General features: G+C 36.9%; 4 protein-coding genes and 3 long non-coding RNA genes across 10 annotated transcripts in view; 3 read left to right on the forward strand and 4 right to left on the reverse strand.

Annotated features, from left to right (window-relative positions):
* The window catches only part of LOC110943657 (T-complex protein 1 subunit beta), a 5,477-nt gene extending 125 nt beyond the window's left edge, over positions 1–5,352 (reverse strand). The window contains exons 1-12 of one of the 2 annotated variants that reach the window (XM_035990711.1): positions 5,241–5,352; positions 4,765–4,820; positions 4,622–4,678; positions 3,973–4,038; positions 3,760–3,871; positions 3,432–3,560; positions 3,267–3,338; positions 2,943–3,058; positions 2,700–2,776; positions 2,098–2,583; positions 409–724; positions 1–316 (exon numbers count right to left, since the gene is read on the reverse strand). The exon at positions 1–316 is cut by the window's left edge and continues 125 nt beyond it. In XM_035990711.1, the coding sequence (XP_035846604.1) occupies positions 170–316; positions 409–724; positions 2,098–2,583; positions 2,700–2,776; positions 2,943–3,058; positions 3,267–3,338; positions 3,432–3,560; positions 3,760–3,871; positions 3,973–4,038; positions 4,622–4,678; positions 4,765–4,770 (1,584 nt within the window). In that variant the 5' untranslated portion in view covers positions 4,771–4,820; positions 5,241–5,352 and the 3' untranslated portion in view covers positions 1–169. Of the gene's footprint in view, positions 317–408; positions 725–2,097; positions 2,584–2,699; positions 2,777–2,942; positions 3,059–3,266; positions 3,339–3,431; positions 3,561–3,759; positions 3,872–3,972; positions 4,039–4,621; positions 4,679–4,764; positions 4,821–5,062; positions 5,137–5,240 lie in introns of those variants that run through there. The other variant, XM_035990712.1, reaches the window with a different exon arrangement.
* A 2,825-nt stretch (positions 5,353–8,177) lies between these two features.
* LOC118492545 (immune-associated nucleotide-binding protein 9-like) lies at positions 8,178–10,999 on the reverse strand. The gene is made up of 6 exons (XM_035990713.1): positions 10,901–10,999; positions 10,212–10,460; positions 9,852–10,126; positions 9,556–9,720; positions 9,321–9,455; positions 8,178–8,514 (listed from the first exon to the last, which is right to left on the reverse strand). Exons 2-6 carry the CDS (start codon positions 10,441–10,443, stop codon positions 8,302–8,304), a joined length of 1,020 nt encoding a protein of 339 aa, XP_035846606.1. The 5' UTR covers positions 10,444–10,460; positions 10,901–10,999; the 3' UTR covers positions 8,178–8,301.
* Positions 11,000–14,047: 3,048 nt separating this feature from the next.
* LOC110923066 lies at positions 14,048–16,475 on the forward strand. 2 transcript variants are annotated; one of them, XR_002583702.2, is made up of 3 exons: positions 14,179–14,731; positions 14,831–15,325; positions 16,388–16,475. It is a non-coding gene; the product is annotated as an uncharacterized LOC110923066 (long non-coding RNA). The 2 variants fall into 2 exon arrangements; XR_002583701.2 differs by lacking the exon at positions 16,388–16,475 and having other exon boundaries at positions 14,048–14,731; positions 14,831–15,500.
* A 1,156-nt stretch (positions 16,476–17,631) lies between these two features.
* LOC110900354 lies at positions 17,632–23,177 on the forward strand. Of its 2 annotated transcripts, XR_002570968.2 has the most exons (3): positions 17,660–21,434; positions 21,534–22,028; positions 23,090–23,177. It is a non-coding gene; the product is annotated as an uncharacterized LOC110900354 (long non-coding RNA). The 2 variants fall into 2 exon arrangements; XR_002570967.2 differs by lacking the exon at positions 23,090–23,177 and having other exon boundaries at positions 17,632–21,434; positions 21,534–22,203.
* Positions 23,178–37,514: 14,337 nt separating this feature from the next.
* Positions 37,515–42,304, reverse strand: LOC110903568 (immune-associated nucleotide-binding protein 9). The gene is made up of 5 exons (XM_022149415.1): positions 42,196–42,304; positions 41,423–41,637; positions 38,250–38,530; positions 37,978–38,139; positions 37,515–37,907 (listed from the first exon to the last, which is right to left on the reverse strand). The coding sequence occupies exons 2-5, from the start codon at positions 41,619–41,621 to the stop codon at positions 37,800–37,802; spliced, it is 750 nt and encodes a 249-aa protein (XP_022005107.1). The 5' UTR covers positions 41,622–41,637; positions 42,196–42,304; the 3' UTR covers positions 37,515–37,799.
* A 1,173-nt stretch (positions 42,305–43,477) lies between these two features.
* Positions 43,478–45,883, forward strand: LOC110902359. The gene is made up of 3 exons (XM_022149043.1): positions 43,478–44,470; positions 44,619–44,873; positions 44,984–45,883. Exons 1-3 carry the CDS (start codon positions 43,478–43,480, stop codon positions 45,881–45,883), a joined length of 2,148 nt encoding a protein of 715 aa, XP_022004735.1.
* Positions 45,884–47,445: 1,562 nt separating this feature from the next.
* On the reverse strand, positions 47,446–51,177 carry LOC110900353. Its single transcript, XR_002570966.2, has 4 exons — positions 50,542–51,177; positions 49,551–49,630; positions 48,000–49,078; positions 47,446–47,933 (listed from the first exon to the last, which is right to left on the reverse strand). It is a non-coding gene; the product is annotated as an uncharacterized LOC110900353 (long non-coding RNA).
* Between the last annotated feature and the right edge of the window lie 688 nt (positions 51,178–51,865).

Raw genomic sequence — 51,865 nt, forward strand, 5'->3', positions numbered from 1 at the left:
AATGCGACATTTTGCTACAGCAAATAACCAAACAAAACTTAGGTTTTAGGTACTACACCCTCGTAAAACTAAAAACCAAACCAAACAAAACCCATACCCAACCCAACTAGTCTGATCTTAGTAACTCCAAGAGCACATAACCAATCGGTTAACGACACATGGCATGGACCTACATCCTATCTTCTCTCCTTCTCGGTGCACAGGTGATGATTTCATCGACTCTCAGAATCATTTCTGCAGCTTCGGTTGCAGAGAGCAATACAGCCTGCTTCACCTTAAACGCCTCTGATATTCCAAGCACTGACATATCTCCAACCTGTAACCATACACATTTTAAAATGTTTATTATTGTAATGGAATTCTATAATGAAAACCAACAATTTAAAGTGAACAGCTCTAGTCACTTACAGCGCCGGTGATCACATCAATCCCTGCATTGCTATCCTCTTTGTGGTGCTCAGCACGAAGTTGAGCTACTAACTCAGCACTGTCTAAACCAGCATTGTCAGCAATAGTTGTTGGGATTGCAATGAGGGCGCGTGAGAAAGCTTCAATGGCATGAGACTTTTTGCCCGGGGTCTTTCGTGCCAGCTCATCCACTGCCTTTGCCATCACCATCTCAGGCCATCCACCACCTAAGAGGACCCTACTGTCGTTTACTGTCTGAGACAGCACACACAAGGCATCATGCAAAGATCTTTCTGCTTCATCGAGAACATGAAAGCTGCAAAAAATGAGAATTAGTGCCATCCTTAGGTTGAACGTAGTGGGGCTTGATATACCGCCCAAAATGGAGATCGCGCCATTATAGCGCCGGAAACACCGCCCCCAAGGGCGCTATGCTCGAAAATTTTTTTGAAGCGCGATAATCTTCGCGGCGTGATGGTTCTTGAATAGTTTTGGTTTTATACAAACTTAGTCCCTGCAAATCGGAGAAGAAGACATAGGAGAGAAGAAGACATAGGATTCGGCCGGAAAATCGAATGCCAAGTCGCCGGAAAATCGAATGCCAACTCGCCGGAAAATTGGAGAAGAAGACAGGAGGCGGCGGAAGGTATTTGATATTGAAAGTTTTTGCTTAATACACATTTGGTCCCTGTTTTTGCTTAATACACATTTAGTCCCTGTTGTTTTTGCTTAATACACAATTGATTTTGAAAGTTTTTGCTTTACATGCTTAATACATTTGGTCCCTGTTTTTGAAAGTTAAAAAATATGGCAGTTTTAATACTTGTAAAATAACTTTAAAAAACTTAATGTTTTTTATTTAATGTAATGTTTTTAATTTAAAAGGTTTAGAAATTAATTAAAAAATTGAAAATTAATTAATTGAGTAATGATGAGGTAGGGGCTTTATGACTACGGACTCAAGTGACATAACGCCCCATAAAGCCCCTGTATGACGTGGCACGACACGTGTCGCATAACGCCCACAAAGGGGCTTTATGACTACGGATGGCCTTACCAATGTCAGAAATCTAAATTCACCATAGGGGTCAGCATGTAAGATTATTAAAATTTTAAGACGGGGATATACAACTGATTATCTGATCACCTGCTTATCTAAGGATTAAATAATTAGTTTTCGGATAATTAGTATCATAATTAGTTTCGCCATTATTTTCCCCTCTTTTTACTCACATTTTAAATGATAACGATGCTAATAAATAGTGAACTAGTGAAATATATATCTTTAAAAACATAGTTAACAGATAATTAACTGAATATATGTTTTTAAGTAATTGTATTTTAAATAAGAATACTTGATAAAATGTGAAAAAAATGACTTTTTAGCATGTTATCTGTTAGCTTCTTAAATATTCGGAATTTGTGGAATATTTAGAAAACAAATAATTACAATTTCAAACAGAAACACATTTAGAAAATTATCTCCTCCAGCATATTTTGTTACGGTTAATTATAGATCACAATATCAAATATTAAAAACATACATTTTAGCATACCACCTCACAGAAGATTCAAATTTGTTTAGATATGATGAGAATATTGCTAAATACTAACGTAAAAAGTGAATCTATACGTCTTAAGACAAAAAATATTAATATTAATAATATATACATAAAATATATGACATACCTTGCTCCTCTCAAAACAATGGTACAAGCCTGACCCATTTCAACACCCGAGAAGTGGATCAACTTATCCTCACCAATCATAATCTCCTCAATGAGTTTGCAGTGCCCAAGTTTAACAGACTCTGGGTTATCAAAAGTCGATGCTATTTCACCACCAGTAACTAAAGCAAGGCGTTCAATACCATCAAAATCAGCATGCTCGATTGCAAGAATGCCAGCATCAGCAAACAACTCCTCAGGGAAATTGTATATTAACTGTCGATTAACAAAGCAGTTAATCCCATGACCAATTATCTTTTGCACTTTTTCTCTCATCTTTTCTTTTTCTGCTCCTTCAATCTGAGCAACTTTGGCCATTGAATCTACCCGAACACGTGCTCCGTAGATCTTTACTTTATCAGTGTCCATTGCAGTATTTGCAACCAAAATGTTTGCATTTTCTATGCGTTTTGGTTGCCCAAGGCCGATCTTTTTGTCTAGAATAAATCTGCATAAAAATGTTATACCAATTACATTTAGGGTATCATCTTCTTATGTGAAATCTGTTTCGTATTAGTCAATAATAGTAAAATAAAAGAATAACGTTATTTGATTTTGACCTACCCCTCATCCAAAAACGAATCCTTTAGTGACCCTCCAGCTTTCTTGATAATTTGGATGGATTCCAGGTTTGTGCTTCCCTTAACATATTCAAAGAAATTATCAGAAACAACTAATAAAGATTTTTTTTTAATAAATGATGACATTAATACATGTAATGATGTAAACTTTTGCCCCTTTTAGAGTTTTAGGTCATAAAAACATTTATCTACTTTAAATAGTTGATAAATACAGGCAGAAACTCACCTTCAGCCTCATAACAGCATCAACAGCCAGTTTTGCAAAATGTTCCTTGTCCTGTGAGAGAATTTTCGAGCTCAAAGTAGTCTTAGCAATCCTCATCAAATCTGACCTGAATTTTTCTGCAGAAACAAAAAAAAAACAATAAATATAATTTAAATAAGCCTAGAATAGAGAAAAGGTACTGATTTCCTGCTTTTATGAACCTTAACTCTCAAATGAACAAAATATCTTAAGATTTGTAAATATTTAAAGTGACCAAAATAAACTATAAATGCAAAATCACATAATGAAAGATGAACTAGTATAACTAATGTCACCAATAACAACCTGCATCATCTTTATTATCCTTGACCCTGTCCAGCAATGCTTTACGAGCACAGTCAGCAGCCATACGGAAACCTGAAAAAACGATCAAGCATTTTAACGTAAATACACAATTTAAACTGAAATTAACAAAAAAACTAACAGACAAAAAAAAGACGAAAAAAAAACCTGAAATTATTGTCATCGGGTGAATTTTTGATCCTACTAACTTTTCAGCTTCCCTCAAAAGCTCACCAGCCAAAACCACCACTGAAGTAGTCCCATCACCCACTTCATCATCTTGCACTTTTGAGATATCTAATTTTTTATTAAGAAACTTCAAAAACTTGATTAAATTTTTTTGTGAAAAATCTCAAGTCTATAGCACTCTTCACCGCCTCCTTAGTGATTATATTAGATACTAACTCACATATCGAAATTTTTTTTAAATGTAAAAAGTTGAAAATGATAATATGATAATTATAAAACACAAACACTGTTACAATTCAAAGGATACCAATAAGAACCTTAGCAGCAGGGTTGTCAATATGAAGGGACTTTAAGATAGTGGCACCATCATTAGTGACAGTGACACTGTGTCCTCTACCTGTAGACTGTAATATTTTATCCTGCAAATAAGATATAATTATAAATAATTAATTAGACAAATATGCAGATCAAAATTTATTAGCTAAATTATACATGTTACAAAATAGAAAAGAAGACAGACCATTCCTTTTGGCCCTAGGGTTGTTTTGACCAAGTCAGCTATTGCCATGGCTCCAACAAAGGATGCCTGCATCGTGAAAGATAATTTGTATCCAATAAATCAATAATGATTTTTTACAATAAATAAAAGACATGCTAGTTACTACCAGTGTTTTCAATACCGAACCAAACTGAGAACCGAACACATAATTGGTTCAGTTGTGTCTCTTTGAAGCGCCTTAATTTGAGCCAGCTGGCTACAAGCCGAACTGAATTTAATTTCTTTTTGTTTTTTTCTCCATCAGAAATCTCATTTTCTGAGTTATTACTATATATCATGTTTATTTGAGGCTTTAGATTTTACTAATATTACAAAATCCACACAAAAATAAATAAATAAATAGTATTTCGATATTTTGTTTTAGATTAGTTATATATTTATATTCTGAACTTTTAAATTACTCATGGACTCATGGTGTCATACGGTTTTTTTCACCGACCTGACCATACCGGCGACTAGTGAACCCGTAAGGCGCCAGAATCAATGACCGGTGGCGGTCCGGTTATGAAAACAATTAAACATTGGTTGCTACTATCATAAGTAAGTGCAGCTGAGCAAACCAAAAGCATAAAAAAAACAAGACAGATTCCAAGAGTCTTAGAAAACTCACCATACGGGCTCGTTCACCCTTTTCTTCGGTAGCTTCATCTTTAAAAAGTCTTTCAACCTGAGACACACATCAAAAGTAGACAAACAATATGAAAAAACAATCTTATAAACTCCACAAGTTATCAAAGTAAAACCGTAACATACCGCCATTAAAAATCAGCCGATATTTGAAATGCAGTAGCCTTGAAGGTTATTGTAACCTGAACAATAAAAATATAACACATCAACTATCTAGTTATAACTATATGTAATATAAAAGTAACAAATCATATATTATGTGATATAAACTGTTTCCTGTCAAGTTTCAACAATTACATATCCAGTTGAAATAATAATAAAACGATAAAATTAGGGTTTTGAAGATTCTAATTTCTAGGGTTTCTGATGGTATAACAACCAACCAACACATGATTTGGATCATAAAAACAGCGGTAGTAAATACCTAACAACGTAAAGTATCTACCGTTGTGTAAACACCGTTTGATTCCGATACTCTAGTGGCCAATTAATCACAGACAGTAACAGATTTTAACTATATGGAGGTTGTGAATCAAATTACAGAAAATGAAAAATAAGAACAGATCTGAACCGGTATTGAGACGTGGAAGAAATGATCTTACCGGAGTTCGTTGGTTGCTGTATGTGTAAAGCAGTGAAGTGAAGAGGGAATTAGGGCCAAACAGCAACCAGGAAAGCTAGAGAAGATATGAAATTATTACGGTGGGCTTTCTTAGGTCTTAGGATAAGTTTTGGGCTTTTCTTATGGGCTAATAGTTCTATTCTAACTAACCTTGGTTGGACTCTTTAATTGAGTGACCCAAAACTTCTTAAATATAAAGAAAAATAATAATTCTTAATACAAACTAGTGGTGCACAAATCGGGTTTTTTAATTTTTTTTTAAAAACTGGTTCCGGGTATGGAATCGGGTTCGGGTAGGATCGGGTTTTACAAAATCGGGTTTTTTAAAAACCGGGTCGGGTCCGGGTTTCCTACCAAAAATGTATACCCTATATACCCGGGTTCGGGTAGGGTTTTATAAAACCCGAGTATTATAATACCCTATTTCCGGGTTCGGGTTCGGTTCGGGTATTCATCGGGTAGAGTTCGGGTATGCATCGGGTTGGGAAAAAACCCGCACCGGGTATTAAAAAAACTCGACTGGGTATTAATGCTTCTTTATATGTTTTAGTGGATTGTGCCTATTGAAATTTTAATGACATTTCTAAATTTAAATTCGATAGTGCTAGATCGAAGGAATAGTCCTGATTTGAATCCATTTGGATTACATAAACAACAATATATTTTATTTGCTATGTTATGTTTTAACCAAGTTCCATCAATTTTTCATTTTTTTGTATTAGACAAACACCAATGGATCTTTCCAGCGAATAGAGGGGAATAATGACCAAATACTTCAAATATCATTAGAAACTTAATAATTAAACAAGATTACATCAAAGTGGAATGTCCAAAATTAGGTGTGTGTAATCATATTTTCAAAGATGCATCTACTTAAAACTAGAGGTAGCTATATAACCGGGTATAAAAAACCCAGTTCCGGGTATTTATAAAACCCAGTTCCAGGTATTTATAAAAACCGGTTCCGGGTATTTATAATAATCAGGTTTCGGGTATAAAAAAACCCGGTTTCGGGTTCGGGTTTTAGATCAAATATGAATACCCGGTCCCTACCATATGGGTAGGGTCGGGTTCAGGTTCGGGTATAGAAAACCCGATTTTTATAATACCTGGTTCCGGGTTTTTTTTCCGGATCCGGGTTCGAGTTTTTTGTGCTAATACAAACATTTAACAATGAACCTTATAACATAATTTAATTAAATTGGAAGAAAAAAAGAGAAAGTTTTGTGTGCCAACACCATCACCATTTCGTGAGCATTCGTGTCCCAAGAAACACCATAGCCAAGATGACTAATGAAACGTCTATTATATCTCCATTCAGACCAGGGGTGGAGCTACTGTATTAGAAGGGGTAGCACGGGCTAGCCCTAACCCCGTCTTCATACCGTTTTCGTAGTGTAAAAAAAATAAAAATAAAAAACTTCAGTTTTATATTAAAGGATACCTCTTATCCAAAAAAAAAAAAAATTTGGGATGCCCCTGAATTTTTGGGCTAGCTCCGCCACTGATCCAAACATCCTCTAGTCCTCCACATGGTCTATTGGCCTTTTATTGCCAGTTCGTAGCCTCATTACAATTACTCTTAAGAGGTAATAGAGAGTTAACACTAAGATTAATGTACTTTTTTTCGATAACAATTTTTCTTTTTTTTTTTGCTCTTGTAACCTTTACTCTCTTTTTTCAACAATACATTACTTTGATTGCTTTTATGCATTATGTGTGTGTATAGTTACATTAAACAGACTCAATCACTACTCACTAGAAACCGGCTAATCCAAAGCTAGTTAAGTTAGCCCATGCGAACCAAACCATGAAATGGTATGGTTCCCAGCCCATACACCAGTCCAATCCGGTTTTAACAACACTGATATTAACAGTAAAGGTCATTTAAGCTAACGAGTAGGTATTATATTTATGTTGACAAGATAAATGGTATTAATTTCGTACCTAAGATAATTTTGGAATGTTATTTTTCAAATACATACCTAGAAGAGTACATGCGCATATATACTCTAAAAATGTACATGTAAGTAGAATATGGATGGTTTTTTATTTCGGAATTTTTAATTATACTCTAATAGAGCTTCACCGTCGTACATTGAGTTAGTCACTACTACCTTTTGGTCATCCAATCCCAACGAAGCGTCATCCCAAGAATGCGCATCAAGTATCATCACGTGAACCACGAGTCTCTTTCCCCCTTTTCATCGTGGTTGTTATCTAGATCTTTTCAGGCTTGTCTTTGTTGTTAACTTTGTAATTTATTAATGTGACAGGGAGTATAGAAGTGATAACAGCTCCTCTGTTTCATTTCTCTCTTTTAATTTAATCTGTATGCAAAGAGCATTTAGACGAAAGATAAATGAATGGTTTAAGTTCTTGCACGAGCTTCATGTTCTATTCTTTTCTGAACTCGAGTTATAAAAATTGTAATCTCATACATTGACCCAACTTCACATTACACCTGCCATGTCTTGATGATTCCTGTGAGCTAACATAATAACTAAAATTGGTGTTTTATGTGAACTGATCAATACATACTGAATGGGACCAACCATCATCTTATTAGTTAGTGGTACGGTCTTCATTCTGATAGTGTTTTTCTTCTTTCAAGTCATCGTTTGGGTCAAATCTCATTACATCTTGCCCAGTTCTCTATTACGGTTAATGGTTAAATATATAAGCAACCTCTATGTATAACCTAAAAAACCATATGTACAAGAGGCACACATGATGCCTATCACCTCAAGCAATCAGAAGCGATCTACCAGTTGCCTAAGTTCCCCTCGCACTGTGCGTTTAAAGCAAGGTATTTTCTATCATACAATAACCATTATGCATGTTATAATATTAAAAAAAAAAGCCACACGTAACAATCATGAAAATAAATGACTCCGGTTATTATATATATAACTTAGATGTAAATTAGATCTTATATAATAAGATATAAGAAATCCACGTGAGTTGGAACATACGAGTGTTAAGGTTATCCAACCGTTATAATACATGTTTTTAGGAGAAAGGAACCACCAACCATAAGTTTATAAAATAGCACATTTGCCACTTTCAGCTCTCGTTCGTAGCTCCTCGGTCTCCCTTTGGGCTCTCTCTAAATTCTCTCTGAGCTTCCGGATTTCATCATTGGATTTCGCTTGAGCAGCATAAGCCATTTCTTCAGCCTTCAACCGGGCCACCTGTTCTTCAGCCAATTGTTGTTCAAGTCTTGTAGTCGTTTCCTTCAACCTCGACTCAACCTGTAAATCATCAATTGAGCTTCATTACAAATACAAACCATGCTAACGATATAGGTTATGTTTTTATCTCATATGGGTAACAATAAAATAAGTTTTCTGTGTCAAAATCAACCACCACCTAAGATGCTTTAATAGAAGTTTTATGATTAGTATTTTTGATAATACATTTTTTTGAAATCATGCATAACACATTAATTATTAATAAAAAGAAGTTCAAAATAATAAACAAAAGATTGTGGGTCAACCCAAACCGACTTGGCCCATTTTTCTTATGACTATGAGAACCCGTCAACGAAAAACTCACAGGCCCCACCAACACCCTGCTACCCAACGTCGAGGTAAAACACAATTTGTATTGAGCAGGTGGCCTTCGAGGGGCGTAAAGGCGAAAGCGAGGGGAAATCGGATTTAAACCAGCCAGAGGGAATCACTTACAACTATGCCAACCGTTGAAGATTGATTTGACCCGTTTTGACAGACACTAAAAATGACCATGATTTTTAAGTAAAATAAAACAGAAAAAGTTGTTTAAGAAAGATCTGTTAACCCTTGCTAACACACAAACCTTGAAACATCATAGTCAACAACTGGTTTTTCTTTTCTAAAAAAATAGCTTCAGAAATTTGTAGTTTAGTATATCTTTTTGTGTAATTAAGCTATATGCCTACTTCTCTATGCAATTAAAACAAATTTCATGCTACCAAGATAAGAATTTGCAAACAAAGGATATATATGGTATTATCATTAATAATAAAGGCAGGAAATTACACAGCTAAGCTAATATCATTTGAAAAAAAAAGGAATACCATTTCGGTAATTCGCTTAAGCTGCTCTTCATATGATTTATACATTTGTTCTGTTAGCTCAGATATTTCTTGTTTGGTATATCCCTCCAACATTTGAACTTCTTCTGTTTGTTCGTGAAGCTTCATAGTCCCTCTCTGTTAGTACATGTATAGTTTATGCAACATTGACGATTGGTCAAAAACAAACATTTCAATAATAAGAATGTATAACGGTGATGAAAAAAATGTGTTTCACCCTTAATTCACTAAAGATCTCATCGGTGTATGGTTTCCCGTTGTTCTTGGTCAACACCAAGTTGACAAGAGAGAGTAATTCTTGTACTTGTTGCATTTTTTTCCTTTGATCTTTTGTCCTGTTATCAAAAAGAACACATCTATCTCCACACAGGCCAAGGGTTTCCTGAACCAATAATCAATTATTAGTTTTAACTTTTGAATATTGGTCAATTTCTAAAAAAGATCTCATCAATATAGTAAACTCAATATCAAACAAGAAAAATGTCAAAAACCATGTTTTGGCATATATTTAACCTTCAATGATTCGGGATAGTCTTCTAAGAACTCTTCCAAAGTTTGTTCATTGTCCTCAAGTTCATCCCCACCGGTAAAAACCACAATCATATAATCATTAATTTTGCTCCCAAATAGAGTCCTTAAACTACTTATCGCAGCTTCTTCTTCTTTTGAAAACCGATTCCTAACCGAGAGGACAACAAGAACAGCATGGATACCATCTCTCGCCATATTTATACATTTAACAATCTCCTTCCCAATAAATTCAGTATCAACAGAGGAATCAAACAGTCCTACCATTGTACTACCCGTTAGCGATCCAAAATTAAACAAAAGATAAAAGAAACTATTACAACTTTTAATAAATAATTAAAATACCAGGAGTATCTATGACATTAAGCATCTGCCCATCTTTCAACACAGCTGTTCTGAGCTCGGAAGTACTTGTTACACCAGCAGAGCTTGCCTTTGATGCAAATTCTTTCCTTCCAAGGATGCTATTCCCTGTTGCACTTTTCCCATTACCTGTTCTTCCAACCAAAACAAGCGTTCGAAGTGCATTCGAAGGAGATGTGAACTCCCAATCATCATCAATCGAACTTCCCCCCATGATATGGCACTCAATCTCTACATCAAAATATAGAAATCGATTATAAATCTTTTTTTTTTTCTTTTTCTTTTGAACCGTGAACTCCCTCTAAAATCTACTCCTAAAATCTACCTACATGGACTCGAACCTGCACCACTTTAGTCGGATAAACACCTGGTGCGCCAGTAGGCCAAGAGGCCATAGGCTCAATAATAATCCATCCAACCATTATAAATCAACAAACAGGAACAGTTGACACATACATATGATCTCAAAACATGATACGAAATTAAGTTCATAACAGAACTCTGATGTAAAATTCAACCGAACAAGCTGCTTTCTAACACATTTCATCACGAATATATGAAAACAATTCAACTCAGTAGCGGGTGATGTAAACCTAACTTGGAGACTAAACAAAAGGTAAAGAATTGAATTCTTGATATACAAAAGGAGATTTCGAGAAGAAAAAAAGTACCTGAGAGTAATTTAGGGTTTATGTCTAATAATTATAATGAAAACGATCGAATTGAGAGGAGATGATGGTCACAGTCCACGATTGTCGCAATTTATATGTCCTAAATTTTATCTGCTTTAATACGACAAGAATCGCGTGGTCAGACAAACACGAACATACCTATATGCACGCAATTTATTATAAACCTAAGACCGTGGGGTGTGGGCTGGTGTGACGGTTGTCAAGCAATGCCGGCTAGACCATATCGGCCTAGCGTTGGCTATGACGTTTCCCTGCTGGCGTGGGGCGCTGCTTTGATTGGCTGGGTCGATGTAGCCGTTGGGGGTGGCGGTTATGGTATGGTAAATCAATTTTTTTTAAATTACATTTTTTACCTATAAATACTCAACCCAAATTACATATTTTTTCATTCTTCTTCAACCAATACTCAACACAAATTACATATCTTCAACCAAACTCATACAAAAAAAAAAAAAAAAAACCGAAAATGGTGCATTAGACCGAAGAGGAGGAAATAGCACTAGTGAAATCGATTGTTGACGCACAATGAACCCTACAACGCAGTCAAACCACGTATTGGGGTCGAGCGTTTCAACAATACCAACAATACGTCGGGAACACGCGTCACAACTTAAACGCGTGTCAACACAAATGGCGGGAGCTCAAACCGAAGTTGGATCGGTTTAAAGTTTGCTTCGATCGTGTCCCTGCGGGCGGCTTGACCCACGATACAGGCACAATGGGAATACGGATTTTAAGTGGGTAACTCACATTAATATTTACCGTACTTTGTATTTTTTTTTTATTTTTTAGGATTTAATAAATAGTATTTTTTTTATATTTTAGCGTTTATTAAGTAGTTTTTTTTAGCATTGTCTTTTATGTAACTTTTTTTAAACTAATATAAGTTGTGTTATTTTATATAATAGCCAACTCTAAAAAAACATGGCAACTCACGCCAGCAAGGTCATGTTGCTACCACACCCCACTTTTTTGGGTGTGGACTAGTGATGGAGCTCACATTTGCCACGTGTCGAGCAATGCCCCCAACCCAATCCCCTCCACACCCCATAGTCTAAGTATCCAAATACTTTTAACAAATTAACATAAATAAATAAATTACGGATTTTTTAATTGGAACATATTTTGGGCCTGTTTGTTACAGCTCTTAGGTTGTGTGGTGTGATCATGACCCAAATGATTACCATTACCTTCCACATCAGCGTTATGTCTCCTCACTCGTATCCACCAACCTAATTCACCACCTTATATGGTGTGGACCATGACCCCCAGTATCATTCATTGTCCTCCCCCACTAATCAAAATCATCTCAATAGTTGAAAGATGGTCATGGTTGCCATGGATTAAACCATGCGAACCACCATGGTTTAGGAAGGGGGACGGTGTACCACGAGAACCATGTCTCATGTGGCAATCCATGATCCAATCCACCACCCCCATACTCTATAGCCTTAATGGTTCAGACCTCTTTTTGGTTCAGCATTTAATGGTTCAGACTGTTTGTTTCGCGAGCAGATGTCTGAATGATTCAGACATTTGTCGTTGCCTTGCCTCTGAATGGTTAAACATTATAATGGCTCTTAATGGTTCAGACATCTTATTGGTTCAACAATTAATGGTTCAGACATCTTACTGGTTCAGCACTTATCCATTCAGAAGTTGTCAAACAGTCCCTAAGTTCCGAAACAGAATCAACTCAACTTTTTTATAACGTTGTACGGCGGCAAACAAACAAAACAATGAAGGACCATCTTTTTTTAAAAGGTAAACTTCTTAAGAAACAAAACCAACTCATAAACTGGGGCAGCCACACCACAAAATTCCATTAGGTGCTGTTTGTTTTTACAGACATAAACTGTCTGCAAGCTGATTTCATCTGTTTTCATATCTGCAACTGAAGATGTGGTCTGAAGCTCTACAAGCTGAAAATATAAGACTCGACGGCAACGTTGCTATCGCCGGCCACTCCTCTCTCCCGATTTCTCCTCTCTCTCTCTCTCTCTCTCTCCTGATTTCTCCTCTCTCACTTCTGATTTCTCCTCCCTCTCTTATGATTTGTGTGCTCGTCACTCACCGGAGAACCGAAAGGGGTAAGAATGAGGGTGTGGGGGTGCGGCAGTTGTCGGAGAAGGAGGGAGTCGGAGGGGTGTCGGTTCCGGGAGAAACCACCGCCGGCAACCAGCCGGTGGTCTTATTGGTTGGCTGCTGGTCTTCGTTGAAGTAGGAGGTGTTGAAGAGGGAGGTCGGAGAAGAGGGAGGTCGCCGGAGGAGAAGAGGGAGGTCGGAGAAGAGGGAGGTCGGAGAAGGAGGAGGAACGGCGGTGGAAGGGACTGGTGTTTGAGGGAGGAGTTAATAGGGTTTTTGTGAAGATGTTTTAAGAAAAGGGTCCATAACTTATTTTTTTAAGATGAAAAAAGCTGAGTTCAGATCTGTTTAAAAAAAACAAATAGTCTTCAATGGTAACGTCTGTGCGCCTGTAGACATCAGCTCTCTTGAAGATGTTTGAAGAAAAAACAAACACCCCGTTACATAACTACAAAAGAGCATCAATATTGTGACAACCGGTAATTAACGGCTGCTAATTACGTGATTAACAAACGTTTAAGGCGATAATAAATAATGTTTAAGGCGCGAATTAACTTAATTAGGCTCTTGGAACGTCTAGGAATGCATATCTAACCTTGCGGTGCGCGTATGGGGATTTGTGAGAAAACTGTTGTGCTTTAAACGATAACGGACTGAAACCGTACGAAATACTGACAACACCGACAAATACGAAGTTTACACATATAATTTAAATTTATGGATTCCGTTATACGAAATTATCACGCTTTCTAACGGCGCAAAACGCAAGCGAGAGCGGAAAACGCAGAAATCAGAGCACACCGTCAATCAATAACGAAATGGAAGCATCGGACTCGAGTTACGTCGCAATATTATCATATTATGATATATTTAACTTCGTTTTCAAATTTTACTATTCGTAATTAGAAACGGATCGAAAAACGATCAAGAAACGACGAATGAAACAATTTTTTTTACGCATTATAACGTAACCGATAAATTATGCGTCATATATATCGATAACCGATGCAATTTTTAGTGTTTTGACACTAAAATTTTATTTACGACAACTTATGAAGCTCGGGAACGAAAATGGGCTCTAAAAATGAATCGGGTCGCACGAAACGGGCTTGTGGGCCTGGGGCCCAAGCCCACTTGAAAGACCTAGTATATAAGCACCTTTTCTCACTCTTGGTCAATTGGAAACCCTAAATAAGTCAGCGCACACCACAACTCTCCCCTGATCCCCTTTTCTTCAGCATATACTCTAAACATCACCACAAACACCTTATATCCTCCATTATGTCAAAATCCTAGCCATATCCCTTGCATTTCCTCTGCAGATTGTCAACCAAATAAATAAAAGAAAACAAACAAACAAACTCCATACACTAATATCTCCACCCTCTCGGCTCTCTCTCTGACGACGAAGACAAAAGAGGCCGGCTGACCACCACCCTAGGTGGCGGTGCTCGGCGGCTGGGGCGGCAGACGATAGTCAGCAACACAACACCCCCCCCCCCACACACACACACTTGTTTACCTTCTCTAATTGAAACGGTTGACCACCACCATCGTCTGGTGGCGGTGTGGCGACGAGGTGAAAGGGAGATGGAGAGAGAGACGATGGGATAAGAGAGAGCGAGGAGAGAGAGAAGGTGGAGGGTTGATGACGGTGGTAGGAAGCCGGCGTCGAGTCGATTTTCGATGACCGGCAACGGTGGTTCTGTTGTCCGACGGGTTCCGGTAAGACTCCCGACCCTGTTTCCCCTTGTTTTCTTTCATTTCTTTTCGATTGATGCTCAGGTTGTGTTGATGATGATGTTGGATCTTCGGCTGTTGTAGTGACGATGATGATTTATTGATGTTGAAGGTGTAAAGATCTGCAGTTGATAATGATGTTTTGATCGGTCACAAGGCAGCGGGTTTCTTTTCTCATATTCAGCTTTGGATTCATGTTCCAGGTTCTGTGACGGTTCGAGTTTTGGTTCAGATCTGGCTCAGATTCGTGTTGGGTTCTTGGTTTGAGCAGGGTTATAATATTCCAGATCCATGATACGGCTCGGTTCATACTGTCAGTTTGGTTTGGGTCTCAGTCTCGGTTCGGTCGACTCGGGTCAAACCGGGTCGACTCAGTCAACGCTGGTCAACAGAAGTCAACACAGTCAAAGCCAGTCAAGACGGATAACAGCAACCTCGGTCCGAGTCAGCTCAGTTTGGTGCGGGTCAATGTCGAATGTAGTTCAGTCAACTTGGTCAGATTAGGGAGCGGTTCGGTTGACTCGGTCAAACCGAGTCAACTCGGTCAAACTCCGGTCAAATGAGTCGCCACGAGGCTCGGTAAAGCTTAAACATAGCAAATTATTAGTATGTTATTTTTAGATTTTATTAGTCTACGCGAACCGAGCTCGACCCGACTAACTAACGGTTTTACATTAGTGATTTGGTTTCGTAATTGACGTTTTGATATACTTGGCGTAAACTTTATATATAATGGTTGTGAAACATTGTTGAATTTTGACAAAATAAATCGACACTTTAGTTGTCGGGATCGTCCTAAAACAGAGGAAACTCTGTCCGATCTTCGCTAAAAACCCGTAACACAAAACTTATTATATTCTAAGAACGATATATATTGAAGTTCAAGTTTTTTTTACAAAACGAATATAAAGGTACATTAAATTTTGGCGACACTTTGTGATTTATAAAACGACTTTACGACACTTTGACAAAACACAAATTACTAGTTAACGAAGCATGAATACTTATGTAAAATAAATATAACGTATATATTTATCTTGAACGTTTTTATAAAATAAATGTAATTGTTTATATTTATTTCGAACATAGTTACTTCGTTTTATTTTATAACATAAAGATAATCGTTTATATTTATTTTAAAACGCCGACCTTAAACTCTCTTACAAACTAAATATAGTTTTTAAACTATTTCAAACGCTTAATATTCGTTTTAGACGTCAAGTTTTTTTATATATATATATACACACACATATATATATATATATATATATATCTATTTGTTTCCATCCTACGCAAATTACAACGGTATACTACCATGTCATATACGACATTTCGAAAGAGTCGTACTACTATTCACATACGCTTTCTACTTCACAACCAACACGACATCGCAGGTATATATTTATATTTGGTTATATATAAATATATATATTCTAAATCACTCGGAAAAACTAAGTCGTTTCCGAGACTTAGTTTTATCCCAATCATAAACGGGATCAACTAACAATAGTTTGGTTATTTCAAAACAAAAATATTCACACCTTCCTTCGTAGAGTCGTTTTGTTAACGACTCGGTAGAGCTCGGACACGTAGTTTAGCTACGTCAATTTAGTTAGAAACTTATAATTATTCCTTGATTAGGAATGCTTTAGTTGCACGCTAGCGAGTTCACATTCGTGGGATGACACTACGGAATCACGTTAAGCTAGCTTTGCACAGGATTGTCAAGGTGAGTTCATAACCCCCACTTTTTACGGCTTTACATTTTATAAATGTTTTCGGGGGTGGAAAGACATGCAAGTTTTTGCAAAAGAAAACACTATTTCGATGAACGAAAACACATATTTATAAACCATATTGCAAATGAATTTCAACGAACTCGAATGGTTTACGAAAGGTTTATACTAAACATACCGGTTTTACAAAACAAACGCGTATTTTCGCAAACGTGCATGATTTTCATAACTAGAGACGAGAATGTCCTAGTTACAACAACGGGACTGGGTTGGCCTGCGTACGAAAAACGAGATAACTCAGTGAGATCATGTCCCCCTTTTCTTTCAACATTTCGGTTTACAACTTTCGGGGGAAAATACATGTCAAACTTAGGTATGATTAAGTTATGGAATGAACTCTTAGATCATGTGAGCATAGGCTGTAACTGAGGTGCCATTAATCCTTTTGAGGACCAAGGAACAAAGGTTAGATCTAATGGGTACGGGCGAGCCCCACTCACGGTCCATGGGTGACCACTTAGAGTGCTGTTGTGTCCAGCGTCGAGAGTTCGACACTTAAATTGCCTACGCGGGTTGAGTACCTCCTATGTCGTCGCATATATTAATGTCCTCGCGAAACATTAATGATCAACATGTTCATAGACGCTTTACATACCAACTTACAACACTATAACTTTCAAATGTTTTTAATATTCATTTGACGCAAACTCGTAATACATGTATTTACAAACTTTGATAATGTTTTCAACTTATATACAAGTAAGAGGACGTGTTGGTCCTGCTTACAAATACTCTTTTGGGCTAGACTCACAACTTTCATATATCATGCCGAGAAAATGATTTTTCTATATTTTCTCAACAGCTTTTAAACCGGTATACAAAAAGATTTGTTTAAAATCTTTTTAAAAAAAACTATGAACTCGCTCAACTTTATGTTGACTTTTTCGCATGTTCTTTCTCAGGTTGAATTTTCAAAGCTATGGAACGGTTGGAATAGGAGAACCCATGGGAATTCGAGTACTTAGCGGTGTTCATTTTTTAGAAGTCTTAGCTTATTTGCTTCCGCTGTGCAATGAAGATACCGGTCCAGTCATGCCAGCTCTGATATTTCGGGGTGTGACAGATTGGTATCAGAGCTATAGGTTTCAGCGAATTAGGTTTCTGTAGAGATACCTAGGCTTTAACCTCACTTTTCTCTGGGGACTTAGATTATTAAGACTTGAGCACATACAGAACGCCTAAGACTCGAATATGGGTTCCAACCGTTTCCAAGAACAGTGAGTCAACTGTTTTGATTTTAAACATACACCGGTGTTGAGTTGATACACGATACACGAAACAATTACACACAGTAAGCAAAACCTGGAAGGTTTTGATAACACGCATATAGGACCTTTGGAAAGCTCTTGATGAGAAACTTATGTCGAAATTCATTAAAGGTCCTCACTTAGAACCAGTGACTAACAACTCGGGCAAACACCATTATCTATACTGTCTATGCTATTTTAATTACCAAGCAGGTAATCTAAGTGGAACGAAACACTAGTGCGCGAATGCACATGAAACTTAAACTATACGTCAGCGGACGTCGAAGTACATCATACACGACTTTCGAGGCAAGGCCTTTGGAAAGCATGATTGGGGATGACAACAACGACGTTAACTCCGTCAATGATAGAACTACGGATCGAAATGCGGTAATTTGCCACGCGATAATGCAAATGACACGAGTCACGCTAAGGTATGTTAAAACAAGAGTCCCCAACAGTCAGTACTTAGTCTGAAGAGATTTCAATGGTTGGCGCTGCAAAAGAAGTCACACGTCTTCGCATTCCCCCTACTTCATTAATGACGAATATGCTATGTTCGACATTCCATGGTAATGTCATCTAACAACCGGCTATCTCACGATATTTCAGGTAAAGTCCTTAAATCCATTTTGTTGACATTTTTGACTTTTGCATATAATGAGTAGATTTTCACATTTCTACTCCCCCTAACGGTCACTACATCACGAAGATTTCATTTCATGATAGCAAAACACTCATTTGCTTATTTCTTGACAAATTCGTACGCTAGACATGCATTGTTTGTTACGCATGTGGTTTCACTTCGAATGGTTGTTTTGTCAACATCTCATAAATTATTTCGCTATACTAAATCTTTGCATTGTATTATAGACGAACCGTATTATTGCAAAATGTTGACTCCTTGTTATCGAGTCAACGGATTTCTTCGAAAACTCATTTTCTTTTGAGTGGCATACATGGTTTTTCGTTATGGCCATGTCGAAACTTTTTATTGATACATGAATTCATTGTTGGTTAATGTTTCAACCAAGTTCAATTGATTGAACTTGCTCGTAATAGATATACAATTTAAGATTCCATATGATGGATTGAGGCCATCATATTCGAAATAATCCCAACAAGCACTTCATTTGTTTTGAACTATAACATGCTTGTTTGGTCTTTGACTTCATTGATTCGTTTCCTTGATCACGATCACCTTGTGGTGACGTTCTCACAAATTTGAAGCTTGCGCTAATCTCGTTGCTCACATCATGTACGGATTTAATTATTTATTTATTTGTTTATTGATATTAAATCTGTTTTGTTGATTTATCATGTTAAATCAGTCTTAATACAATTGTCTGTTAAGACAATGGTATACAAGTTCATGTCATATTTCGGTGTACCTCTTAACGGATCTTTCATCATCGAGTGGACATTTTGTGATGCTTATTGCTCTTTCATTTTCGATCGAAAAATATTATTTATTTGTTTCATTTTCAATCGAAAATCCTATGAGATTTGTTTGAAACAAGCGTTCAAATTTACTTCGTTGAGCCTTCATCTGATTTCAAAACACGGTGATACTTGTTCGGTCACCGCTATTATATAATTATTTCATTCACTATGACGCCTTGTGGTGTTGGTATAAACTTGTAGCTTGGGCTAATCATGAATCGAGCGTTTCATGCAAAACACGGTGATACTTGTTCGATCACCGCTATTATTGAATTATTTCAATCACTACGACACCTTGTGGCGTCGGTATAAACTTGTAGCTTGTGCTAATCTTGATCAATCGCTTCATGCGAAACTACATATTCTTTTTGATTTACTAATCACTCAAATAGTCTTAATGCAACTATGTATTAAGATGATGATACACTAACTTCGGTTGTAATTTCGGTGTATCCTTGCAATTCAATAACGCCTTCACTAGATTTATGTTCAGTTATTGATTCGAAGGATGATGATTCATTTTCATGTATCTATTTGAAATGAATATGTTGATTCTGTGTTTCATTTAAACAACAACCTTTGCAAGTTTCCGTTGGTAGTGAATTCTATTGTTTCAAAAATTGATTTGCATATTGTGAACGTTCATTTGGAATTCTATCGGTCAAAATTCCTCTTTTGTTGAATCCTCGTAAACTTAGACACATTGGTGATAGTATCACTATGCTTCTTTCACTTGACATCGATTTCGGGAACAAACTCAGTTGAACCGTTGGGTTCTTATTGATGCAAAATGTCTTTAAATTCATATAACTCGAATAAGTCTTGATTCGATTACGCGGTCATTCACTTTGTTATTATTTGGACTTACCTGCGAACAACACAACTCTGAGGAGGTAACATAGTCTAAATTTCGAGGACGAAATTTCTGCAACAGGGGGAGAATGTGACAACCGGTAATTAACGGCTGCTAATTACGTGATTAACAAACGTTTAAGGCGATAATAAATAATGTTTAAGGCGCGAATTAACTTAATTAGGCTCTTGGAACGTCTAGGAATGCATATCTAACCTTGCGGTGCGCGTATGGGGATTTGTGAGAAAACTGTTGTGCTTTAAACGATAACGGACTGAAACCGTACGAAATACTGACAACACCGACAAATACGAAGTTTACACATATAATTTAAATTTATGGATTCCGTTATACGAAATTATCACGCTTTCTAACGGCGCAAAACGCAAGCGAGAGCGGAAAACGCAGAAATCAGAGCACACCGTCAATCAATAACGAAATGGAAGCATCGGACTCGAGTTACGTCGCAATATTATCATATTATGATATATTTAACTTCGTTTTCAAATTTTACTATTCGTAATTAGAAACGGATCGAAAAACGATCAAGAAACGACGAATGAAACAATTTTTTTTACGCATTATAACGTAACCGATAAATTATGCGTCATATATATCGATAACCGATGCAATTTTTAGTGTTTTGACACTAAAATTTTATTTACGACAACTTATGAAGCTCGGGAACGAAAATGGGCTCTAAAAATGAATCGGGTCGCACGAAACGGGCTTGTGGGCCTGGGGCCCAAGCCCACTTGAAAGACCTAGTATATAAGCACCTTTTCTCACTCTTGGTCAATTGGAAACCCTAAATAAGTCAGCGCACACCACAACTCTCACCTGATCCCCTTTTCTTCAGCATATACTCTAAACATCACCACAAACACCTTATATCCTCCATTATGTCAAAATCCTAGCCATATCCCTTGCATTTCCTCTGCAGATTGTCAACCAAATAAATAAAAGAAAACAAACAAACAAACTCCATACACTAATATCTCCACCCTCTCGGCTCTCTCTCTGACGACGAAGACAAAAGAGGCCGGCTGACCACCACCCTAGGTGGCGGTGCTCGGCGGCTGGGGCGGCAGACGATAGTCAGCAACACAACCCCCCCCCCCCACACACACACACACACTTGTTTACCTTCTCTAATTGAAACGGTCGACCACCACCATCGTCTGGTGGCGGTGTGGCGACGAGGTGAAAGGGAGATGGAGAGAGAGACGATGGGATAAGAGAGAGCGAGGAGAGAGAGAAGGTGGAGGGTTGATGACGGTGGCAGGAAGCCGGCGTCGAGTCGATTTTCGATGACCGGCAACGGTGGTTCTGTTGTCCGACGGGTTCCGGTAAGACTCCCGACCCTGTTTCCCCTTGTTTTCTTTCATTTCTTTTCGATTGATGCTCAGGTTGTGTTGATGATGATGTTGGATCTTCGGCTGTTGTAGTGACGATGATGATTTATTGATGTTGAAGGTGTAAAGATCTGCAGTTGATAATGATGTTTTGATCGGTCACAAGGCAGCGGGTTTCTTTTCTCATATTCAGCTTTGGATTCGTGTTCCAGGTTCTGTGACGGTTCGAGTTTTGGTTCAGATCTGGCTCAGATTCGTGTTGGGTTCTTGGTTTGAGCAGGGTTATAATATTCCAGATCCATGATACGGCTCGGTTCATACTGTCAGTTTGGTTTGGGTCTCAGTCTCGGTTCGGTCGACTCGGGTCAAACCGGGTCGACTCAGTCAACGCTGGTCAACAGAAGTCAACACAGTCAAAGCCAGTCAAGACGGATAACAGCAACCTCGGTCCGAGTCAGCTCAGTTTGGTGCGGGTCAATGTCGAATGTAGTTCAGTCAACTTGGTCAGATTAGGGAGCGGTTCGGTTGACTCGGTCAAACCGAGTCAACTCGGTCAAACTCCGGTCAAATGAGTCGCCACGAGGCTCGGTAAAGCTTAAACATAGCAAATTATTAGTATGTTATTTTTAGATTTTATTAGTCTACGCGAACCGAGCTCGACCCGACTAACTAACGGTTTTACATTAGTGATTTGGTTTCGTAATTGACGTTTTGATATACTTGGCGTAAACTTTATATATAATGGTTGTGAAACATTGTTGAATTTTGACAAAATAAATCGACACTTTAGTTGTCGGGATCGTCCTAAAACAGAGGAAACTCTGTCCGATCTTCGCTAAAAACCCGTAACACAAAACTTATTATATTCTAAGAACGATATATATTGAAGTTCAAGTTTTTTTTACAAAACGAATATAAAGGTACATTAAATTTTGGCGACACTTTGTGATTTATAAAACGACTTTACGACACTTTGACAAAACACAAATTACTAGTTAACGAAGCATGAATACTTATGTAAAATAAATATAACGTATATATTTATCTTGAACGTTTTTATAAAATAAATGTAATTGTTTATATTTATTTCGAACATAGTTACTTCGTTTTATTTTATAACATAAAGATAATCGTTTATATTTATTTTAAAACGCCGACCTTAAACTCTCTTACAAACTAAATATAGTTTTTAAACTATTTCAAACGCTTAATATTCGTTTTAGACGTCAAGTTTTTTTTATATATATATATACACACACATATATATATATATATATATATCTATTTGTTTCCATCCTACGCAAATTACAACGGTATACTACCATGTCATATACGACATTTCGAAAGAGTCGTACTACTATTCACATACGCTTTCTACTTCACAACCAACACGACATCGCAGGTATATATTTATATTTGGTTATATATAAATATATATATTCTAAATCACTCGGAAAAACTAAGTCGTTTCCGAGACTTAGTTTTATCCCAATCATAAACGGGATCAACTAACAATAGTTTGGTTATTTCAAAACAAAAATATTCACACCTTCCTTCGTAGAGTCGTTTTGTTAACGACTCGGTAGAGCTCGGACACGTAGTTTAGCTACGTCAATTTAGTTAGAAACTTATAATTATTCCTTGATTAGGAATGCTTTAGTTGCACGCTAGCGAGTTCACATTCGTGGGATGACACTACGGAATCACGTTAAGCTAGCTTTGCACAGGATTGTCAAGGTGAGTTCATAACCCCCACTTTTTACGGCTTTACATTTTATAAATGTTTTCGGGGGTGGAAAGACATGCAAGTTTTTGCAAAAGAAAACACTATTTCGATGAACGAAAACACATATTTATAAACCATATTGCAAATGAATTTCAACGAACTCGAATGGTTTACGAAAGGTTTATACTAAACATACCGGTTTTACAAAACAAACGCGTATTTTCGCAAACGTGCATGATTTTCATAACTAGAGACGAGAATGTCCTAGTTACAACAACGGGACTGGGTTGGCCTGCGTACGAAAAACGAGATAACTCAGTGAGATCATGTCCCCCTTTTCTTTCAACATTTCGGTTTACAACTTTCGGGGGAAAATACATGTCAAACTTAGGTATGATTAAGTTATGGAATGAACTCTTAGATCATGTGAGCATAGGCTGTAACTGAGGTGCCATTAATCCTTTTGAGGACCAAGGAACAAAGGTTAGATCTAATGGGTACGGGCGAGCCCCACTCACGGTCCATGGGTGACCACTTAGAGTGCTGTTGTGTCCAGCGTCGAGAGTTCGACACTTAAATTGCCTACGCGGGTTGAGTACCTCCTATGTCGTCGCATATATTAATGTCCTCGCGAAACATTAATGATCAACATGTTCATAGACGCTTTACATACCAACTTACAACACTATAACTTTCAAATGTTTTTAATATTCATTTGACGCAAACTCGTAATACATGTATTTACAAACTTTGATAATGTTTTCAACTTATATACAAGTAAGAGGACGTGTTGGTCCTGCTTACAAATACTCTTTTGGGCTAGACTCACAACTTTCATATATCATGCCGAGAAAATGATTTTTCTATATTTTCTCAACAGCTTTTAAACCGGTATACAAAAAGATTTGTTTAAAATCTTTTTAAAAAAAAACTATGAACTCGCTCAACTTTATGTTGACTTTTTCGCATGTTCTTTCTCAGGTTGAATTTTCAAAGCTATGGAACGGTTGGAATAGGAGAACCCATGGGAATTCGAGTACTTAGCGGTGTTCATTTTTTAGAAGTCTTAGCTTATTTGCTTCCGCTGTGCAATGAAGATACCGGTCCAGTCATGCCAGCTCTGATATTTCGGGGTGTGACAAATATGCATAAAAAAGACTTTAGTTTAGATCTACTTCAGAAATAACGTCTTCTATTCGCGGCATCTTATTGGAAAATTTCATGTTGTTTCTCACTCTCTACAAGATCCAACATCCAATAATAACAGTTTGAAAAATCCCTTTGGCCGGTTCCTTTAACCCTTGATAATTATGCATCTCCAATAATAACAATTTGAAAAATTTCCTTTGGTCGGATCCTTTAACCCTTGATAATTATGCATCTCCAATAGGTCCCTAAACGAAAAAGCGAAAAAGTTCAAGAACCCCTTATAAGCACTTGCAAAGATACAACAAGTGAGCAACCAACTATTCCCCACACCCGCACAACGGGCACTTCAAGTTCTCTATTAAAATATTCCTACTTCTTAAGGTCGTAACAGTAGGAATCCTTTCCATCTTCGTTCGCCACACAAAATATGTTGCACTTCAAAGGAAGCCACTTACACCAACTCATGGCATAATTGCTACTATGATCAACACCCTTAGCTAATAGCCGTTTTACAGCCCCGACACTAAAATTGTCCGAGTTCGACCTAATCCGAGTCCACTCGTCATTCCTATAAGCCAGCGAAACCTACTGATTTTAGCAGCTAAACTCAACCACTTCCTGACCTGAGCCAAGTTGTGGTTTCTAGTTCCCTGTCCACACTAAATCACCAATCATACAAATCCTATTTTTTATTTTGTATCTTTTTTCCACCTCAAATTAAAACGAGTAAGAAAGAAGTCTTTCAAGGGCGCATTAAATAACTAAGGATCTACCCAAAAAGCATTTTGTTCCTCGTTTCCGACCATACCTTTGAAAAACCAGCGAAGAGGAATCCCGTCGACCAGGGTTCTAGAGACGACTTTCACAATGTTACTCCATATGCCGTAAAGCGTTTTACGACACGTAATAAAATCCCAACTACTTCATGTGCGGAAAGCCTCAATAACCTTCTTCCATAAATTATTTTCTTCTGACTTGTATCTATGCCCCCACTTTGTACTAAGAACAACAATTATGTCTCTAAGTTTACCAAACCTAGGCCCCCTTCCTATTTTTATACAGTGACACGTTCCGAAGCAACCCAATGCATTTTGTGACCACTACTAGAACCACCTCATAAAAACCGCTTCATCAAAGCCTCCAAGCCATTAATAACTTTTGTTGGTGCCTTGTACAACGAGCAATAGTAATTGGGAATACTTTCCAAAACGGACTTAATGAGAGTAACTCTATCTCCCATGGAAAGAATTGACTCTTTCCAAGAAGACAATCGAGCCTCAAAAACCTCAAAAACATCATAAACCAGTCTCCAATTATTTAACTGATTCATATTAGCTCCCACAATTAACCCCAAATAGTTAAACGGAGGCACTCCCGCTTTACATCCCAACGCATTGGCTTTATCTTCCACTTCCTTTAAATCCACCCCAACGCCAAAAAGATTTTATTTGAGAGATTTATCTTTAACCCCAGGCAAAGATAAAAACACCTCAAAATTCTTACCACATTTATGACATTGGATTTGAACTTCCCCAAGAATGATGGCATCATCTGCATATAAAAGATGCGAAATATTAGGATCATCATTGGGAGTTCGAACACCATGAATGACACCAACTTCTCTAGCCCTGTAAGCATACAAGAAAGCACTTCCATAACAATAAAAAAAATAAGGAGACATAGGGTCACCTGTCTCATGCCTTTGCCACATTGAAACTCGAACATAGGTGACCCGTTCACTAAAATTGAAGAACTGGCCGAACTCAAGATCCCTAATATCCAGATACACCAAGTTTTTGGAATTCCATTTACGACATGATATATAACAAAAAAACTCCGATTAACATTATCATAAGTGTCACACCCTAACCGATGACAGAAACATCAAGGCGAGACGTAATAAATCGCCCAAAGACAACATAATACTAAATTTGCGACGATAAATTTAGATTCAAAATTTCATTTCATTTCATCAAATTCAAAATTTATTCGATCCATATTTTGAGATGTTTCCTGATGTGGGCCAGCTTATTAGTCAAAACCGAATCAGGCGGATCCACCGATCAAAACGTCTCAACAGCGGGATGACCTCTTCATATCATTGCTTTTCAAGCCAGGAATTAAACCCTCGAAAAGAGCGAGGACCAAAGTTTGTCTGAATGGTAGTCAATATGAGTGGACTGTTGGGGAATTTCAGTTTGCCGGATGATCAGAGAGGCGTGTAATCACTCTCAGATCAAATTATTTCGGTGGTTCACCCGAATAATTCAATCGGATACAACTCTGATTTTGAGAAAATGAACCAGTGTATGTTTGTCTGCGAAATTGATTGAACCAGGAGAGAATGATAAAAAAAACTGTCTACGAACATTGGGTTTTTGGGGTATAACTGCCTAATGGCAGTTAACTCTATTTTTAGGACAAAACTGCCATTTCGAAAATGTGGCAGAATTCAGAAAATAAAATTTTCTGATGCATTTTTATTAAAGCAATTTAATAAAAATAAAATTTTTCCAGCTCGACCCCAGCCAGGGGCTCTGCCCCTTGGACCCCGCCAGGGACTGCCGTCCCTTGGACCTTGCTCCCAGGGGCGCTACCACCGGACCCCCGCCAAGGGGGCGCTGCCCCCTTGGAACCCCTGTAGAGTACGGGCTCCATCCGTACACTTTGAATAATAATAACTCAAACAAGCGTGCACTCCCGCACCTCCTAACTTGCTTGATGTGTATTATTATTCGCTTTGATCACCAAGTCAATCCTCCGATTACACAAAAATATCTAACACGGACTATGATCAGAGTACCTCAATTATTCCATTTATCCAGCCGGCCCAAAGAAGTGCCCATCTCCCCACTCTCCCATATTTTTCGGGGTGTTACAAGTCCACCCCTTAAAGGGTTTCGAGAAGTAACAAAGATACATTTATGAACGGGGTTTTAGAACTCGCCAATTCAGGATGAGAAAATATTGTCAATCGAATTTTAAGGTTTTACATCTGTATTATTTTGCTTTAATTTAATAATTCCCGTATACCTTTTTAGAGTTGCAAATTGCCAAACCATAAAACACATAGAAGAAAATTGTAATCGAGGTATTTTAAAATTATATTTAAATGTTATTTTATCGTCTTTTTTTGTCTGACTCATGTTTAGCTAACCGGTATTGTGCCCATCCTACAAAAAAAGTTCTGTATTCACCACTTTGGATGGGCAATGACACCCATACCACCCAGCTTAAAACCTTGCAAAGATTGAACGTCTTCAATAAGCTTCCTAGCCTATCTCTATCAAGTACATGCATAGTATTAGAATTGTAAACCTTGCCTCCTTCATTCATTTATGAATCATATTGTTGATACACTTTGTGTGGACGCGACTCGGCTCGGTTCGAATCGGCTCGGTTCGACTTGGTTTCGACACGGTTAGGTCCGGCTCAAGCCCGACGTCACGACATTCCTCCGTCGTGCGCCCCAGAGTTCGACACGCGAAACACGGATAGCCGCGAACTATTCCCGGTGACACATCATCATGATGATGTCATGATGATGTCACAAGGTTGTCTTATCTTGAATTTGTGAGATTAGTCAACAGAAACTTCAAATCGGCCGTATATCTTCAATTGGGCTTTGACCTTCATATTTGGGCCCAAAACTAACGACGAAACAGAATTACATTTGGGCATGTATGTCGACGAAACTCAATGTGTTTCGTCGACTTTGGTGTTTCGCCGGGTCCTCTTTTAGTTTCGTCATGTCTGTGTCTGTTTTTAGTATAAATACCTCTTATTGTTTCTGTGTGAAATTTATGAGAGCCCTGTGAGACTTAGTGAAACTCTGTAAACATTGTTTGTATATGTTTCGGGTTGTACTCATCCCTAATCAATAGATATTGAATCTTTTGGTTACGTGTTCTTATTTTACACTTTGTTTGGTTTGCACCGTCACGGGGATTCCGCACCCGTTACCGTGTTTGTGATAAACAAGGATAGGTTTACGTTATCGATCCACCGGAAAAACGGGACCTACAATTGGTATCAGAGCTGCTTTATAAATTATTATCATCTTGTACAGCACTCTTTGGCCAGACACGTTGACCTCGAATATCACTTCACACGTGATTGTTTCCTATGAAACTCGTCAACTTTGTCATGGTCCGCACCGCTTACTGACGTGCCAACTGATTTTCCCAAAATTCGATAAAATCATTTCTGATTAAAATTAATTTTGGTAAACGGCATTGAGGTAAAACATGAGTTAACCGACATCGGGAAATCGTTTTTGTAAATATCTTTGTGTCTTTTACATTTATCTTAGTTTGTTGATTTTAGGGGGAGTAAATCCAAATTTGAAAAATCCAAAAACATCGAAAAATTTGAAAACACAAAAACAATAGAAAAACAAAAATGAGTTTCCTGGCGAGAAAAAGAGAAAATGATAGTAAATCAGTGGTCTGTCGAAACCTCTTCAAACTGAACCTTAAATGAAAAACGATAAGCAGCTCTATATAAGATGTATCGGTAGGCTCACAATCATTTTAAAGTGTGCAGGGTGATATAAACTTTAATCGACTGAACACCAGGTGGGAACCATTCATTGGCATATGGTCTTAGTACCGAAATTTCCTTTGAGAGATTGCCGAGGTTCTGAGATATTCGGTCTTTATGCTGCTTATCATCTAGGTATCATGGTTGTATCTTTTACCGAAAAATAACGGGGACGCAAGTCTAGATCTTCCATGATACCATACATACGTGTACATACTGCATTCGTCCTCAATAAATGATAAACAATCATATGTCCAAACAAATAAGTGATATAATATCACATTTATCCGGGAGTCAAGTTCGTCTCTCTGCTGTACGAAAGTACTGACCTGTTCACGGACTTGCTCCTGTGCCCTCATGCATATGAAAATCAAGTTCCTCATCAATAAGTGATTCTATCACATAGGGCTTGTTTTCAATCAAAATAAGTGAGAATCTCACATCTTTTATACGGTCAAACAGATGATAATCGGTATACTCACCGGTAAGATGAACCCTCGTGCATACCTTGATACGGGAATGTGTCGTGTGTGGATGAACACCGGTCGGTAAGTATAAATCATACCCTTAACGTATCCCCTAGACATGATTACATCTGATAAGTTGAGCTTAGGTGGACAACAATGCCGATAGTTGTTATAGGATGCTTATCTTAATGTTAACTAATTGAACAAAAGGAGCGTTTTGGCGTGACCCTACACTGATATGATTCTCTTACCCTCGAAACTCGTAAAAAGAATGTTTGTAAATATTTATTTACTGTTTTCAGTTTCTGCATCTTTGTATATATTTATTTATTGTTTTCCGTCTTTACATTTGAAAAATGAAAAATTCCAAAAAGATTTTAGGTGTGTTTTAATATAAACTTTATAAAATCCAAAAAGATTTTGCTTCTAGTTTATTTTTGATTGACCGATGTTGGAACTCGAGTCTATCCTACCCAAAATCCTGATTTTAAGCCGGAAAACAATTGCATCTTCATAAATAGTCGAAGTTAACGAGTTTTGAAATTTAAAGGATTAAAATTAAACAATTTTTTTTATAAAACTTTCAAACTGTTGTCGGTCGGTTGTTGATAGTAAAATGGTCACACATGTGTGGTTTGTTTATGGAAACTATATTCCAAGCGGTTGTTCTCATTATGCGTTTAGATTTCTTGCATGTGCAGATGCTAAAGGCGAGGAGAACATGTTCGATGACAAGCTTCGGAATGAAGACACGACGTGAAGGCACTCAAAAGATAAAGATGATCGAGTTGCCAATGACCACTCATCAACACCACAAGGATCTGAAGAATTAAAGATCAAAAGATTCACGAGCATGACTCAATGGAGAGTTCATTCTAAGGGGGAGTTTGTTAACACACTTCCTAAATAAAATGGGGAGTTTGTTGATACACTTTCTTCTTACGACGCGTGAAGACGTTGAAGATCCTCCGACATGAAAGACATAGAAGACGAACAATCACAGATCGAAGACGAACCATCACGAGTAGCGTCCAAGGGGGAGTTTGTTGATACACTTTGTGTGGACGCGACTCGGCTCGGTTCGAATCGGCTCGGTTCGACTTGGTTTCGACACGGTTAGGTCCGGCTCAAGCCCGACGTCACGACATTCCTCCGTCGTGCGCCCCAGAGTTCGACACGCGAAGCACGGATAGCCGCGAACTATTCCCGGTGACACATCATCATGACATCATCATGATGATGTCATGATGATGTCACAAGGTTGTCTTATCTTGAATTTGTGAGATTAGTCAACAGAAACTTCAAATCGGCCGTATATCTTCAACTGGGCTTTGACCTTCCTATTTGGGCCCAAAACTAACGACGAAACAGAGTTACATTTGGGCATGTTTGTCGACGAAACTCAATGTGTTTCGTCGACTTTGGTGTTTCGCCGGGTCCTCTTTTAGTTTCGTCATGTCTGTGTCTGTTTTTAGTATAAATACCCCTAATTGTTTCTGTGTGAAATTTATAAGAGCCCTGTGAGACTTAGTGAAACTCTGTAAACATTGTTTGTATATGTTTCGGGTTGTACTCATCCCTAATCAATAGATATTGAATCTTTTTTTTACGTGTTCTTATTTTACACTTTGTTTGGTTTGCACCATCACGGGGATTCTGCACCCGTTACCATGTTTGTGATAAACAAGGATAGGTTTACGTTATCGATCCGCCGGAAAAACGGGACCTACACATATATATACAATCATACATATCTCCTATTCTCATGAAGAGATTTACACAATCACATAACATATTTACATTCCAAATATATCTATATCCTGTTACATAGTTTATGTAACATCCATGAGTGATCGAAAAAAAAAATGTAATACGATAACAAAAACATGTTTCACCTTGCATTCGCTTTTAGCCTCATCGGTGTATGGTTTGACAACTTGTGGAGAACCAAGCAAATTGTGATTGGTTTGATAACCGAGTCTATAATCTACATCTAAACCCTAAATTCTAAATCCATCATATTCCCTTTGAGTTTCTAAACCCACTAGCACCCAGGGGCGGACATCGCATGTTACTAGGGGTAGCCCCGCTACCCCTTAATGCTCCGGTGGTAGTGTAAATTTTGAAAAAAAAATTGACGTTTTTTCGATTTCGTTACCCCTTTTTATATGAAACATTGCCCCTCTAAAGATTTTCTAGATTCGCCACTGCTAGCACCCAACAATCTTTGGCCCAGGAGGAGGCAACTAAGGTTGCCTGAAAGACCGGTTCAGAGAACAAAAAAATCGGGACAATTGTTGGAGTCCAACGAAGAGCTTTTGTTAAAAGATCGGGGAATTCAACGCCTTCAATCAAGCTGAAGTGGAGCAAAAACAACCGATAGAATAAGATTCGTGTTTTGCAAGAGGAACAAAGCGTTCAAGTGGAATTGGCGAAAAGAAAACAAGCGGCTTTGGATGAACAACAACAGGTCGACTTGCAGTTTATCACACAAGACCACTCGAGCCCGATGTTTTTATTATTCGTTTAGGTTTATTTTAATTTTATTGTATGTTATGTGTAATTTTTATTATTTGAAGTTATGGTTTTTTTATTAAAGCTCTATTGATGTTTTAAATTTTAATTTAATTGAAAATAGTTTAGTTTTGAGGAAACCGAGGAATAATGGGACGACACAACGTATTCTTGGAAAACCGAGGAAAGTGAGTAAAAAGCTTATATGGATGTGGCGCATATGAAAATGCGAAAAACAAGACGCCCAAAAGCTCATATGGATGTGACACTCAGGTTTGTTAGACAAGTATAGTTAATTATGTAAGCTAGATATAATACAAGATTATGTTACTTATTAGATTAGATATTAGTTAGGGTTATATGTCTTATTTTATTTATTATTGGGGGCGGTTATCATATGTGAACCCCGGATACATACATATACATTTAGATGTATCATTTACGTTTTTATCAATTCATTTTATGAACAAAACAGATCTGGTAGAAACCCTAATCCAATTCGTATAATTCAAGGAATTCCAACATAGTGGTATCAGAGCCACAACGATCCGACATCGTTTCAATTCAAACAACTGTATTCACGTAGAATCAAACGAAGATGAATCAAACACAGGGGATTCAAACCCAAATTCCTAAACTTACTGGACAGAATTATTACCACTGGCATATTCAAATGAAAGTGTTACTCGAATCACAAGAATTATGGAAGATGGATATCAAGAGTTGGGAAATAATCCAACAAATGAAGCCACTGCAGCATATCGTGAGTCAATTAAAAAGGATAAACGTGCACTGCACATATTATTTCAATCAGTAAATGATACCGTATTCGAGAGGATCGCTATGGCCAATTCATCAAAGGAGGCCTGGAATATTCTACACAAATCGTACAAAGGAGAAAATCGGGTAAAAACTGTAAGACTCCAAACTCTTAGATGTAAATTTTATGCGTTGAATATGAAAGATGGGGAATCTGTTGAAGAATATTTCAATAGAATAACCCTAATAGTGAATCAATTAAGAATGAATGAAGAAAAGGTCAGTGAACAACGAATTGTAGAAAAGATTTTACGTAGTATGACTCGAAATTTTGAGTCTGTTGTAATCGCTGTAAAGGAAACTAAGAATCTAGAGGATGTTTCCACTGAAGAGTTAATGGGAATCCTGCAATCCCATGAGTTACGAATGAAAAGATATGAAGATCCTCCGATTGAACATGCATTTCAAATTCAAAATACTAATCAAGATAGATTTCGACAAAATCGAAATAGTGGAGTAGGAAGAGGACGTGGTAGATATAGGGATCGATATTTAAGTTCCATTAAATGCTACAATTGTCAAAAACTAGGCCACACCGCCAAGTTTTGCAAACAGAAAGAGGAGAATGGAAGTGCGGACAATATGTTGATTCATCAAGAAGATGAACCGGATGGAAAGGAAACGGATGACTCAATGTTTATGATTCTGAATGTAGAAGAGACAATTAAAGATGATCACTGGTATTTAGACAGTGGTTGTAGCAACCACATGACAGGAAACAGAGACTTGTTCATAAAATTGGATGAGTCATTAAAAAAGGAAGTACGAACGGGTGATGACAAGAAGTTAGAAGTTTTAGGAAGTGGGGAAGTCATGATTACAATACAGGGGCGAAGTAAAAGGATACTAAACGTGTTTTATGTCAAAGGTTTAAGACACAATCTTCTGAGCGTGGGACAACTCATAAAAAAGGGTTACATGGTCAAGTTTCAAAAGGATAAATGCATTATAAAGGATGCTAGCAATGAAACCTTAGGTATCATAAGGATGACAAACAACAAAATGTTTCCTCTCAATCCTGAAAGAGATTTAACACTAGCATTGACCATGACTACTAAGGAAACCTCTACACTCTGGCACAAGAGGTATGGACATGTAAATCTAGATACTCTAGCAGAAATGGGAAATAAAGACTTAGTATATGGGTTGCCCAAGATTTCGAGAGATATAAGTATATATGAAGGATGTGTATCAGGCAAGCAAGCGAGGAAAGTTTTTCCGAACAAAGCCAAGTGGCAAGCAACTAAACCACTTCAACTTATTCATTCAGACATATGTGGTCCGATGAGAACGGAGTCCATCGGTGGATGCAGGTATTTTATCACCTTCATTGACGACTACTCTAGAAAAACTTGGGTTTATTTTCTTAAACTCAAGTCCGAGGCCTTAAATTATTTTAAATTATTCAAAGCATTAACTGAGAATCAATCGGATCACATGATAAAAACGTTAAGAACAGATAGTGGAGGAGAATATTGTGGAAAAGTATTTCAAGAATACTTGAAAGAAAATGGGATTCATCATCAACTCACCAACAGTTATACACCCCAACAAAATGGGGTAGCGGAAAGGAAAAATAGAACGCTAATGGAGTTAAGTCGAAGTATGTTAAGCATGAAGAGATTGCCAAACAAATTCTGGGCAGAAGCAATAGCTTGCACCACATACATACTGAATCGAACGGTCACAAAGACTAGACCGAATACAACTCCGTTTGAAACATGGAATGGAAGAAAACCTAATGTAGAGCACTTCAAAGTTTTCGGTAGTGTAGCCTATGTCCACATACCCAAACAGCAGTAGAATAAATTGGATGATAAAACGGAGAAGATGATATTTGTTGGGTACAGTGAGAATAGTAAAGGATACAAGCTGTTTAATCCTTTAACCAACAAGATTACTATAAGCAAAGATGTAATCTTTGATGAAAATAAAAGGTGGGTCATTAACAATGAATCAACCGAAACTCCGTACATGATAATAGAGGATAATGCAGGATCAACAAGTCAAAGTATAAATGATCAGGATTCTTCCGATGAACATCATGAATCGGATCCTGTTCAACATGAAAATATGACAGACAATGTAGAAGTGAACTCCGGGTTAACTAATTCTCGACAGACACAACAACATCAAGACGATAGTGAGTTAAATTCTGCATCAAGTCAAAATCAGCATGACGAAGAAACCTCCTCCACTGACTCCGAAAATGAAATGATTCGTACAAGAAATATTAACAGTATTTATAGAGACACAAGGGCTCTAACCAATGAAGAAGTACTACGAAAGTATAATGAAAATCAAGTGATTAACTTCGTACTTTATGCTAGTGCTGATCCTACCACCTATGAGGAAGCTAGTAAAGATGTGAAATGGATTGATGCAATGGATAAGGAAATGGAATCAATTTACAAAAATCAAACCTGGGATCTGGTTGATCCTCCAAGAAATCAGAAACCTATAGGGGTTAAATGGATCTACAAGACAAAGTATGATGAGAAAGGAAATGTAGATAAATACAAAGCAAGATTAGTGGTAAAAGGGTATAACAAAAATTCGGGATCGATTATCAAGAGGTATTTGCACCCGTGATTAGATGCGAGACAGTGCGTTTAGTACTGGCACTCGCGGCTCAAAATGACTGGTATCTTCATCAAATGGACGTAAAAACTGCATTCTTGAATGGAAAACTAAAGGAACAAGTCTATATAGACCAACCACAGGGATACATCAAACCAGGAGAGGAAACTAAGGTATGTCATCTCAAACGAGCTCTATATGGTTTAAAACAGGCACCAAGAGCTTGGTATAGCAGAATAGATACGTACTTCATACACCACGAGTTTAGGAAATGCACATATGAGCATACCTTATACATTAAAGACACCAAAGAAGGAAAGTTGGTGATATGTTTATATGTAGATGATTTAATCATAGCTAGTAATTCTATGAAGTTAATTTCTGAGTTCAAAGATGAAATGAAAAAGGAATTTGAGATGACTGATATGGGAAAACTGCATTATTTTCTTGGCATGGAAGTTTCATATGAAGATGGCAATATAATCTTATCTCAAAGAAAATACATGAGGAATTTGCTTGAAAAATACAGAATGACTCAGTGCAATACTGTTTCAACACCGATGGAATACGGGATAAAATTGTCAAAGGATGATCCGGAAGAGTTCATAGATGAAAGTGTGTATAGAAGTCTTGTAGGAAGTCTAATGTATTTGACAAACACTAGACCGGACATTATGTTCGCAGTAAGTAAAATAAGTAGATTTATGGAAACTCCTAAAAGAAGTCACTAGGAGGCAGCTAAACGCATACTCAAATATGTTAAAGGAACTCTTGATCAAGGAATTACATACTCCAAGGGTGGAAAACAGAAACTAGTAGGTTTTAGTGATAGTGACTATGCAGGAAATGTGGATGACAGCAAAAGTACATCAGGGTATATTTTCCACCTAGGATCTGGACCCATATCTTGGCAATCAAAGAAACAAAAGGTAGTTGCACTTTCTTCAACGGAAGCAGAATATATGGCTCTAACCCTAGCCGGATGTCAAGCAATATGGTTAAAAGGAATACTAGATGAGTTGCAAGGAAAGGACAATTATCCAATACCTATCTACTGTGATAATAAGTCCACTATATGTCTGGCAAGAGATCCGGTATATCATGGTAAGAGCAAGCATATACGAGTCAAATATCACTTCATAAGAGACCTGATCAAAAGAGAAGATGTAACAATATTGTTCTGTGCAACCAAAGATCAGTTGGCCGATATCATGACTAAGGCGCTACAACCGAAGGATTTTCTACGTTTAAAGAATCTACTACACATGATGCTCAGATGATCTAGCTTACGGGAGGGTGTTAGACAAGTATAGTTAATTATGTAAGCTAGATATAATACAAGATTATGTTACTTATTAGATTAGATATTAGTTAGGGTTACATGTCTTATTTTATTTATTATTGGGGGCGGTTATCATATGTGAACCCCGGATACATACATATACATTCAGATGTATCATTTACGTTTTTATCAATTCATTTTATGAACAAAACAGATCTGGTAGAAACCCTAATCCAATTCGTATAATTCAAGGAATTCCAACAAGGTTCGGTTAAGGTGGGAGGGCAACAACTTCTGTATGCATGACATTCTTCCATGTCATTCCCGACAACTCTTCCGAACCGAGATAATCACATCATAAACCATACCGATGTCCAAAACGCCAGAGTAAAGAATTCAAGAGTCAACAAACTACCTGTGTTTAAAAAATAAACGGGGATCCTAAAGTACGTGTGATGAACTAGGTTGTTGAGATTTCTTTGCAAAAGCCTTTTGAAAATACGTCTGTTCAATAATCTTTCATAGTTGTACAACATATGTAGTGCTTATTGCCAAATGAGCAAGAGTTGGATCAAGAGTGGCGTTGCTACATGTTGATACGCACCCTCAATGCGTTCACATCTCTGAGGGCGGATCAATATTGTGGTTGATTTTATATCTTTTTGTATTTCAGAAGTCCGATCGTTTTGCCAAAACAAAACTGATGATGTTGGTTATGTTCGAAATCTATGACTGGCCGACTGCTGGAGTTCGGGTGTACCCCCGTACTGTTTGATTCGGTTTCTACCAAGCTTAAGTAGGTAACGAACATATATAAAAATAGAGTTTGCATGGAAAGAGATACAAAGTCTAATACCATGAAAAACTTGAAAAGAAGATTAAAATTGTATTTTGGTGATGAAACGAGTTTTTATAGATTGAAGTAATAGATGATACAAATTAAGTAATCAAAATAACAAACTATGGACAATTATACGTAAAATAGGAGAATATTATAACTGCCATGAAATATCTCTAATTCGATTAATACTCGATCAGCATCTAATGTCATGATGTGATACGTACTTGAATAACATGCAGTGGCGGAACCAGAACTTCTTTGTCAGGGGGTCATCATAAAACTCTTTTTTCTACTGGCTACAACTAGAGAGTCTAAAACATGTTTTTTCCTAGAAAAATCTCAGATTGTACATATAAAAATCTTACAAATTTCTATGTCCAGGGGTCAGCGGACCCTCTTGACCCCCTCTGGTCCCGCCCCTGAATTAACATGTATAGGTCTAACACCCTGCACAGTACTCGAATAGCATATACAATATATCTCTAATACTATGCAAAGAATTATTTTCTTCAATTCCACTTTGTTGATGAGGCTCCCCACTCCCTTCCTGACAAGTATTAAAATTTGAGATTAGTCGAACATAAATGTAACTGGTGACGAAGAATAATGTGTCTCACCATGAATGCGCTTAAAGTCTCCTGAGTGTATGGTTTGAGATTGTTGGTCAACACTATGTTGACAAGAGACAGAAGGTCTCGGAGTTGTCGTGCTTTCTTTGTTTCATCTTTCGTCCTATTGTCAAAAAGTACGAATCTATCTTGACAGAGGCTAAGAGTTTCCTAAACATATTAGTTTTGAAAATGTTAAATAACCATCAACATCATCCAAAGAATGTCAACAAAAATAATCCGTCAACATCAAACAAGAAAGAAAGAACCATGTATCTTACCTTCAAGGGTTTAGGACATGACGATTCTTTTAAGAGGTCTTTCAATGACTGTTCATTAGCCTCGAGTTCATCCCCACCCGTAAAAACCACAATCAAATAGTCATCAACTCTGCTCCCAAACAACGTCCTCAAACGGGTTATTACATCAAATTCTTCTTTTAAAAATCTATTCCGAACAGAGAAGACAACAAGAATGGCATGAATACCCCCCCTCACCATGCTGACACATCTAACAATCTCTTTCTCAATAAATTTTGTATCAATAGATGCATCAAACAGTCCTGCCATTGTGAAGCATAAACTAAACGTATAAGTTTGGGTCAAAATTGCCATTATTAGAAACTTATATTCAGAATCATAAGGTTCATCATGTATGCATCAAGTCTGTGGAACGAATTCTTGATACATGCAAATTTATTATTCAAGTGTCTGACTTACCAACACAATACTACCCATTTATATAGCTCTAATTTGCAACATTTGTGTGCTGTCGCTGTTGCACGCTATAAATAAATGGTTGTACTTTGTTTGTCGATTGTTAATTGGATTAAAAAGGCGGTGGCTTGTAGATGTCGCGTGTTCCTTAGAAGTGTCCCAACACTGCTATACATGTATCGCCGAGAAGGAGATGTTAGAGACATCACACTCATTTTCCTTCCTCAGGTGTCTTTTCTTTGCAATGGTGCTTATCTGGCAGTGATACGGCGGAGCCGCAGCGGCGGCGGCCATGTATCACTCTAGCCAGCAGACCAGTGGCGGTGGCTAGGGTTCTGCGTTGTGCAGTTGGTGTTTGGATGGTGTTTCTTGAGAAACCAAATTTGGTGTGTTCGTTGAGATGGTTGAGGTATGGTTTATTGCTGTTTTGAATCTGAATTTGATGTGTTTATATTAAAATTTTGTGTTAATTTGATGTATGAAATGCAAGTTTTGTGATAATTTGATGCATTTTTTACCTTTTTAATGCAATTTTGTGCTAATTTGACCAAGCCAAAACATCTGCTTCTTGAAGACTTATATGGTTTTTCTAGCATTAGTGCATGTCTATACATATATTAGTTTTACACTGTAGTTTAGTATTCTAAAACTAGGAGTGCTAAATGGGTCGTGTTGGCGGGTTGAGGGTTGGGGGGGGGGGGTTTCGACTCAACCCAAACCCGAAAAATTTGAACGAAACCGAACCCGAAAATTGTGTTATACGTATGAACCCGAACACGACCCGTTCAACACGACTTTTTTTTAATTGTTTTCCGCAAATTAATATATTAAAATCAAATTTACTACAAAAAACACAAATGTATATAATACAATTACATTTGAGTTTTAAAATCTTATGTCGATTTCTACTTTTAAGTTATAATTAGGGCATAAAAGATATTATAAAAAATATAATATAATATAAACGGGTTAAATGGGTCAACCTAAGGTTGACCCGAGCCCGACCCGACCCGTTTAGACAAAACCCAGACCCGCGATTTTTGTGTTAGGTTCGTGTCGTGTTTTCGGGTTGTGTTAGAAAATTGACACCCCTAGATAAAACTCTATCGATAGATCGTATTTATGATTATCTCTGCATTTATCTAAATAATAGTTTTTTTTTTAAACTTCATAGGTAATGTTGCTTCTTGAAAATCTTATATTCCTGACTCGATTCAATGGTTTGAAGGGTGTCCAGATCCTCATTTGCCTCCTGAATTATTGTGTTTTTGTTGTACTTTGTGCATGGATAGTATTCCAATTTCCACCTAGGTCAAATAACAGTTTGATTTTGGGCTTGTTGTTCTGGATCGGAAAGATTTGATTATATATTTTTTGGACTTGAAATAATCTATCACTATGATCTCATGGGTTGGGTTCCGGTACAAACCATATTTATCCTACAAACGTTAAGAACAGATACTAGCACTTAAAAAAAATTAAATTAGCACATACTAAAATAATACATACATAAAAGTAGCACTTTTGAATTATATTAGCATATGAAAATTAATCAAGATAATTGATTTTAGCACATATGTGAAATGATATCAGTACTTTTCTTTATCAGCACATTGAAAACAAAAAGAAGATCCGAAATAAGAATTAATTGCTTGTTAACATAATTATAAGGAATTCAAGATAATTGATATTATTTAGGTTATCATTTTATCATTTCTCTATAATTGGTTGGATGTTTCATGACACTTTTTCATTGGTTCTTATAGTTTGTATACGAAACGTGGTTTGTATTTGATCCTACTCCATGATCTCATTAAACTATTCTTTAAATTAAAATCCGATATTTGGGGCCCACAACCATGAAATCAAAGACAAGTTTTAGGAACCTGGAAGATGTTTTAGGGGCTGTTTGTTTAGCTCTTAATGAGTCTCTTAATGGTTCAGACCTCTTACTGGTTCCGTAGTTAATGTTCAGACTGTTTGTTTCGTGAGTAGATGTCTGAATCGTTCAGACATTTGGCTCTGAATGGTTAAGCATTATACTGAGTCTCAATGGTTAAGACCTCTAATCTGAATTGGTCAGACATTTGCCTCTGAACGGTTAAGGATTATACTGGCTCTTAGTGATTCAGACCTCCTTACTGGTTTAGCGCTTAACCATTCAGAAGTTGCCAAACAGCCCCTTAGTTACTTGAACGCCAAATTTTCTTACTGAGAAAAAAAAAACACAGTTTTGAGATATATAGTTCCTTTGGGATAATGTAATAATAGGTAAATAACAACAATGATGAGTTACTTATAGGACAATTTGGCAACTTGCTACTAATATACAAGCTATGATGCTCAGGTAGGCCATCATAATTGTGCTAAAACTATTTAAGAGTGGGGAAAAGAGGTCCATAGCGGTCCGGTCAAGCCTACAAGTTCCGGTAATTGGTCTTTCGATTTATTACATGTAAGAAAATTGAAAAATGTCTATATATATCTTTAGTTCATTCTGGCTTATGATAACATGAAATGGGAAAAAAGTATGTATTTTTAATTTAATGTTCATTGTTGGCCATGGTGGTCTAATAGACCCACCCGAGCCAAATGGCTCGGTCGCTAACGGGTCAAAAATCGAAGTAGACGGCTCGTAGATTATGCCAACTGATAAATAGGTTGGATGAATCGGATCAGTTTCTAGTTAGCAGTTTAAAGTCAAACATGAGTAATCATATATAGAGTTTTTAAAATACCAGGAGTGTCAATGACATTAAGCCTCAAGCCATTTTTCAGTACGGATGTCCTGAGCTCAGAGGTACTAGTTACACCACCAGAGCTCGCCTTTGATACAAACTCTTTCTTTCCAAGGATGCTATTCCCTGTTGCACTCTTCCCATTGCCTATTTTTCCGACCAAAACGAGGGTGAGCTCGCAATCATCATCAGTCGCCATGTCAGTCGATCCAGCTCTACATTACAAGTTAAAAATAAATTATTTATAAGGTTACATTCAGGCAAGAAAACATTAATAACTGCAAATTTAATAACACAAGTTTTGATGCAAAATTCAATCGTTTTTTTTTTTTCTAACGAATATATAACAAATAAAAATCAGTAGTGACTAGTGAGTAATGTAAACCCTAACGATCTTGACACTAAACAACAGAATCTTAATAGAGTAAATACAAACTTTATAGCACGATTCTTGATGTAAACTCAATCCAAGAAACTGCTTCTGATAATGAAAATAGATATAAAAACAAACAGAATCGGTAGTGAGTGACAAAAATCGACATAGACGAATATTAAAGAACGGAACTTTAACATGCACCAACCATAAATGCAAACTCAATAGCAAGTTTTGATGTAAAATTCAATCCAAGAAACAACTTTCTCATGAAAATGACTGAGAAACGGATATTAAAGAAGGAAATTCTTAACAATACAGCAGCAGGAGAATATTAAACCTAAATGATACGAAGATTCAAAAACAGGAAAATTGTAGAAGAAGAAGAAGAAGAATGTACCTGCTAGGGATTATGTAAGTTGAATGAAGAAGTTGAAACAATCGATTATGTGCTACGGACAAACTAAAAGAATCTTATTATTTGTATGTGCTAAAATTTCGTCTACATCGTTTTCAAAACATTTATTATACAGTCATTCCCCTTTTATTTTATTCAAAACCAAAATCCCAAACTCTATATAAGTTATAGAAAAAAATCAGATCAACACATGCCGCATGTATCAAAATTCTTTAATTCTTATGAATACAAAACGTTCCTAAAGTAAATAAAACAACCATTTGGTTTGCATTACTTCGATAAATAGAAATATTAATTGGTCAGTTATAAGAAATGTATAAAGTATATTATTAATAACTTTTAGTTTCAATTTTTATTTATCTATATCTATACTATTATAAAAAGGAGAAGTGATGTACAAAAATGTAATTTTGCCATATGTACAAGTTTTGAATCAATATGTACAAATAAATCTAAGCAGGTAGAATAGGAAGGGTAACACTTTTTAAGACGCTAAAAAGGGTAATATAGTAATTTTACCCCTGAAATATAATGAGAAAATTAGTCAAGAATATAGTCAACTTACCATTTTAGCCAAGAATATAGTAAAATTACCATTTTAGCCATTTTAGCATTACCATTTTAGCCAAGAATATAGTCAACTTACCAATTTAGCCAAGTGATGAGTCTTTGGAAGGACCGTCTCTAATCCCAAGGCGGCTGATGCCTCTTTTTGTTCCTTTTTTGTGTCAGCCACTCTCCAATCGACACGTGTAGCAATGATTAATACTTCCAGAGTGACGCATGCGAAGCCTCTCATAAGAGGCAAGCTATCCGGCTTGCGTCTGGCTTCAAGTAAAGCTCATTTTTTAATGCGTCCGTACAAGACCCGTCGGATGAGTCTGTAACGCAACAAAATGTCAGTTTTTCCGACGCATCACATGAGTCGGCGACGCATCCTTCGCGTTTTTGTCAGACCCATCACATCAGTCGCTGTCACAAATCTTGTGGAAGATCTTGAAGTATTTGCGATGCTTGCCATGCGTCGCTAACGCATCCAACTTAAGTATTTGCGACGCACTCATACCCCATCACATCAGTCGCTGTCACACATCACTTAAGTATTTGCGATGCTTACTATGCGTCGCTAACGCATATCACATCAGTCTCTGTTATTTTTTTTAAATGCCATGCCATACTTACCGGTTTATTAAATACCGGTTTATCTTAAAGTTTTACTACTGAGTGAATTTTACTTTACTTTGAATGGTTACTTTCGTGTATTATGGCGGTTAGATTTGTGGTTTACACCGGTGGCAAGTGGGAATTCGTTGACGGTAGGCGTGAGTACGTAATGAAAGCTGATTCTCTTATACGTGGGTTTGAAATTAATTTAGCCAAAATTTCGTATGATACCTTTTTTAAAAATGTGTGTGACTTTTGTGGTTTTCGAAATATCACACGGTTATCCTACAAGATGTCTGATTATTCTGAACCTATAGATATTATAGATGATTCAGATCTTTTATTTTTTTTCAAACTGAGGGAAAATAATCCTACAAAACTTTTTAAACTATACGTGGTGCAAGAAGTTGGTGTGGGTTCTTCTTCTTGTGCTCCTACGTTTGAATATAAATGCCCCGATTTAAATGATTGTGTTTTTTCAAACGATGAAATTAATGCCAGCGATAAACTAGAATTTATTGATAATAAAGATAAATGTCGATTTTATGAAGGCTACACCTTTCGTAACAAGCAGGAAATGAAAATCGAACTAGGAAAGATGTGCTTATCCGAATCTTTTTCGTATAAAGTAGACAGGTCATCAAAGACTCGTTATGAAGTATCATGTGTTGTCGAAAATTGTGAGTGGAGTTTCAAATCCGCTAGTCGGCAATCTTGTGATGTTTTCTACGTTAAATCTTTTAACAACAAACATACGTGTTCTAAGACGCAGACACATCCACACATGCGTCAGGCTAACCCAATGGTTGTGGGTAGCATGTTAAAAGAACAATTTCAAAACTCTGGTCGAATTTACCGTTGCCCCGAAATAGTCAAAGATCTTAGAATAAAAGAAGGAGTCAATATAACTTATATGCAAGCGTGGCGAGGAAAAAACAATGCATTACAACTTTTGCATGGAAATTCAGCAAGTTCTTTTGCTGAACTTCCTATTTACTGCTACAATTTGGAGAAGGCTAATCCAGGAACAGTGACACACATATTGACTGATTCGGATCGTTTTGAAATGGTATTTGTCGCCCTAGGTGCCGCGGTAAGTGAAGCATTAAATTTTCTAGTAATAACCGAACTAAAATCTATCTAACAAATTGTTAATGTTAATATTTATTGATGTTTATTTTCATCTATCTAATAAAATGTTAATTTTCATCTATCTAACAAATTGTTAATGTTAATGTTAGATTCGTGCCTTTGTAAGAACCTTAAGACCGGTCATTATCATAGACGCGGCCCATTTGAAAGGTGAGTTTAAAGGAACGTTGTTTTTGGCTGTGGGCATGGACGGAAACAATCAGATTTTGCCTGTTGGTTACGGGATTGGTAAATCCGAAGACGGTAATTCGTGGACTTGGTTCCTTTCAAAACTTAAAGATTGTATTGGCGATCATCCAGAGTTGGCAATCATTTCTGATCGAGCACCTTCTATACAATTAGCCGTAAGGGCCGTGTTTCGACAAGCGTTTCACGGGTTGTGTTGTCGTCATTTAATGGTTAACCTTAAATTACCAAAAAAAAAAAAATGGAAAACGAGTCTCTATGGTGGCAGACTTGCAAATCTTACCGGCTATCCGATTTTGAGGAGTCTTTCAACGCGTTATGTGTCGCAGTTCCGAGACTAAGGAACACTCTTACGACAATTGGGTTTGAGAAGTGGTCAAGAGCACATTGTCCTGTTAAAAGATACCATTATATGACTTCTAATAGTGCCGAGTCGATGAACGCTCTATCGAAACATTCCCGAAAATTGCCGGTGACGCAACTTATTGAATTTTTCCAGCAATCTGTTCAAAAATGGTTTTATGATCGTCGCAACCAGGGAATCCATGGTGAACACTTGCTAACAAAGTGGGCTGTAAATAAGATCCAAGACAAAATTGATAACTCTAGGACTTGGACGGTTACCGGCGTTCGTGTTAACAGTTTTGAAGTTGAAGATGGTAAAAAAAGAGGGTTCGTTGATTTAGCTAACGGCACATGCACTTGTCGGGTATGGCAATTATCGGGTTTGCCATGTGGTCACGTTATTGTTGTATCAAGATTTTTAGGTGAAACCGACTGTGGTCATTATTCCATGTCATGTTACAGTAACGAAGTTTATAAAGCAACGTATGCAGAAGAGATAAATCCTCTCCCGCATAAATCTGAGTGGGAAAAAACGGACGGTTTATTAAATCTGCAACCACCGAATATTACCAAACGTCAATCCGGTCGGCCAAAGGAAAACAAGCGAATCCTATCACGAGGGGAGGAACCCACTCCCATATTCTGTGGTCGGTACCGAAGTCACGGCCATCACCGGGAAAGTTGTAGACACCCCACCTATTCCCAGAGTACCTCCCGGGGCATCTCAACGGCACATGTACGAAGCGTACAAGTCGAACCAGAGGATTTTCGGGATTACGTATCGCAACATACAATCCCCACGTACAATTTAGGAGAGAATTAAAACCCGGTAAATGTATAGCCTATTAGGTTATTAGTTTTAGGGAGGTTTATGTGAAAACTGTCTTTATGTGACATGCACTATTACTGTTATCATGCATTTTATATTTTTATGTTCATATTTTTAACAAAACTAAATTAAACAGTTAAAGGATGCATTTAGTTTCTAAAACTAAATTAAACAGTTAAACTATATTTTTATGTTCATATTTTATATTTTTATGTTCATATTTTTAACAAAACTATTACTGTTATCATGCATTATCTTTCTAATTTTAAAGAAACTAAATTAAACAGTTAAAAGATACTAGTTCCATCCGATCAGAGATTAACTAAGCATGGTAGTAAAAAAAAGGCCTAACAATCTACTTCCAATGAGCATCATCACAAGACCATTCTGAGTCAGAAGAATGCTCCCCCGGGTAGAAATCATGGCACACATCATCACAAGACCATTCTGGTTGAAGGAGGTCATTCCTAAAAGATTCCAACACCTCTGGGTCGTAGTCCAACTCTGGATCTGGAAGAGACGCCTCATACTCTTGTTTCAACACTTCTATCACCGCGTCATGGTCATCAAACCAATCCTGCACCAGATACCGCACTAGGTCTAACTCATTGTCTGCCACTTCCTCAACAAATTGGTTTTTCTACACATTGGACATCATGAAGATTAATATAAACGATAGCTTCTTCAAAGTAAAATTTAATTTAAAATTAAAATTCATTATAAAATTTAATTTAAAAATACATATAAACCACCACAATCATCAACTAACTAAACAATAAACACATCTTCAAAAACATTGCTTCCTTAGCTTTCTTAATCGCGAAATCATCCTTGTTTTCCATGCTCCTTAACAGTACCGGTATTACCTTGTCACAACCATGGCACGAGGACGAAGGTGCAGATGAAGAGGAAGGTGTATCGGCCCACCTAATAAAACCACATTCTTGCTTCTGTTACAAAAACAGAGCCATTATGAAATACCCATAAAATCAGGCTCAATCAACCATACGAACCGTCGATTTGGAGACAAGGTAGCAGTTAAAAAGTAACTTACACAGCATAAGAACCGTCGATTTGGATTAGCCTCGGTCCTTGAAAGCTTGTAGCAGGTTGCCACACCACACGAACATATGAAATTAGAAGGTTCCACGAACTGAGTAGATTTGTTGGAGGAGGAGGAAGCCGATTTTTGAGACATCTTGTTTGGTGGGTGTGATCGATTTTGTGAGACAAGGTAGAGAAAGGATTTGGTACTTTGAGGGAGGAGGAAATGAATTGAATGGGATTATAAAGCAAATAAAATAGAGATCTCAATAAAATATTGACAAGCATTATAAAGCAAAGAGAAATACATAAGATAATGGGCCACTTCTGAAAATAATGACATGTTTATTGAGAAAAATAAGGATGAACGGTTACAAACTAATAACATTTCTTAATAACATTATTTATTGAGAAAAATAAATAGTTACAAACTAACCTATAACTAGTTATAAAACATTTAATAACATTAAATTTAGCCAGTTTGATGTCGAAAAAAAGCTAAAATAAAAATCAAAAACAAATTTCGAATGCTATTATATTAATATATAATGTGAAGTTACATATTATTAGGCGTGGAACGTGCCGCGTAGAGTTCATCTGCCATAAATCGTCTATATCGCATACATGTGTCTTGTATGTTACCTTCAATGCAAGTCATTGAACGGTCAAGAACAAGATTATTGAGCAACATACACACAATCACCCCTGAATTTCTGCCCACATTATCCACGTGGCTCGGCCATGCAACATCACCTATAAAATCCAGTGCATCAGTCTCGGACTGTCCCGCGTTTCGCCAATAATTTATGCTCCATAAAAACCATATGAATGCACTCTCAAACTCCACAAAAAGCTGGTATATATTTTTGTGTACCCAAAACGAACCACGGCAGATTTTTACGTGACAATTATTGGGGTAATAAATTGTAACGTTTAATGATTGCAAATCTATCTTTATAATGTTCCAGTTAATCTCGTCCTGCGTTAGCGGTATGTAAACCTGAAAAAAGTGTTGTGTTATAACTATACGTAAAACAATATTAGCATAACTAAATTTATTTACTACCGTATCCACTTCCCAAAGGGCAGGGTATGGTCCTACAGAGCCGTTCGCATAACTGTAAGCCTCGTGATCTTGTTCAATAATAAGGCTGAAAAAACGGGGCGGCAAAACAGTCCAACGACAATTGTTTGAAGAAGACGTCCTAGTACGGTTTACACTCTCTCTATATTCCATTAGTTTGTTACACCATGCCTGGACATGCTGTAACATAGCATATATATATAGATAAAAAACTAAATAACTAATCTCTTATATTCTATATAGTTTTATACCTTTTCTTGTATATATCCGTTGCCGCAATAACCCAACAGTTCACCACCAATCTCTGTCAAGTGGTATTTGTCCCGTGTAGTTAGAAAAACAAAATGGACTATCTCCATCGTAGTAGAACTCTAGAACATTTGGCGACCAATCATCAAAGTGCTCATTTCTATTTTTCCAAACAGTGTTTTGTACCGAATTTGGAATGCAAGAGGGATGCCTGCCACTTGACATTTGCTATGGTTGTATGAAGAAATGGGCACTATGGGGTCATATATATAAGAGTCTCTATATATAAACCCATATGGCCTAAAAAACCAACTATACCAAAATCTAAAAAAAAACTAAATAGTTGATCAGATGTACTTAACTTTCCCCACCAACTTCAACTATATAACTACAAAATTCCACAAAAAGCATACACATTCCACAACCAAAAAACATGATCTGTTTCATTCCACAAACATTAATTTAAGCGAGACACATTCCATAACCAAAAAAATCAATTGTTTATAGGGTGTTTATACCCGATTAATATCCAAAACGCAATGCAACAACATTAACTGTCACACCCCAACCGATGGCGGAAACATCGGGATGAGACGAAGTGTGTATAGATTGCAAGAGACTTCATAACACTACGTGACAATATTTAATTAAATTCAAATTTCATTTCAATACTAAACGTCATACAAGATTTAAATGGAAATAACAACATTGTTTCATAACAAAGCATAACAATAAAAGATAGATTAATCTAGGTGTGTATCTAGTCCACCCTAAATCTCGTTTCATCTTGAAGTATCACCTCAACAATTAACCTGCAACATGTATTAAAATAGAGTTCAATGCAAAAGCAAAGGCGAGTATACAAGTTTGTTTACATAGCATAATAGAATAAAAACTCATATCCAACATGTTACATAATGAATAAATTTACTAGCAATGCAATTTTTGGCGTACAATATGATCAAACCCAAGAATACAACGCATAACAAGCCTAATCCCAAAAGTTTAGCGGGATGGTAAAGTTTAACTTAACAATACCCACAAGAATAACGGGCGGGGCGTCAATCCTATAGCGCTATAATTGTTAAGGTGGGCTAGCAAAGTTAATGAGCATATAACGTTCCAAATCGTTCATAGAGCATACAAGCATAGCAAATATTCACAATAGTTTCATGTCACGTTCATAGATAGAGTATGTTTTGTTTAAGCATAAGAGTTGTTTTGAATAGGTATACATGTTGCATCCCAAAATGTAAAGGGGAAAAAGGGATCGAGTATACTCACAGTGGTTGCGTATAAGAATCCCTTGAAATGACGCACGAGTAAAGATTGCGAAACCCAAAAGGACGAACGAAACGGTTATCCTAGACGTTAAAATACCACATAATGATTGGTTAATATTTATAGGTTAAATATAATTCCTAGTATTTAAGGTTTACAGTTATATTAATTAATTATTAGCATTATTTCATTTTCAACGTTTCATGTAAAAAGAAAACAATTAATTATCTTAATTACTTATAGATAGGTCCAATAACTTTAGTTTATAAAATTATCCAATTATCTAATTAGCCGAGTAAGTCGATATGAATTAAACTGATAGGATGAGTTTAGTGATTAGTAGTTATATTTATAAAACTATTTGGTTGAAGAAGTGTTTATATTTTTTTTATTCTTATATAAACGCGAAACATAAATTTTTATTAAAAAAATATCTTTTTTTTAATCAAGTATGACATGCAGTGTATGATTAAATACTTGTTAGATTATTTAGATGTATACTTCTTTATATAAACGGCTTTCTTTTAGCTTTACAAACGAAATAAATATAAATAGCTTGTTACACAAAAAAAAAAGATTTGTTATTTCTTATAAAGTAAATAGAAATAGATTTAAGGACTTATACCCCTTTTTATTTATGTACTGTAAACTAAAAGAAAAAAAAAACATCAGGTTCAGATTCATATTTTATATAGACCACTTTTATGAAAATTATTGTACTAAGTTTTAGGTGGGAAAAATAAAACATTAAATATACAAAAGATTGGCTTTGTTTAAGTACTGTCATTGTCTCCTTTGTTTAAAAAGAATCAACACAGACGAAAACCAAGTCATCTTCTTTAATAATTCATATGTAGACTAACAGAAACAAGAACATTCATTGTTTTTATATCTTGAGTTTGATTTAACTATTTCAGCCATTCATCGTATACAAATTAATAAAATAAATTTCATCGAAGAGGAACAGAATATATCGAAAACAAGACGAACGAACCTCCGACGACGGTGCGAGTTCCGTCGAATCCCCGGTGAAGTTACCGAACTAAGAACCGAGCTAGGAGCCGAGATCAAACGAAACCCGAAACCAAAACTAACCACGAGACCTGAAATTAAAACCCGGTTCCCGACAAGAACAACATCAGCAGCTGCACCACCATCACCGCTGCAGACGGTGGTGTCGTCGCCTGTCGCCGCCACAGCTCGTCGGTGCTCGACGCTGGCTCCGACCTGTTTATTCTCTCTCTCCAATTGCTGCTTATAATGTCACTCTCGTTCACCGAAGAAGCGAGAGGGGTAAGAATGAGGGTGTGAGGGTGCGACTGTTGTCGGAGAACTGCACCGGCAGTCGCCGGTAAAGCGGCTCCGCTAGTTATACCGGTCGCCAGAATATAAACATAAACGGTGGGAGGGAGTGGATGTGTTGTGAAATAACATTGATTTTTTTGTAGGTTGTGACTGAGTATAATGGATTTGGGTGTGTGTGTTTGCAAAGGGAGAGGGGAGTGAAGATGATGGTGTTGTCTGTGTTGTGAGGTTTGGAGAGGATAAGGCTTGTGAGTTAGGGTTTCTCCAAAAGAAAGGGCAGAGAAAGAGATGGGAGGGAAAACAGGTTAAGTGTCGGCTGTTTATAAAAGATGATTAGGGTTTGATGTATTTTAGTTTTAGGAAAGACCATTATAATCCCTAAACTTTGAAGGATTTAGATAAATTAGTTGAATTAGCTTAGTTTTAAGTTATATAACATAGTTGACCAACTACTAGGTTATACGTAAATTCTAAATGAACCAATCTTTACAACTAAATTTAATCGGGTTAGTTTGTATCCTTAACTTTAAAGTTTAACGGGACTAACTAGATTATTATAAAAATAAGCCTTTAAATAGCAAAATCAATTGATTTAATTAATTAAACCATGAATAAATAACCATTTTTTTCATAATGAATTAGACCAAAGATAAAGATTTTTCGACGATTAAAACGAAACGACGAATATTAGGATACAAAGTTTACAAAAATAGGAATATGAAAAATGGTTTCTAAATATGGAAAGTTATGAAAACGCGGAGCGTTACATTAACCCTCTTGATCCGAGTCGTTCAGCATTTTGTTGCTAGTGGAGACGATATCAAAATTTTCTGGTAAGAGACTTTCGTAGAATAACACCGTTAGCCTTTGCCTCATTTGCTTCGCAACCACAGCGGTGTTTTCGTCTTGAAATATTGCTTGTTTCTTGATTAACCTTTCTAGGAAAATGCAAACCCAAACCCCGCAATCTCCAAGACCGCCTGATTGTTGGGGCACTTTGTCTGGGTAGATCA

This window comes from Helianthus annuus, chromosome 5 (assembly GCF_002127325.2).
Source record: "Helianthus annuus cultivar XRQ/B chromosome 5, HanXRQr2.0-SUNRISE, whole genome shotgun sequence".
Classification (NCBI taxonomy): Eukaryota; Viridiplantae; Streptophyta; class Magnoliopsida; order Asterales; family Asteraceae; genus Helianthus; species Helianthus annuus.

Bases quoted from the DNA above. Each gene is read 5' to 3' on its own strand.
- LOC118492545 (XM_035990713.1), bottom strand. From the start codon at position 10,443: ATGGGGGGAAGTTCGATTGATGATGATTGGGAGTTCACATCTCCTTCG. The intron at 9,456-9,555 runs GTGAAACACATT...ATGTACTAACAG, and splicing joins AGATCTTTAGTGAATTAAGG to AGAGGGACTATGAAGCTTCA. The intron at 8,515-9,320 runs GTATTCCTTTTT...GATGATTTACAG, and splicing joins TTAAGCGAATTACCGAAATG to GTTGAGTCGAGGTTGAAGGA.
- LOC110903568 (XM_022149415.1), bottom strand. From the start codon at position 41,621: ATGGCGACTGATGATGATTGCGAGCTCACCCTCGTTTTGGTCGGAAAA. The intron at 38,531-41,422 runs GTATTTTAAAAA...TCACAATGGCAG, and splicing joins TAATGTCATTGACACTCCTG to GACTGTTTGATGCATCTATT. The intron at 37,908-37,977 runs GTGAGACACATT...AATACTTGTCAG, and splicing joins AGACTTTAAGCGCATTCATG to GAAGGGAGTGGGGAGCCTCA.
- LOC110902359 (XM_022149043.1), top strand. From the start codon at position 43,478: ATGGCGGTTAGATTTGTGGTTTACACCGGTGGCAAGTGGGAATTCGTT. The intron at 44,471-44,618 runs GTAAGTGAAGCA...TGTTAATGTTAG, and splicing joins TTGTCGCCCTAGGTGCCGCG to ATTCGTGCCTTTGTAAGAAC. The intron at 44,874-44,983 runs GTAAGGGCCGTG...CTATGGTGGCAG, and splicing joins CACCTTCTATACAATTAGCC to ACTTGCAAATCTTACCGGCT.